This window comes from Zootoca vivipara, chromosome 7 (assembly GCF_965207765.1).
Source record: "Zootoca vivipara chromosome 7, rZooViv2.hap1.1, whole genome shotgun sequence".
Taxonomy (NCBI): Eukaryota; Metazoa; Chordata; class Lepidosauria; order Squamata; family Lacertidae; genus Zootoca; species Zootoca vivipara.
In genome coordinates this window covers 95162410-95230037 of record NC_142590.1, presented here as the reverse complement: position 1 = coordinate 95230037, position 67628 = coordinate 95162410, and the positions used below count along the sequence as shown (strand labels likewise).

General features: G+C 52.5%; 5 protein-coding genes across 10 annotated transcripts; 2 read left to right on the top strand and 3 right to left on the bottom strand.

The window, feature by feature from the left end:
• Positions 1-6885: 6885 nt before the first annotated feature.
• LOC132592496 (lysophosphatidic acid receptor 6-like) lies at positions 6886-10723 on the bottom strand. Its single transcript, XM_060277509.2, has 2 exons — positions 10634-10723; positions 6886-9204 (listed from the first exon to the last, which is right to left on the bottom strand). Exons 1-2 carry the CDS (start codon positions 10637-10639, stop codon positions 8107-8109), a joined length of 1104 nt encoding a protein of 367 aa, XP_060133492.1. The 5' UTR covers positions 10640-10723; the 3' UTR covers positions 6886-8106.
• A 3827-nt stretch (positions 10724-14550) lies between these two features.
• On the top strand, positions 14551-17676 carry COPS6 (COP9 signalosome subunit 6). Its single transcript, XM_035122428.3, has 10 exons — positions 14551-14659; positions 14762-14887; positions 15181-15312; positions 15725-15813; positions 15960-16022; positions 16129-16176; positions 16447-16561; positions 16754-16846; positions 16961-17061; positions 17499-17676. The coding sequence occupies exons 1-10, from the start codon at positions 14581-14583 to the stop codon at positions 17637-17639; spliced, it is 987 nt and encodes a 328-aa protein (XP_034978319.1). The 5' UTR covers positions 14551-14580; the 3' UTR covers positions 17640-17676.
• A 226-nt stretch (positions 17677-17902) lies between these two features.
• MCM7 (minichromosome maintenance complex component 7) lies at positions 17903-25251 on the bottom strand. 2 transcript variants are annotated; one of them, XM_035122426.3, is made up of 15 exons: positions 25029-25251; positions 24653-24729; positions 24378-24542; positions 24158-24285; positions 23649-23829; positions 23403-23540; positions 22200-22349; positions 22001-22115; positions 21113-21244; positions 20858-20941; positions 19983-20376; positions 19805-19888; positions 19539-19707; positions 18349-18458; positions 17903-18255 (listed from the first exon to the last, which is right to left on the bottom strand). In XM_035122426.3, the coding sequence occupies exons 1-15, from the start codon at positions 25069-25071 to the stop codon at positions 18048-18050; spliced, it is 2178 nt and encodes a 725-aa protein (XP_034978317.1). In that variant the 5' UTR covers positions 25072-25251; the 3' UTR covers positions 17903-18047. The 2 variants fall into 2 exon arrangements, with proteins under 2 accessions (XP_034978317.1, XP_034978318.1); XM_035122427.3 differs by having other exon boundaries at positions 24158-24282.
• A 39-nt stretch (positions 25252-25290) lies between these two features.
• AP4M1 (adaptor related protein complex 4 subunit mu 1) lies at positions 25291-32618 on the top strand. Of its 5 annotated transcripts, none has more exons than XM_035122430.3 (15): positions 25291-25531; positions 25663-25748; positions 25842-25951; positions 26043-26139; positions 26713-26823; positions 27711-27791; positions 29598-29660; positions 29764-29830; positions 30430-30483; positions 30557-30663; positions 30747-30838; positions 30949-30993; positions 31074-31124; positions 31233-31350; positions 31459-32618. In XM_035122430.3, the coding sequence occupies exons 1-15, from the start codon at positions 25474-25476 to the stop codon at positions 31657-31659; spliced, it is 1341 nt and encodes a 446-aa protein (XP_034978321.1). In that variant the 5' UTR covers positions 25291-25473; the 3' UTR covers positions 31660-32618. The 5 variants fall into 5 exon arrangements, with proteins under 5 accessions (XP_034978321.1, XP_088530951.1, XP_088530950.1 ...); XM_088674825.1 differs by having other exon boundaries at positions 25306-25531; positions 25845-25951; XM_088674824.1 differs by having other exon boundaries at positions 25306-25531; positions 25845-25951; positions 30536-30663.
• Positions 31975-57677, bottom strand: STAG3 (STAG3 cohesin complex component). Its single transcript, XM_088674585.1, has 28 exons — positions 57537-57677; positions 57225-57429; positions 56978-57129; positions 47388-47461; positions 47173-47296; positions 46625-46723; positions 46404-46483; positions 46040-46147; positions 45712-45808; positions 45530-45641; positions 44673-44776; positions 44487-44579; positions 44182-44271; positions 43850-44050; positions 43473-43546; positions 43207-43294; positions 42857-42955; positions 42689-42781; positions 41569-41731; positions 41332-41465; positions 34345-34446; positions 33882-34027; positions 33435-33563; positions 33154-33335; positions 32905-33061; positions 32730-32822; positions 32297-32372; positions 31975-31983 (listed from the first exon to the last, which is right to left on the bottom strand). Exons 1-28 carry the CDS (start codon positions 57594-57596, stop codon positions 31975-31977), a joined length of 3144 nt encoding a protein of 1047 aa, XP_088530711.1. The 5' UTR covers positions 57597-57677.
• Positions 57678-67628: the final 9951 nt, after the last annotated feature.

Below are 67628 nucleotides of genomic sequence, written 5' to 3'. Positions count from 1 at the left end.
CAGATGAGGTGATCAGGCACTCCCATTTCTTTGAGAACTTGCCATAGTTTGCTGTGGTCGACACAGTCAAAGCTTTTGCATAGTCTCGGAAATGTTATGCGAGCCAATATAGGTCTTTCAGGACCGGTGTTATATGGTTTTGGCGGCCACTCCCAGTCACCAGTCTAGCCACAGCATTCTGAATTAGTTGCAGTTACCAAACCACCTTCAAAGACCACAGACCCTAGGACTTGGGTTAAACCACAGACCCTAGGACTTGCTGATCAGAAGGTCGGCGGTTCGAATCCCTGTGACGGGGTGAGCGCCCGTTGCTTGGTCCCAGCTCCTGCCAACCTAGCAGTTCGAAAGCACGTCAAAATGCAAGTAGATAAATAGGAACCGCTACAGCGGGAAGGTAAACGGCGTTTCCATGTGCTGCTCTGGTTTGCCAGAAGTGGCTTTGTCATGCTGGCCACATGACCTGGAAGCTATACGCCGGCTCCCTCGGCGAATAATGCGAGATGAGCGTGCAACCCCAGAGTCGGTCACGACTGGACCTAATGGTCAGGGGTCCCTTTACCTTTACCTTTAGGGGTGGCCCTATTCAAAAAGTGTGAGGATCCATCAGGATCCGTGCTTTGAAACCACGTTTTTTCACCCTGGTATCACCAGGAAGCCGTGGATCCGTGTTTTTTTGTGGTGCAGGCTGTGCCCCTGGGCATGATATGTGATTTGACAGTGAGTTAGGGGTGGCCCAGTTCAAAAAGCATGAGGATCCATGAAGATCCGTGCTTCAAAACCACGTTTTTGCGCCCTATTGTCGCCAGGAAGTCGTGGATCCGTGATTTTTGTGGTGCAGGCTGTGCCCCTGGGCATGATATGCGATTTGAGGGTGAGTTCAGGGTGGCCCAATGCAAAAAGCGTGAGGATCCGTTGGGATCCGTGCTTCAAAACCACGTTTTTGGGCCACGGTGTCGCCAGGAAGCTGTGGGTCCTTGATTTTTGTGGTGCAGGCTGTGCCCCTGGGCATGATATGTGATTTGACAGTCAGTTAGGGGTGGCCCCATGCAAAAAGCATTAGGATCCGTGATGATCCATGCGTCAAAACCACTTTTTTGGGCCACTGTGTCGCCAGGAAACTGTGGATCCTTGATCTTTTTGGTGCAGGCTGTGCCCCTGGCCATGATATGTGATTTTTGCGCCATTGCGGCCCCAGGAAACAGTGGGTGCATGATTTTTTGTTGTTGGTGCCTATAGACTAAGATGTGGTCTAGAGCATCATGATACTTTTATTTTGTTTCAATATAAAAACCATATGAATTCATGAAGATTCATCCTTTGTAACCACGTTTTTGGACCCTGGTGTCTCCAGGAAGCCGTGGATCCGTGTTTTTTGTGGTCAGGCTGTGCCCCTGGCTATGATGTGTGAGTTGAGGGATCCATGTGGATCCGTGCTTCAAAACCACGTTTTTGGGCCGTGGTGTCGCCAGGAAGTCGTGGATCCGTGGTTTTTGTGGTGCAGTCTGTGCCCCGGTCTATGATGTGTTATTTGATGGTGAGTTAGGGTGGCAAAATGCAATAAACGTGAGGATCCATGTGGATCCGTGCTTTGTAACCACGTTTCTGCGCCATTGCAGCCCCACCAAACAGTGGATGCGTGATTTTTTTGGTGGTGCCTACAGACTAAGATGTGGTCTAGAGTATCATGGTGGTTTTATTTTGTTTCAATATAAAAATCATATGAATTCATGAGGATCCGTGCCTCGGATCCATGTTTTTGTGGTGCTGCAGGGCAGCAAAGTCTTGGATCCACGTTTTTTATAGTCCAGTCTGTAGGCGTGGCTTCCAGATGTGATTTGACACTGGATTTGTTGGAGTTGTTTTCGCATTTTACCTTCTTCCTATTAGCGGTAATAAGAATAAGAATAGAATAGTTACAGGTAAGTAGCCGTGTTGGTATGCCGTAAAGGTAAAGGTAAAGGTAAAGGGGCCCCTGACCATCAGGTCCAGTCATGTCCGACTCTGGGGTTGCGGCGCTCATCTCGCCCTATAGGCCGAGGGTGCCAGCGTTTGTCCGCAGACAGCTTCCGGGTCATGTGGCCAGCATGACAAAGCTGCTTCTGGCGAACCAGAGCAGCACACAGAAACGCCGTTTACCTTCCCGCCGGAGCGGTCCCTATTTATCTACAGTACTTGCAATTTGATGTGCTTTCGAACTGCTAGGTGGGCAAGAGTTTGGTATGCCGTAGTTGAAACAAAATTTTAAAAAAATCCTTCCAGTAACAAACTTAGTTGGTCTCTAAGGTGCTACTGGAAGGAATTTTGAAGAATAAGAATGGTGATGATGAGCAAAGGGTTCAACAACCATTTAATCAAGAAGTCCCTATTAAAAACTTGGGGAAACTACAGACGATTGCTGGAACCAAAAACACCGAAATGGGCATCGCCAATAGAAATAATTACAATAAAAAAAATAAATTCAGAAGGAAAATGGGGAAAGTATATAGATTTATTGGAAGTAAAGGAAGGCAAATTTAAGCTCAAAAAGTATGAAGAAATAAAACAATATTTAACAGGGTGGTTGCAATATCATAAATAGCAGATTCAATTAGGACTATTCTAAAAATGGCTTCCAGACTGAACCCTCTTTATTAGAAATTAATTTGCTGCAAGGTGATCAGAAAATTATAACCAAGATGTACAAGGTGCTATTGGAATGGGAATTAAAGGATGAAACAGTAAAGGAGACAATGACTAAATGGACAATAGATCTGGGAAAGCCCATACCAGGGGTCTGCAACCTTTAAGACAAAAAGAGCCACTTGGACCCGTTTCCGAAGAAAAAAAATAAACTGGGAGCCGCAAAACAGGGACGTAATTAGAAATCAGAGGGCCCCATGGCAAAATTTGCTATGCCCAATAATCAATGCCCCAAAATGCCATAGAAAATTAATCAGGGCCCCAGTGTACCATAAATCATAATCAGTGCCTGATGAAAATAATAATTAATAATGAGGGCCCAATGTCATCCTCGTTATTATAAAAATAACTTTGAGTTTGGGCTGCCTTGATTACTGGGAACATAGCTGCCAAGTTCTCCCTTTTTTTAAGGGAAATTCCCTTATGCTGAATAGGCTTCCTCGTGAGAAAAGGGAAAACTTGGCAGCTATGACTGGGAATGGGCACCAGCAACCACTGCCTTATGAGTTTGGGCTGCCTTGATTACTGGGAATGGGCAAAACTCTGACTCCCTTATTAGGACACCTGTATGGTTTCATGTGTGTTGCTCCCATCAAGTGAATTTATAAAATTTCCTCATATTGAATCAACCCATTGATTAATACATCTACCTCAATCTCCTGACCAGGCCGGCAGGAGGCCACAGGCAGGCTGCAGGCAGCAGCAGCAGCAGCAGCAGCAGCAGCAGCAGCAGCAGCAAACACGCGCTCTGAGCCCGCAAGCCTTTTCTGCTGCTGGGCGGGAAGAAGCGCACCCGTTTAAAAAAATAAATAACTCCGCCCCCGCCCCCCCGTGAGCCTATTGGCTGCAGAAATGCGGCAGGGAGGGGCTGATGCAGGGAGGGGGCCGATCACGCTCCCCGGGCTGCTAACATCACCTTGTGTCCTTTTTGCACAGCGCACGCGCACAGCAGAGTTGTGGACTCCGGCGGGCGCCATGCGGGGCGCACAGCGCGCCGCCGCAGCTGTGTGCTCCGGCAGCGGTGGGCACTGCGTGAGTGTCTGGCGGGCGTGACATGTGCCGCCACATGGCTCAGGCGGCGCATGGCTCGGACGCCTCCTCCCCTCGTATCCGCTCCGGAGCCACAGCAAAGGTGTAAAAGAGCCACATGCGGCTCCGGAGCCGCAGGTTGCAGACCCCTGGCCCATACAAATGGAGAGCTGGGAAAGGTTATGGAAAATCTCATAGAGATTCACGGCGTCAGAGGGGATTAAGGAAAACATGGTTAAAATGTTTTACAAGTGGTACCTCACACTGGTAAAAATAAATAAAATGTACAGAATTAAAGACAACCTCTGTTGGAGGTGCAAGAAAGAAGTGGGGACATTTGTGCATATATGGTGGCACTGCGACAAAGTTAAATTATTTTGGAATGGAATACTGGAGGAATTCAATTGTTGTTGTTTTCTAATATGCTTCTCTCTCATTCACTCTGTATGCACACACTTGTTTTATTTTCATAAAAACCTGAGCCTATGATGGAAGAGTTCAAAGAATTACAGTACAAGAGGTCCCTTACCCTTGTGTGAGTGCCTGGAGGCGGTTGGAAGATGGATGGCGGCTAATGAATGGGGTAACTGTGCCCCTGAATGACCAGATGCGCAGTCTAGGACTCATTTTGGACTCACAGCTGTCCATGGAGGTGCAGGTCAATTCTGTGTCCAGGACGACTGTCTACCAGCTCCATCTGCTACGCAGGCTGGGACCCTAGAATCATAGAATCATAGAGTTGGAAGAGACTACAAGGGCCATCCAGTCCAACCCCCTGCCAAGCAGGAAACACCATCAAAGCATTCTTGACATATGTCTGTCAAGCCTCTGCTTAAAGACCTCCAAAGAAGGAGACCACCACACTTCTTGGCAGCAAATTCCACTGTCAAACAGCTCTTACTGTCAGGAAGTTCTTCCTAATGTTTAGGTGGAATCTTCTTTCTTGTAGTTTGAATCCATTGCTCCGTGTCCGCTTCTCTGGAGCAGCAGAAAACAACCTTTCACCCAGAATTGCATTGGCTTTTTTAGCTGCTGCATCACACTGTTGACTCATGTCAAGTTTGTGGTCTACCAGGACTCCTAGATCCTTTTCACATGTACTGCTCTCAAGCCGGGTGTCTCCCATCCTGTATTTGTGACTTTCATTTTTTTTGCCCAAGTGTAGTACTTTACATTTCTCCTTGTTAAAATTCATCTTCTTTGCTTTGGCCCAGTTGTCTAATCTGTTAAGGTCATTCTGAAGTGTGATTCTGTCCTCCGGGGTATTAGCCACCCCTCCCAATTTGGTGTCGTCTGCAAACTTGCTCAGGATGCCCTCAAGCCCATCATCTGAGTCATTGATAAAGATGTTTAATAAGACTGGGCCGAAGACAGAATCCTGTGGCACCCCACTAGTCACTACTCTCCAGGATGAAGAGGAGCCATTGATGAGCACCCTTTGGGTTCGGTCAGTCAGCCTGTTACAAATCCACTGAATGGTAGCATTGTCTAGCCCGCATTTTACCAGCTTCTTTACAAGAATATCATGGGGCACCTTGTCAAAGGCCTTGCTGAAATCAAGATAGGCTATATCCACAGGATCCCCTTCATCTACTAGGCTTGTAATTCTGTCAAAAAATGTGATCAGATTAGTCTGACATGACTTGTTTTTCAGAAACCCATGCTGACTTTTAGTGATCACAGCGTTCCTTTCTAGGTGCCCACAGACTGTTTGCTTAATGATCTGCTCTAGAATCTTTCCTGGTATTGATGTCAGGCTGACTGGGCGGTAATTGTTTGGGTCCTCTCTTTCCCCCTTTTTGAAAATAGGGACAACATTTTCCCTCCTCCAGTCTGCTGGGACTTCACCTGTTCTCCAGGAATTCTCAAAGATTATTGCCAGTGGTTCTGAAATCACCTCTGCTAGTTCTTTTAATACTCTTGGATGTAGTTCATCTGGCCCTGGAGACTTGAATACATCTAAATTAGCCAAGCATTCTTGTATTACCTCCTTACTTATTCTGGGCTGTGTTTCCCCTGCTGAATCATAGAATCATAGAGTTGGAAGAGACCACAAGGGCCATCTAGTCCAACCCTCTGCCAAGCAGGAAACACCATCAAAGCATTCTTGACATATGCCTGTCAAGCCTCTGCTTAAAGTCCTCCAAAGAAGGAGACTCCACCACACTTATTGGCAGCAAATTCCACTGTTGAACAGCTCTTACTGTCAGGAAGTTCTTCCTAATGTTTAGGTGGAATCTTCTTTCTTGTAGTTTGAATCCATTGCTCTGTGTCCGCATCAGCTCCATATTCTTTAGGCCTAGGGCTTGCCAATCAGAAGGTTGGCGGTTTGAATCCCCGCAATAGGATGAGCTCCCACCAGGGCGATGGGTTTTTCATGGGTGCTGATGGTTTAGTGCAGCAGCACCTGCCCTTACGAACTCCCTGCCTCTTGATGTCAAGCAGACCCTGCCACTGTGCTCTTTTTGGTGACTGCTGAAAACTTCCTTTTTAGACAAGCCTACCCTAGACAACCTAGCAGTTCGAAAGCACTTCAAAGTGCAAGTGGATAAATAGGTACCACTCTGGCAGGAAGGTAAACAGTGTTTCCGTTTGTAGCTCTGGTTTGCCAGAAGTGCCTTAGTCATGCTGGCCAATTTAGACATTTTAGGAGTGTCTTGCCCCCAACCAGCTGCCACCATGAAATTATAATGCTAGCTTGTTATGATTTCTTAGGTTAAAGATCAAACAAGAACAAAAACTGGGGGGGGGGACACGGGTAGTTTCCCCAACTCTTGGGAAGCGTTCCCCAACATTCTTTTGCTGATGGGCAGTCCCACCACATGTGCAGCCCAGTCACCACAGAACTGCAGCCCCTCCAATGCAATGCTGAAACCAATTGATAGGGGTATATTGCCATTTATCCCACACCTGTAGGGTTTAAAGAGAAATGTAAAACATTCTACGGTAGCAAATAAATATTTTATGTACCTTAGACCATCTGTCACATTGTTTGTATTTATCTGGACAATACAATTTTGGAAGGGAGCCAGGGACAGGCCTGCATTCCATTTTCCCCCATACCACCAGAGTGGAGGAAAAGGTGGCTACTTTTCCAAATCAATGACCTTGATGGGCTCAGAAGCAGTAATGCCTTGATGCTGGAGCACAAAGAAGTGAATCAAGCTGAACACAAAGGAAGGTCTTTTGCATCTCTAATTATCTGTATAACATGTCTCAACCAAAATGCCTTGTAATACAGTTTCAGGTTTGGGATTCCCAGACCAACCTGTTCCACTCTGTAGAATGTGTTGCCACTTACTCTGCCCCCCCCCAGGCAAAATAAAGTTATTTAACATCTTTTGCTGTTTAGCTAGTTGTTGTTTTGGTATTGTAATGGAAAGGCTCTAGACTAAAAACAGAGATTTGGGCAGGAGCAAGAGAATCAATGCCTATAGCAACCTATATTGTATGTTGTAACCCTCTCCCCATCTTCTTTGCAATATGTGAATACTGTGTCTTACCTGAACTGCATTACTCTGACACTAACACTGTTTCCTAGAAGCACCCGCCCATTTTGCTGGCTCCCCCCTCCACTTATTACCCCTGCACTCACAGCCAAGTGGCAATGAGGGCTGTTGGGATGTTCCCTGGCAAACTTGGCCATTCAGACATCATATTTGTGTGTGTTTGTGCATGTGCAGAATGGCCGCATCAGATGCTGAGGAGGGTGTGAGGCAAAGGGGTACATAGGCCCATACAGCACTCCTTCTTTTTTCGATCCATTAGCAAGATAGAAGGTTGCCTTATTTTTCGACAGACCATCTAGCTCAATGCTGTCTGCGCTGACTGGCAGCAGCACTCCAGATTTCAGCCTACGGTCTCTCTCAGCCCTTCCTGGAAACGTCAGAAATTGAAGCTGGGCCCCTCTGCGTGCAAAAGATGCTCTCTTCTCCTTCTTCTGCCTGGGTGTGGAAGCCCCTCCCTACCTTTACTCTAATTGGTGTATAGAAAGCAGGGAGTACCTGCACCTTGTTAAAGTCTGCCTGCCACAAAGACTTCGGAAGAGGTCCCAACTGCGAAACCCCAACTCCCGCAGCAGCAGCTCTAGAAACCCCTTCAAGGGAGGGGAACTCTCTCTCCCCCGCCCTCTCCTTCTCCCTCTCTTTGCCTTCCACATTCCCATCTCACACTGTGCTTGCGACGAACGGGCTGTGGGTGTAAATGAGCACTTTAACGTGAAGAGGGCGAAGGGACCTCCTCCAGGGCAGTTTAACTGGTCATCAATATGCTGGACGCTTGTCAGAAATGGGATGCTTGTCGAAGGCTGAGGAACTACTTCGCTCGCACGAACGCGCAGCCAGAATGCCCGAGGAGCACGCGGTCGCACCTCCGACGATCACCGATCTGCTGGAGAGCTCACTGCGCCGTCCCGGGAGCGCTTTCTCCCCCCGAGGATGACCCCTGCTTACTGGCCACAAACCCGCGGAGTCTCAGCAGGGACGGCTGGGCGGTTTCTAGCCGGCAGCAGCAGCAGCAGCAGCATTTCCACCAACCGGGCTTCCAGGCAAAGCGCTCGGCGGCGAAGTAGTAGACGAGCGGGTCGAGGCAGGCGTTGAGGCTGGTGAGGGCCATGGTGAGCCGGCGGGCCACGTAGGTGGCGCGAATGAGCGGGCAGCCTCCCAGCACGCCTGCGCGCCCCAACGTGTGCACCACTTGCACCAGGTGATACGGCGCGAAGCAAACCAGAAAGACGCCCAGCACCACTAGCACCGTGCGCAGCGCCTTGCGCCGCACCGCTCGTGAGCCAGGCTGCATTCCTGGAGTGGCCAACAGCCGCCAGGCAATGAGCGGGTAGCAGACGCCGATGAGGAAGAGCGGCAGCAGGAAGCCCACGGCAGCGGCGAAGAGACTGACGGAGGAGATGCGTCCCCGCCAGGAGCTGGAGGAGAAGTTCTCCAAGCAAGCGGTGCGGCCGTCGGGGAAGCGGCTGGTCAGCGGGCCGCGGAGCGCCAGGTACAGGACGGCGGCGGCTAGCACCGCCCAAACCCCGACGGCGGCCGTCACCCGGTAGCGCAGCTGCCGGAGCCGGAGGTGGCGCAGCGGGTGCACGACGGCCACGTAGCGCTCCAGGCAGATACAGGCCAGGAAGAGGGAGCTGCCGTACAGGTTGGCGAAGAAGAGGCAGCCAGTGATCTTGCACAGCGCCTCGCCGAAGACCCAGTCATTGCGCAGCGCGTGGTAGGCAATGCGGAAGGGCAGCGTTAGCACGAAGAGCAGGTCGATGGCGACCAGGTTCACCAAAAAGACGTTGGCGGGCTCCGCGGCGGACTTGGTGCGGAAGAAGTAGCCTAGAACGAAGAGGTTCCCCGCCAGGCCCAAGGCAAAGACCAGACTGTAAACCACGGGGAAGAGCAGGTACTGGAAGTCGGCGCTCTCCAAGCAGCCGGAGGTGCTGTTGCTGCTGTTCCACGCTGAGCCACCAGAAAGCGGCACTGAGAGGTTCTTCGACGGCCGCTGGGAAAAAATGAAAGGAAACCGCTATTTATTTATTTATTTATTCGCCCTTCATCCGTATTGCTCAGAGCGGTTCACAAAGTTAAAATGCAATTTAAAAACACAAAATACATAATAAAAATTAGAACAAAAACAAACCAAGAATCTCCCACTCCCACAACACATTTAAAAGGCCAAACATGCACTCGGCGTCCTGTTCGCGATGCTTGTTCCTTAGCTACGGCGTGTTTCTCCCTCTCCTAGGCTAACACTTCTCTCACCCACCCTATAGCTGTCTACTGAGTATCTCCGAAGCAAGGAGCCACCCAGAGAGCAACCACCTGTTGTCCCCGTCTGTCTAATGTACCCGTCAATCATTGCGCTGGAAAAACCTTCAGATGCCTCGGGCCTCCTGGGTTTTCCACAGAGATGGACATAAAGGAGAAAAAGAAAGAAAAAGGCGGGGAGCGGGCAGAGAGTGGTCTTTCCTTTTGTTTTTGTAGTGCACTGGGCCCTGAAATTTTGCCTGCTGCAACCTACCTTTTCCTCCTTTAAATGGCTCTTTTTTATTTTATCCTTTTTCGGCCCCTCTTTGCCTGATTCTTAGTTCTCCCTCCCTCCCCCCCCCCAATTTTATATAACTTCCAACCACTTTCGAAATATTTGACAATCTTGACTCTCCCTTTTAACCTGAAACCCTTTCTTAGGATTCTGCGGTGCTTGGAGATGCTTTATCAATGGCTGCTTGGCCATGATGACTATGTCGCTATGCTCTACCTAAATACCGGTAACTTGAGGCAATAATGCCTCCGAATACCAGTTCCCGGAAGGCTCAAGAGAGGAGAATGCTCTTGTGCCTGAATCCGGCTTGCAGGTTTTCCTTGGGGGTATCTGGTTGGCGGCTCTTCTGTCCTAGATTGTCCCTACTTAAAAGAAGTCTCAAATCCTGACATCTCCGCATTTCGTCCAGTTGAGACTGGGCGGGGGGGGGGGAGGCCGTGCTCTTCTTCCTGCAGAGGACTCTCTCTCTCTCTCTCTCTCTCTCTCTCTCTCGCTCTCTCGCTCTCGGGGCTCACAGGCAGTCCCTCCGCGGAGGCTGGTGTAGTATTTCCTCCCTGGAGCTACTGGCTGAGCCCCTTGGAAAGGAACGGGGAGGGGGCGAGAGAAGTAGGTGGGCAGGTGGGAGGGAGCACTGGCCGTCGACGGGGTGGGAGTGCCTTTCTTCCCCACTCCCGGCTGTCCAGGGTGCTGACGACCCTCCCGGAGCTTCTCGCTTCCTACAAAGCGTCTCCGCCGCCCTCCCCCAAGCCCCGGGAGCAGAGTTGACTCCTTCCTCCCCATGGGACCCAAGAGTCCTGCCGTCGGCGCCAAACGAGTCCTGCCGCCGTCTCCCTGCCTCACCTTGGCTCACAGCCAAGCAACCGGCGCCCCCAGTCCCATTCCCTCCTACCTCCATGTGGGTATCTATCCGCCTGCCCGCCCTGCGGCTGCTGCTGCTGCCAATGCCCGGCAACTCTAGGCCCCCTTGCGCAACCTCAACCCCTCCAGGCACATTCCGGGAAGGTTTGCCTCGGACCCACTTCCTCCCCCCGCCCTCCGGCGTCTCCGGCTGGGGAAAACCACAAGCCGCGTCTCTCGCCAGCCCCTTCCCTGTTGACTGCATGGGGGGGGCAAGCCCCACAACTGCCATTGATTCTGCTGTTTATATTGCGTTTGGATGTCTCTAGAAGGTGAAGAACTTAGTGAAAATAAAACTGCTGTTATCATGTTCTTGAACCAATCTATAGTGCCACCGTTTCTGGAATACTGTGTGCAGTACTGGACGGCTTACTTCAGAAAGAATACTGTATTGCATAGTTGGAAAAGGGTCAGAAACGGGACACCAAAATGATAAAGAGGAACGAGAGGCTAAGGCTTCCCTACGAACAGGTTGCAGCGTTTGTGACTTTTTAGTTTTTTGAAGTCAGTTTTTTAAAATTAAACTTTATACAGTACACATATATTCCAGATTACAACTTTGTTTTACATTTCTCTTTAAACTTTGACTTCCCGCCGTTCTCTCCATGCTATTCTTAATCCCATCACATTTACATAACGCATTCAAATAAACATTTCAGCTAAAACATATTCCTTTATTTTATATACAGTATTATCAATCGTCAATGGCTGCTCATATTTCATATCCTGCTCCCGAATTCATCTGCTTATTTTTGAGGTGTTTCCAAAAGGGCTTCCATTCTTCATGACTAGCCCTTCATGTTGGTGCATGCACACTTCTTCCTCATACCAATGACAAACATAGTTGGTCTCTAAGGTGCTACTGGAAGGAATTTTTTAATTTTGTTTCTTATTTTTGCTGTTAGTTTTGCCAGCTCCGCATAGGGATTTTTTAGTTTAAAGAACATTCAAGTAAGAGGCGACAGGATAGAAGTTTATAAAATTATGCATGGCATGGAGACATGGGCGTAGCCAGGCTTTTAATAGGGGGCCCCGGCTTCTGCTGGGGGGGAAATAAAACTTAGGTTAATACTTTTAAATAATATTTGGGGGGGGGGGCCTCCCCTTGGCTACGCCCATGCATGGAGAAAGTGGAAATAGGCAATTTTTTCTCCCTCTCTCGTGACCCTGGAATACAGGGGCATCCGCCCAATGAAGCTGATTGTTGGGAGATGCAGGACAAAAAAAAAATCTAAAGTCCTTCTTCACGCAGCGCAGAGTCAAGCTATGGAACTCGCTCTCCCAAAAGTCAGAAATGGGCACCGATTTGGTTGGCTTTAAAATAATGTTAGAGAAAATCATGGAGACTAAGGCTATTATAGCTGCTAGCAGCCACAATGCCTAAGTTCTGCCTCCACAATTGGAGGCAGCAATGCTTCTGAACCCCAGTTGCTGGGGATCGAGAGTGGGGCGAGTGGCTGGTGCGCCAGGTCTTGCTTGCGGGCTTTCCATGCGGGTCTCTGGCTGGGAGGAAAACCGGATGCTGGGCTAGATGGGCCTTTTGGCCTGATGCAGCCGCCGGCCTCTTCTGATATCCTTATAACTGGTGTGTTTAGATGACCCTCAGGATCCCTTCCAATTCTACAGTTCTATGATTCCTAAAAGAGAGAGGCGCTCCCAGGCACCTCTCCCCCTACACACGTGAGCTCGTCTGCACTTGTGAATGCTGAAGGCGCCTCCCTGCCCGCCACTCTGGGCGCTCAGTGGCAACACACGGCAGAAGCCGCTCCCCACTGCCGCTCTTGAGCCGGGAATGCCCGGGTTGCGCAATGCGCTGATTGCTGAGACCGGCGCGCCCAAAAGGAGCTGCAGATGTCAGAGGAGGCAGCTGAAAGCAGCGCGGGCGCCTCCCTCCAGCCTCGCTCAATTAGCTCCCTCTCTGCCTGCTGGGACGCGGGTGGCGCTGTGGGTTAAACCACTGAGCCTAGGGCTTGCCGATCAGAAGGTCGGCGGTTCAAATCCCCGCGATGGGGTGAGCTCGGTCCCAGCTCCTGCCAACCTAGCAGTTCGAAAGCACGTGGAAGTGCAAGTAGATAAATAGGTGGTACCGCTACAGCGGGAAGGTAAACGGTTTCCGTGCTCTGCTCTGGTTCGCCAGGAGCGGTTTAGTCATGCTGGCCACATGACCTGGAAGCTGTACGCAGGCTCCCTCGGCCAATACCGTGAGATGAGCGCCGCAACCCCAGAGTCAGTCACGACTGGACCTACCCTTTACAGCCTGCTGAGCTGGCCCTGGAGGGCGAATTCCCCTTTCCGTGCGGACAGGAGGAGGAACTGAGATTTCAGTCGGGCTGGGGCAGCCCCTTCTTCCCGCTCGCCAGAGCAGACGCAGCTGTCGAGAAAGAGGGAAATCGGAGAGGCAGAGGTTCCCCATCCTGCCTCACATATAAAGAGAAAGGAGTGGCGACACGATTTGCCACTGTCTTGCGACAGAAACGTTCGTGGATTATATTCCACTTTATCAGGTGCTTGAACGGTGATCCAGTTTGCAGGAATATTTGTTCGCTTTGTGCACATACCTAAGTGCACGAAGAAAAGAAAGCAGCGGAGAGGAAATGAAATCGAAAAGTACAGTACTGTACTGACTAACACTGAAGCTTAAATGCCTGCTTAAAAGGCAAAATTTTGTAGTACTTAGAATGCCGGACTAGGTTTTGCCTGGCACCTACATAACTGCAGCTTGGAACATCCATAGAAACACAGAGCACAAGTTAGACTGATAGAATTGTCGAGTTGGAAGGAACCCCCAAGGGTCATCTAGTCCACCTCCCGAGGGAGACCGTTCCACTGTAGAACAGCTCTTATTGTCAGAAAACTCTTCCTGATGTTGAGTCTGAATCTCTTTCTTATAACTAGAAGGCATGAAGCAAAATAAAAAAAATCCTTCAGTAGCACCTTAAAGACCAACTAAGTTTTTGTTTTGGTATGAGCTTTCGTGTGCATGCACACTTCTTCAGATACACACGAAAGCTCATACCAAAATAAAAACTTAGTTGGTCTTTAACGTGCTACTGAAGGATTTTTTTATTTTGCTTCGACTCAGACCAACACGGCTACCTACCTGTAACTAGGAGGCATGGGTTCGAGTCCTGCCCTCCAGAGCAGCAGAAAATAAGCTTGCTCCCTCTTCCCAGCCCTTGAGGTATTTGAAGAAGAATCTCGTATCTCCTCTCAGTCTCCTCTTTTCCAGGCTAAACATCCCCAGCAACTATCCCTCATAAGGTTTGGTTCCCCAGACCTTTGATCATCTTGCACACCTTCTGGCTTGTCAATATCCTTCTTAAACTGTGGCGTCCAGAGCTGTACACGGTATTTCAGATGTGGAATTATTACTGGGGGGCGGGGGGCGGGGCGGGGGCTGCGTGCAGCTCTAGCTTCAGCCCGGCCGCCCCCACCCCGCTGCCAGTGGGACTCCAGAAAAAGGATGGGGGGGCATAAGGGTATTTCTAGGCCAGGCATTCCCAAACCTCGGCCCTCCAGATGCTTTGGACTACAATTCTCATCATCCCTGACCACTGGTCCTCTTAGCTAGGGTTCATGGGAGTTGTAGGCCAAAACATCTGGAGGGCCGCAGTTTGGGGATGCCTGTTCTAGGCGGACGAGAAATGAAAATCTCAGCGGGTGTTGGGGACGGCAGCTGCTCCGCCTCCGCCACCCGCAGCAAGGGTAGCCAGGACCCGCCCTGCCTCCTCCCCTGTAAGGGCCCTTCCTCCCCTCCCTGCCCCCCCCCCCGCAGCTGGAGGTAAGAAGCCGAGCTGCTTTGAGAAGAACCCGGAAGTTCCATCTCGGGATCCTTCTACATTCTTCATATCTCTTTGGCTTCACTCCCGACGCTCATGCGCCCTTCGTCCGTCGGGGAGATTTCTCTACGGAGAGCGCGACGGGACATACGCGGCCAAGATGGCGGCTGCTCCCAGCGGCGGCGGTTCTTGCCCGGCCGGGAGCAGCAACGGGGCCGGCATGGAGGTGGACGCGGCGGGTAAGCCCGGGAGGCGGCGGGCGGGGGGGGGCTGGCTGGGAAGAGCGGCGGAGCCGCCCTCGGGGCCTCCCTCCGTCCTCACGGCTCCCTCGGTCTCCGCAGCGGCGCCGGCGGTGATGGCGTCGGGCGTGACGGGGAGCGTGTCGGTGGCGCTGCACCCGCTCGTCATTCTCAACATCAGCGACCACTGGATCCGGATGCGCTCGCAGGAGGGGCGCCCCGTCCAAGGTGAGCGGGGGGGGGGGGAGGAGAGCTGCACCTGGTGGGCTTCTGCCTGCGAGCCGGGAAGGGGCGGCCTCCCGCGGGACCCCGGAGTGAAGGGACCTAGCCCGGCGGTCGGGGGGGCGCGCGAATGCATCTTCTGCACCCCCAGGCCGCCCGCCCGGGAAGGGAGGGGAGAGAGGTCCCTCCCCCCCAAAAAATCTCTGGCAAGACTCCAACTCGCGTTGTTCTGGAGCATGAGCCGCCCTTGCTGGGGCTGCTGGGAGGAGGCGTCCTGACTCCCCCCCTCACCCCCGCAGTAATCGGGGCCCTGATCGGCCGCCAGGAGGGGCGCAACATCGAGGTGATGAACTCCTTCGAGCTGCTGTCGCACACGGTGGGAGAGAACGTGGTCATCGACAAGGAGTATTACTATACCAAGGAGGAACAGTGTGAGTCGGCAATTGGGCCTGCCAGGAGGACGAGGGGGGCTGGTGGGGGCAACTCACAGGACAGGCATGAGCCAAAGAGGGCCTCTCAGAGCAGCCTGGCTGGTAGCAGGGGGCTGAGGGGCACAGAGCCCAGCACTCTTTCTCCACAGTGGTAAACCAGAGGCACACTCCCCTGGGAGCTGGCAAGCAGGACCCCGGTGCAGCTGCACCCCTCCCCCTCCCCCCGGGGTGATTCCTGGCAACTGGTACTCAGAATTCTGCCTCCAATAGTAAAGGTAATATAGATCCGTCGTCATATTCACAAGCAATAGTCTTATCCTCCATAACTTAGTTTAATGCCTTATTGCAGCCATCGTAGTTGGCCAGTGTCACTTTATGTTGTGATAGCCGTTTTTCTTCCGATATCCTGCAGTTAAACAAGTCTTCAAAGATTTGGAGTTCCTAGGCTGGTACACAACAGGCGGCCCCCCAGACCAGTCTGACATCCATGTCCACAAGCAGGTGAGCCCGGCCCTCATCCCCTTTGCTGCCTGCTGACTGTGAGATGGGTGTGCAGAGGCCTCTGAGCAGCCCTCTGGTTTCACATTGCCAAGGGACAGAGGCCCAAACTTCTGCCGCTCCTGATAGCACCTTCATTTTTTCCTCAGGTGTGTGAGATCATTGAGAGCCCCCTCTTCCTCAAGCTGAACCCCATGACGAAACACACGGATGTGAGTATCTGCTCTTCTTCCCTTCCATGACTGAAACCTCAAACAGCTGCACCAAGGGACATCTGAGTGAGCTGCTGTGCACTCTCTCTCTCTCTCTCCCCCTCAGCTGCCTGTCAGTGTCTTCGAGTCGGTGATTGACATCATCAATGGAGAGGTAATATCCACCACTCTTGCGCCATCTCACTCTTTTTAGAAAGGCGTGTATTGCAAGGACTTGGGTAGAAGTGGGCAATCTTTCCTGTATGGGAGGAGAGATCCGCAGTGCAGGAGTCACAGCTAAAGGATCCCTCACCGTCCAACCTCTGCTTAAAAATCTCCAAGGAAGGAGAGCCAGCTGCCTTTGGAGGGAGCCCCACTTGCTGCCAGTGCAGGGGGGGGGAGGCTTATCTGTGTGCTTATTGTCTCTTTCCCCCTTTCTATCAAGGCTACAATGCTGTTTGCTGAACTGATGTACACTCTGGCCACAGAGGAGGCCGAGCGCATTGGGGTTGATCATGTGGCACGGATGACAGCGACAGGCAGTGGCGAGAACTCCACAGGCAAGGGAGGGCAACGGGCAGTGAGGCTGTTAGCCAGTTAGTGCTAACTTTGGGCTGGAGCTGCAAGGTCTCCTGTGAGAGGATGGTGGAAGCTGTCCCTGGCCTGCTTCATGCCTCAGGGGAGACAGGTGTTCGGGCACTTTTCAGGCTTCTCCCCCTGACTCTCTCCCCCCCCCCCACTTGTCACTGTAGTGGCCGAGCATCTCATTGCCCAGCACAGTGCCATAAAGATGCTTCACAGCCGTGTCAAGCTCATCTTGGAGTATGTTAAAGCCTCGGAAGCAGGTGAGGGCTGTGGGTGAAGCAGCAGTGTCCACCTTTGTCTGTTCCTCTTTCCTGCAGGTGGGAAGCACCTCAGCCTCCTCTCTAACTTGTTGCTTCTTTTCACACCCTCGTCAGGGGAGGTGCCCTTCAACCATGAGATCTTGCGTGAGGCCTATGCTCTCTGCCACTGCCTGCCTGTGCTGAGCACTGACAAGTTCAAAACAGATTTCTATGATGTGAGTGTCCTGGGCAAGGGAAACTTGTATGGGAAGACATGTCAAACTGGAGCAAGGGAGAGGAATCCCTTGTTAATGGGGAGTAGGGATGGAGCAGGAATGTTGTCATTTGCTTCTACTTCCTCTGGCCTGGGGGGTTCTTGCATCTCACAGAGACCTCCACAAAAGCAAAAGGTTGGAAATGTACCTGCCAACTTGATCTTTTCTGGCATTGCAAGGGGTTGGACTAGATGATCCTCAATGTCTCTTCCAATGCTACGATTATGGCAAAGCTGTTGCAAGAGCCTGATCTGAGGGCAGCTGGAGAAGAGCTCTGGTGCATGGGAAGGTGGGAGGAAGAAGTGCTTCCAAGAGCTGTGCAGGGCACATGCCACAGCAGCTGCCCTTACCTGGGGTGTCCCCTCTGATCAGCCAGCCTCCTTTTGTCTCCCTCTCAGCAATGCAATGACGTGGGCCTCATGACATACCTTGGCACCATCACCAAGACCTGCAACACCATGAACCAGTTTGTGAACAAGTTTAACATTCTATATGACCGCCAGGGCATTGGCCGGCGAATGCGGGGGCTCTTCTTTTGAGATGTTGGCTCTTCCTAATAAAGCAGTTGTGACGGCAGAGACTGTGTGTGGTTCATGTCTTTGGCCTCTTTGGGGTGGTAGTGTGTAGGAGGTCCTACAACACCCCCCTTGCTTCTCTTCCTCAATGGACATTGCAACCTTGAACAGGCTGCCCATCCTGCCCCCCCCCTGCTCCAAGACAGAAAGAGCCCTGGAAGCAGAGGGCTGCTAGGAGATGGAAGGGGTCAACATTCAGCTGTCAGCATTATTTAGATCACAAGATATACAAATTAATTGCTTTATTAGGAAAAAATGCCAGTCTTAAGAGAAGCGATAGCAGGAGACACCCTGCCACTCTGCAAATGGTCCCCCAGCCCAGGTCCAACCCAAGGTGGGAGAGAGCAGACACCAAGACGACACCTGCAGGGTTCAGACGAAAGTGAGGCGGGTCTTTTTCTGGTTCACCTGCCAGACATTGAGCTCCTCATACTCCGAGAGCGCAGCCTGGAACTGGGCGGGAGTGAAGCCCTTCGAGACGCAGCGCTGCTCAGCTGCCGCCAGGTGCACAGAGCGAGGTCCCCCAGCCGGAACCAATTCCCTGATGGCTGCAAAGATCAGTTCAGAGGGGCGCTGTGTCCTGCAGTGGGGAGGGGGGAGGTCAATCCAGTAGCCCAAGAGAAGTCTGGTGCCCCCACTCCACAGCACGAGGGAGGGAGGGAAATAACAATACCTGCTTGGCTGTCCCTTGTCTGCCAGAAGGGAGTCTTTGGACATCTCCATGAGGCGCATGGCTTCATTCACATCCTCCTTTTCCACCAAGTCCACACGCCGCAGACGAGCCTAAAGAGGAGCCCCACAATGTCAGCCGGCTCACCCACCGTCCCTCCACCACCGCAGGGAAGAAATAGTTCCCTTCCTGCTCCAAACCACCAAGCGATGCCCTCCAAGGTCCTGCCGCTGCATTGAAACCCTTTCAGTGCAGGCTCCAGAATTGCAGGAGCCAACCCTAAGCAGGCTTCTTAAGGATTAAAAAAAGAAAAATAGGGAAGCAAAGTACAGTATTCTAAAAAGATGTTTGCCCCACTGCAATTTCTGCTACATCCACACAAATTTCTGGAAGTGAGAAGGTGGAGCAGGTGGCCTGGAATGGATTCACCTGTTTCCCTCTGAAGTATTGGCCAGAGGACAGCATGGAGACTACAAATACAGTTGATGGGAGGAAACTAGATATGACAGAACTACAATTACAGGTGAAACTCGGAAAATTAGAATATCGTCGAAAAGTGCATTTCTTTCAGTAATACAACTTATTATTTTTTATTTTTATTTTTACAAATGCTTTCTTTTGGAAATTCCACAGTAATAAAACAAATAGTTACAATAATACAAAAATAAACATCGCCATTACATTTCATTAATTACATTCCATTTATAATTGACCCGCCTAATGACAAATAATTACAACAAATAAAGGCTTGACATATCTTGCTTTGCATGTCATGCATCTATCTCATATATTGGTTTCACCTTTTAAGTTGCATTACTTGAAAGAAATGCACTTTTTGACAATATTCTAATTTTCCGAGTTTCACCTGTAATAATTATATTTTGGGGTGGGGGAGGGGAGAGCTGAACCCTGGAAGAATTAGAGCAGACAAATGCAGCGCTCGTGGCCTCTGACTCAGATGGTTTTAAAAGGATGAGACAACCCCGGGGGGCGGGGGGGCAAAAGGCTACTGGCAGCCACTAGCTGCAACGTCTATGTTCCACCTCCATCATCAGAGCTGGGTAGCAGCTGTTGGCAACTGTAAGTGGGAAGAACTGCTGCCCTGTGGGTCTGCTGGTGGGCTCCCAGACATGGGGCTATGGTGGCTCCTGGCCTGGTCAGCTGCTGCAGGACTCTCGTTGCTCTCTACTCACCAGGGCGGTGGCCAGACGCAGGATCCCCAGCAAGGTGCGGGCCGAGGTGTAGGTGGTGTCCTTGTTGGACAAGGCCTCCTTCCGCATCTCCACGTAAGCGGCTGTGATGTAGTCTGCCAGAGCCTCAGGCACCGCTGGCTGCTTCTGCTTGCACATGGCAATGTACCGCCTGGCAGGAAACACAAGGAGATGAGCCCTGAGCCAAGGCCTCCGCTGCATGGGAGCCACCCTCCCTGCAGCTTGCGCCAATGCCCAGTCCCCCTCACCTCATGAGGCCCATGTCGAGCTCCTGGAACTGGCAGGGGGGCTGGTGGTTGTGCTGGTGCACGTAGGTGATGTGCTGGGCAAGACTGTGGGAAACAGACAACCATTCAGAAAAAGCAGCAAAACCCGGGGGGGGGGGCGGAGGGGCCTCATCTGCAGCGCCTGGTGGCCCTTGCTCACCGGAGGTCGTTGTCACGGTCTGGCCGGTCCTGGATGAGCCACAGCAAGTCGAAGCGGGAGAGGAGGGCAGCTGGGAGCTGGATGTTCTGCTCCAGGCTGCGTTTGGGATTGTAGCGGCCATAGGTGGGGTTGGCGGCCGCCAGGATGGCACAGCGGGCGTTCAGCGTGGTCAGGATGCCAGCCTTGGCAATGGAGAGGGTCTGCTGCTCCATCACTTCATGGATGGCCGTCCGGTCTGCTTCCAGCATCTTGTCAAACTCGTCGATGCAGCAGACGCCTTGGTCAGCCAGCACCAGCGCCCCCCCCTCTAGGGTCAGCTCCCCTGTCAGCGGGTCACGCAGCACAGCAGCTGTCAGCCCCACACCAGAGGAGCCGCGGCCCGTGGTGTACTGGCCTGGAGAACGGGACGGAAGTTGGGCCTGTCACTAAAGCAGCTCTCCTCCGCCCTCACCCAATGCTCCTGGGCTCAAGGCAGGAAACATCCACCCCCAGAGCTAAGTTTCAGGCACTGGGTGACAGGCCCCCGGCTGCACAAAAAATCCATGGGCTGAGGCAAAAGGGGTGTCTTGTCCAACTGACAAAACGACATCAGGCGAGATGCACCTCAGAGGCAAGGCTTTTCTAGAGGCAAGGGGACCCCTCTGCCCCCCCCCCGGTAGCTTCTTCTGAAGCGGAGAGCTCAGGTGGTCTTCCCCCTCCATGGCAGCTTGTAGGTCTCCTTAGCGGGAGCTGGGTAACTCTTGGACCCTCTCCAGCAGCTGCAACATCAGCCAGACAGGCGCTGGTCAGGGACAGAGCACCTGCCTTGCAGGCAGAAGGTCCCAGGCTCAGTCCCATGCAGCATCCCTTTCAGTGAACTCTGAAGTGGTACTCACTGCGTGGCGCCAGGCGCGTGATGTATGACAGCAGCTGGGACTTGGCCACACCAGGGTCCCCCATGAGGCAGATGTTGATGTTCCCTACAAGGTCCAGGAGTAGGAAGAAGACGGCACATTATCCAGGGGTGTCTCTGGCCTCTGGAGAAAATGTTGCCCCACCCTTGGGAGCAAAGGCAGCACTTTGCAGAGATGGCAGCAGAGGGAGGAAGGTGGCGCAGGAGAGCAGCTGCTTGCAGCCCCGGGGGGTCTTACCCCGAATCTTCATGCCCCGGGGGTTCTGGTCCACGCCCCCCACCAGCAGGAGGAGGAGGGCCTTTTTGACATCCTCATGGCCATAGATCTCAGGGGCGATGGAGGCCGCCAGCTTGTCGTAGAAGTCCTCCTCTGCAAGAGTAAGCAGGAGGGAGATGTGAGTGCAGGCCAGGGGCCCCTCCTAGAGCGACCGAAGGAGGGGCCCCTGCACTGCACCTTCCAGGCACTCAACTAGACCATGCCAGCCCCTTGGGCAATTCAGGATCCTGGGGGCAGGAAGGGGCTGGGAGGCACTGTGTGGGATGGTGCTGGACAGACGCCCCACCCCCTGCACAAGCAGGTTTGCCAGTAATCTTGCTTGAGGGACGGAAGCACCCAAACTATGGCCAGCCAACCTCCAGAGAAACTCTCCAAATCAGGGTGTGAAAGAGGCAGTTACAATCCAGATTACAGCTGAGGCAGCTGAGAGATGCCCACAGGAGGGGCCAGACAGGCAAGACTCTGGCTTCACTTCGGCCAGGAACAAGGAGGCAGCGCTTTGGGCGAGATTTCTGCCATGACCCCAAGGTTGTCTTCCTGGACAGTCATTGCCCAAGGGCCCTACAGAAGCTTCCCAGTTAAATCCCTGCCAACAGCATCGCCAGGTAGGGCTGGGAAAGACTCTCTGCCTTATACCTTGGGCCTAACTCAGTATAAGGCAGCTGCTTCCTCTGTTTCGCTGCAGCTCTGAGGCACCTCTTCTGAGAAGGAATTTTGCCCAAAGCATCTTGGAACCAGAGTACACAAGGCAGGCCGGAGCACCACTTCCCCACCACAACCAGCTTCCTGGAAGCTCCTTTCCAAGCCCCACGGAGCCAGAGGTGCAGGGAGGATGAAGCCACCCCTCACCTGTGATCTGGCGCAGCTCCTCCTCCGTGAGCCCCTCTCCACCCAGCTCCTCCTGCTCACTCTTGCTCACACAGACGATGTGGTGGGCCTCCAGGTATGTGTCGGACAGAAGGCCCTACAATGCAGCAAGAGATGTGCTCAGTCCAGAGCCCCAGCACCACCCCCAGACGCCTCCCAGCTTCACCTACTGCTCTCCCACCTGCAGGATCTGCCGGAATCCTGTCTGCCGCAAAGGGAGGAAGATGCCAGTAATGCTGACGTGGTCCCCTGGCTGCACAAGGCGCGTATTCTCCCCTTGCACGCTGACGCTGATGGAGCGTGGCAAGTTCCCCACCGGCACCTGGTCGCTCTATGAGGGAGGGAGGGAGGGAGGGAAGGAGGGAGGGAGGGGGAGGTGAGAGCAGGGCTCCCTCCTTGCCCTTCCAGTGCACCCAGACCCTCTGCCCATGCACCAGGCAGTCCATCTACTCCAATCCCCTGCATTGCAGGCATCATACATAAAGAATCCCTGGCCACCCAGGGATGAAAGAGAGCCCATCACCTTCATTGGAGGTTTCTGAATATCCAGTCACCCACCCACCTGCCCTAGCCCAGAACAGCACTGCCTACTCTGACCGCAGCACCTGCCCAAGAGCTCCCCCCCACACACCCAGAGACTGTGAAGAGTCCCTGCCCCCCACCTGGAGGTGCTTGTGGAGGCAGCAGCTGCACAGCCCCCACACTGGCCCCTGCAGGATTTAGTCCATTGTCAAGCATGCTCCTCCCTTGCTTGTGTCTTGTTAAGCGAATCACTTTGGGGTGCCTGATGTTTCCAGTGTAGCATCCAGTCTTGGGTTATGTCTGAATGTCACTTGCTGTGCCCCAAGGATGTGGGCATGGAGTGGCTCAGTCTCCACAAGCGGTAAGTGCCTCCTTGAGGGAAGGGATAGGCACACCTGCTGTGAAGGAGGCAGCCAATCATAGGGCTGCTCCAAAAGAAGCACTTCCTTGGGGCCCAAGGACCAGAACCACTTTGGGCCAGCTGACAGGTGCACATCGACTGGGAAACGTGCAGAATGACCAATTCTGCATGTTAATCACCCAACTAACATTACTTTTTACTCTTTTATTGTAAGCCACTCTAAAAGACTTTGGGAATTGATGAGCAAGACAGAAACACTTAAAGTAAAATTGTGCCTTTCCCCGTCAAACCAACCCAACAACCTTTCCTTTGAGATGCTGGGGACCTTTTGCCTGTGAAACATGCTCTCTGCAACCACTGGCCCACGCTGCTTCCATTGGTGGCTGAGCAGCTAGATATTGGCTCTCCACACCACCCCTGGAACACTGTGGGTGGGAAGGGGGAAAATGGCTACAGCAGCAGAAGGGCCCATTGTTTTGACAGAAACACACAGAGGCTCACATGCTCCTGGATCTTCAGCTCCTGATACTTGATGAACTTGGAGCCACGGCTCTGCAGGTAAAGTCGGCCACCAGCTTGGTTGGTCTGGCACTCCCGGCTGGGGCACATCAGCAGAGGGGTGAAGTTGGGGGCCTGTATCTGGGAGGAGGCAAGAGCAGGAAGAAGGGGGGTCAGGTGCAAGGAGCCTCGGCTGGGGTATCACCCCCTTGTGCATTTCCCTTTCCCACTGAAAGGCTGTCTCCTCACCGGCTGATAGGTCTCAGCACCACACTGGTCACAGCTGTAGGTAGCTACCACCATGCGAGGCTTCACTTCAGAGACGCGGGTGACAATGCCCCGGATGGCCACAAGCTTCCCAATGGCATCAGCCTTCACCTCCCGGATCACCTGGGCCTTGGTGCTCGATGGCGCCTTGAAGTACAGCTCACTATGAATCGGGGTGGGGGGAGACAGAGTGAGACCACGGTGGGCCATGAGGCGCCCTGGGAGAGAGCTGCCTCTGCCCGAAAAGCCAGAAGGGGGCTCACGTGTATAAGGTGTCTCCTCTGCAGCTTTGCAGCAATATCTGGAGATGGGGGAAAGGACACCCCCATCCCCTGCCCTCCTCAGCTCACAGAGCCACACTCCCCCCCCCCCCCCCGCTTCCATTTCTACCAGAAGGAGAGGAACTCAGCAAATGCTCCCTCTGCTTGCAGGGGCGGCCACAGAGGCAGCAGGATTCCCGGCCAGGCTGGCAAAGGGGGGGCGGCACTCACAAGCGGCGCATGAGCTCTGGCGGGAACTGGTTCTGGGGGTCGTGGGGTTGGCCGGGCTCCCGCCCGCGCCCCTCCAGCAGCAACCGGTGCTCGATGTAGACATCCAGCGCATCCTTGTGGGCGACCTGCTGGGCGAGAGGAGAGGGGCAAGGCAGCGGTCACCCCGCGGCAGGAAGGCCGCAGCCTGGGAAAAGGAGTGGGGCGCGGGCCCGAGGCTCACCTCCCGCTGCCGGTACCGGGGCAGCAGCTCCGCGACGGCGTCGGCGAAGACCTTCTCATAGCGCTTCGCGTTCTCGCACACCGAGTCCACCAGCGCCGGGTCCTCCTCGGCCACGTCGTCCAGATCCACGCGCAGCGCCACCTGTTCCCGCTGCGCCACCCGCCGCTGCCGGGAAGGAGCCAGGGAGGGAAGGGCGTCAGCGGCGGAGGGCCGAGGAAGGGCCCCTGTCCCCCGCCCCGCACACGCTCCGGCGCCCGCCCCGCGCCCCGCCTCACCAGCTGCTCCACGTAAGGAAACTCCTTCCCCGCCTCGCTCTGCCGGTAGAAGCCCTCCAGGAACGCCGAAGCCCTCGCTGTGGGGAGAGAGTTAGTTACAGGTGTTGGTCTGACGTAGTCGAAACAAAATAAAAAAATTCCTTCAGTAGCACCTTAAAGACCAACTCAGTTTTTATTTTGGTATGAGCTTTCGTGTGCATGCATCTGAAGAAGTATCTGAAGAAGTGTGCATGCACACGAAAGCTCATACCAAAATAAAAACTGAGTTGGTCTTTAAGGTGCTACTGAAGGAATTTTTGTGAGGAGAGAGAGAGAGACAGAGACGGTCGGCTCGGCTCCGCTCGCCCTCGCCCGCCTCCGCCGCCCCTCCGCTCACCGGCCTCCTCCGCGTAGTCGCGGCCTCCGGCTTTTCCCGCCATCTTGGTCGCTTCGCCTCCTTCTCCTTTTTCCCGCCACGGAACTGAGTGACGCGGGAAGTGGCGCCAATTCCGCCTATGGCCGCTCTCGTCACCTCCTGCCGGTCAGGAAGGCCAATCCCCACACGGGAAGGAACGCCCGTCTCCCCCCTCCATATCACCCAATCAGTCCCCATCGTCAGCAGAAGTCCCGCCCACCGACTTTCCCCCTCCTCTCCCTCTGTACGGCAAGCTGTCACTTGACGGCGGCCAGCTTCCGAAAAGAGCGGAGGTCCCGGATGTAGGGGGCGGGCGTAAAAGGGATCTGTATACCCAGCCCCGGACCCGGAATCTCCTTCCGCCGGGCTCTCCGGGTCATGTGCAGAGTGTCCGGCTCGCCCTCCTCCTCCTCCTCCCTCCGCGACGATGCTGCCTCAGGTCTTCGTGCTCTCCGCCAAGGGCGACCGCCTCCTCTATAAGGACTGTATCCTCCACGCGCTCCTTGGCCCGCACAACAGCCCGGCAGCTGGGGAAGGGGAGGGCAGAGGGGCCCCGGGCGCAGGGGGACCGAGCGGGCTCTGACTCCCCCCCTTTTTCCTTGATCCCCCCCCTCAGTCCGCGGCGACGGCGACTCCGAGCTGGTCGATACCTTTTGCCAGAAGATTGCTGCGCTGCCGGGGGACCAGGCGCCCGTTTTCATGGTAGAGAAGCGGGCAGGGTGGGGGGCTCTGTGTCTTGCAAGGAGAAGCGGGGCGACGCTGACTGACACCCCTCTCCTCCTTCCTTTCCTCCAGCAGGCGCGCCAGGGACTCCACTTCGCGCACGTGCGCCACGCCGGGCTGTACTTCGTGGCGACATTGCTTCCCAGCACCTCTCCCTTCACAGCTGTCGAGTTCCTCAACCGGTGAGACTGCTGCCTGGGGGGCACAGGCGGGGCACAGGCGGGGCGCTGAGGGGACCCCACTGTTGACACCAGTACTCCCTCCTGCCTCCAGGCTGGTGACTCTCCTCCGGGACTACTGTGGCTCTCTGAGTGAGAAGACTGTCAGCCTGAACTTTGCACTCATCTACGAACTCCTGGATGAGCTCTTGGTAGGTGGGGTGTGGGGTGCACCAGGCCCCCTTTTGACAGCAAGCCAGCTGCCCCATGCAAATAAATGGCACCTGCCAGGATGGCCAGCCAGTGCAAAAAGCTCCAATATCAAACAAGGCCATGACAAATTCGTAGCAGTTTCCGCAGAACGCAGGGTAAGGACATCCACCGTGTAAGAGGAAGAAGATACCAGAGGTGCCAACAGGCTCACATCCAGCTTCAAGGATCAAAATGTGTGACACCTCATCAGGAAAGTTGGGTAGGGGGGCACCATGGTCCCAAGCCAGAATAGGGCCATTGCGGAGGAAGGGTCCATTCATGCAAACCATTTTAAAAGGGCAGCGCCTGGCATTAGATCCGCTTCTATCTGAAGTTGGGATGAGGAGGCTACCACTTGACCCCCCCCCCCATAGCCATTATTGGCTTTCTATCTTAAGTGATTTCCTTTGATCAAATCTGTGCATGGCTAGTAATCCTGCTGCATAGATGCTTCCAGGTGTTTTCTCTCTTGGGGCACAAAGGGGAAGGGAAGGAGGGAACTGGTTGCACCCACAACTCTCCCCTCCCCTCAGGATTATGGCTACATCCAGACAACAGCGCCTGACGTGCTGAAGAACTTCATCCAGATGGAGCCTGTGCTCAGCCAGCCCTTCAGCCTTCTCGACCTCAGTACGGTGGGCCTGGTGAGTGGGGCTGGTAGTGCAAGACCCAGAAATGGGCTCCATGGGAGTGAATGGCAACCTGGCATTGAGGTCACCTAAAGCCTTTTAGCTTCTAAAGATCAGCTCTTCCCGAGAAGCCCCAGCTGCTAGATGAGGGAGACTTGCTTGCACAGCACAAGACTGTGCATGTGGCCATGCGCTTCTGTCCAGTTGTCAAGATCCCTTGGGCTGGATTTGTCATGCTTAGCCTGAAAATGCTAAGAAATGGCTCTGCTCTGGGTGCCTCTCCGACACTGCAGCCAAAGCCGCCTCCTGCTAGATGGGCAAAGTGAGGCTGCAAGGAAAGAAAGCAGGAAAGAGAGGGTGGTGGGTTCAGTGTTGAAACAAAGCCTATGTATAACACCTCTTCGAACACGTTGGGTATGCCAGTCCCACTGCTGGTTCCTCAAGCTGTGTTTTCTACACTGACTGCCAGTGATAATCCAAGATTTTGCACAGGGGCTTCTCCCAGCCATACTGCCAAAATGGCTGACAGTGGTTGAAGGAGCTAAGGATCCAGCCCACTGGCTGGAAAATGGTCCCCACCCCAATAAACAACGGGCATTGCATAAGTGCTCTGGGTAAAGTATATTGGTGACCTCTGCTTTTCAAGCATTTATTATGATGGTACAGCCTCTGCTGCATTCCAGCCTCACTCCCAGTAATGTTGGGGTGCCATTGCTCTTTTCCTCTTTGTGTTCTGTAGCATCTTATTATGTGGATGTTGTGGCATTCTCCAAGATCTCACACACTGTCACTGAGAGTCTGCAATAAGCTGCTCTGCTGTTCACAGAGCTGAGGACTCTTTCAGCTTCACAGGACTCAGATTAACATCCGTTTTCAATAATAATTATTTCTTGTGGATCCAGTTTGGAGCAGATACACAGCAAAGCAAAGTGGCTCCCAGTTGCGCAGCTGCCCGTCCTGTCCTGTCCCTGCGGGGGGAACAGGTAAGATGCCCCGTATCTTGAGTCACTCAGCAAAACCTCCCCAAAGGTGCTTGCAGGGCTGGAGTTGTGCCGACTGCCAACAAGCATTTATTTATTTTAGTAATCAGATCCCATATAAAAAGTTACAATAACTTTAAAATAAACAACTTATACCAAATAAAGCAATGATGCAACAAATGCCTCAGTCTCCCACCCATAATCTGAAACCACCACTATCGTAATGCCATGGTATCAGCCTACAATTCTATGGCATTAACACATTGGCTCCCATTACGTTTCCGAGCACAATTCAAAGTGTTGGTGCTGACCTTTAAAGCCCTAAATGGCCTCGGTCCTGTATATCTGGAGGAGCGATTCCACCCCCATCGTTCAGCCCAGACACTTGAGATCCAGCGCCAAGGGCCTCCTGGCGGTTCCCTCACTGCGAGAAGCAAAGCTACAGGGAACCAGGCAGAGGGCCTTCTTGGTAGTGGCACCCTGTGGAACAGCCTCCCATCGGAGGTCAGAGAGATAAACAACTTAGAAAATACCTAAAGGCAGCCCTGTTTAGAGAAGTTTTTAATCTGTGATATTTTAATGTACAGTGATACCTCGCAATATGAATGCCTCGCAAAACGAAAAACTTGCAAGACGAATGAGTTTTGCCTTGCGCGAGGGACTCGCAAGACGATGAGGTTTTCTATGGCCACCGCTTTATCTTGCGAAGCACGGCCATAGAATGTAGCACGAGAAGGCGTCAAAGGAAAATCAGCTGTCAGTGCAGGAAGCTGACAGCCGACATTAGACGGGGCTTCGGGGAAGGCGTAGCGCTTCTCCGAAGCCCCATCCGATGCTCCCAGGTGTCTGCGGCGTGGTGGCGGGGGAGAAGCGGATCCTTATTCTCCGCTTCTCCCCCCGCCGCCTCGCACACAGCCGACATCGGACGGAGCTTCGGAGAAGGCGCATGCTCCTGGGTGTCCGCGGCGTGGCTGCAGGGGGAGAAGCGGCCAAGAGAGCAAGCGCCGCCGCCGCCAGTCCCCTGGAGCCCATAGGAACGCATGAAGTTTCAATGCATTTCTATGGGAAACCGTGACTCGCAAGACAAATTTTTCGTAGGACGAATTGAGTCCTGGAACGAATTAAATTGGTCTTGCGAGGCACCAATGTATTTTAATGTGTGTTGGAAGCTGCCCAGAGTGGCGGGGGGGGGGGCCCGGCCAGATGGGCGGGGTATAAATAATAAATTATTATTATTATTATCATCATCATCATCATCATCAACACACCAAGTTCAGTTCTGGTTGTTGCACCTAGAATCCTAGAACTGCAGTTTGAATGTACCCCAAAATCATCTAGGTCAACCCCCTGCAAGATAAATATTGCAGAGCTGGGAAACGTTTGGAAAAGGTCAACCAAAATTATCAAGCAGGTGGAGCGACTCCCCCATGAGGAAAGTTGTGTTTGGGGCTTGGTAGTTCAGAAAAAAAAGGCAGAAGTGCAGAGAAAGGGGCTAGGAGAGGGTTTTCTTTCTCTTCTGGTATCAGAACCCAAATGGGGCTTAGAAACTGGTGGAAGATTCATTCAGGCAAGCAGGAAGAAGGGCACCTTCACCCAGCCAGAATCCTCCCCGGCCCCCAACACAGAGAGCATGAGAGGGGGACTTGCTGCCATCCTTTGCCTGCCGGTGGGCTTCGGAGAAGCATTTGCCTGGCCACTGTGAGAACAGAATTGCAGAACTGTAGGGTTGGAAGGGACCCCCAAGGGCCATCTAGTTGAGTCCCCTGCAATGCAAGAGCCCCAGCAGAGCTGTCCTGTCTCTTCCTCCAGAGTTCGCGGCCAGAGGTCTTCCTGGACGTAGTGGAGCGTCTCACGGTCATCATTGCAGCGAACGTAAGTCGAAAGCAGCGCCAGAGATTCCCTCTTGCACAGCTCTTCCCTGACCCCATAGCACTGCCCAGGTGGAGACCCTGAGCCCTGTGCCTCTTCCCTCCAGGGAACCCCCATGAAGACTGACATACAAGGGGAAATCCGCCTCAAGAGTTTCTTTCCTGGCTGCTCCGGTGAGTAAATTCCCTCAGACATGTCCTGACCAGGGAGGGCAGCCGCTGAGTCGGATAGCTTCTGCTTGCGCCTCCCTTTATCTGCCCATCAGAAAGTAAAGCGCCTGGCGGGTTTTCAGAGGACAAGCCAGGACCGGGGGGGGGGGCAGATTTGTCCTAGGGGCTGCTCCTTTAGAGGCTGCCAGTCTGGGGCAGGATATTTCTCTGGAGGCTCCTGGAAAGGATGGTGCAAAGTGACCAAGGAATCCATGCCATGTTGGGTGTGTGTGTGTGCCTAGAAATAGGGATTTCTGCTGCAGGGAGATGTGACACTGGCCCTACTGTGAAGGTTCATTTCTTGCAGGGAATGGGGGTTCCTCCCTCCCACTTTCCCGCTAGGCAGGCCTTGTGCAAGTTAAGTGTACCCACTGCCCCATCACCATGGGGCAGGGCGACCTCAGTTGCAAATAAGCTGAAGGATAAAAACTGAGCAGCCATGAGGGAGAGAAGCAGCTCCTGCTTGGAGCCACGAGGCAGCGAGGGCTCTCCTCCTCCCTGGGGGGGAAATGCCCCTTGAGGAACTAGAACTCATGGAGGCTGTGCCCTTTTCTCCCCTGCAGAGATGCGGGTTGGCCTCACTGAAGAGTTCTGTGTGGGCAAGACTGAGCTGCGAGGTGAGTGTGCCCCCTGCGCCCCACAGAACCTCAGGAGCTGCCCCCCCTAAAGCCTCTCTTGCTTTGCACCCAGGCTATGGCACAGCAGTGCGGGTGGACGAGTGCTCCTTCCACAGCTCCGTCAAGCTGGACGAATTTGAGCGCAGCCGCATCCTCCGCGTAAACCCCAGCCAAGGGGAGGTAAAGGCAAGCCGGGGGGGGGGGGCTGGGCCCATGGGGATTGGGAGAAGCCCACCAGCTGAGCCCTGTCCTTCTTTGAGCAGCTGACTCTGATGCAGTACCAGCTGGCGGATGACACCCCTGCGGCCTTGCCCTTCCATCTTTTCCCCACCATCAACCACGACCCCAATGGCCGGTGAGTGGGGCCTGGCTGCCACCTCAAGCAGCCCTCAAAGTGCTTTTGAGGAGGACAATGGGGCGCCCCCCCCAGCCCTGCCTCACCATGCACCTTTTCCGCCCCTGCAGAGTGCAGATCTACCTCAAGCTTCGCTGTGACTTGTCACCAAAAAGGTAGAGTCCTTCCCTGTAGTTTGGGGGGGGGGGCTAGCTTCACCCTGCTCTGCCCCACTTACGGGTCCCATCTCTTTCAGCCATGCAGTGAACATCCACCTCCACTTGCCTGTGCCTAAGGCCACTCTAAGGTAAGGTGAGGGGGGCGGCTGCTGCAAGGCCCCTTCCAACATGGCAGGTGTCCTTGTGCCCCTGCTTGGTGCTCTCTCCCTCTCTCACGGCTGTTCCCCCACCCCCAGCCTCTCCCAGGAGCTGAGCAGTCCTGAGCAGTCCGCCACCTTTCAGCCCTCCACAAAGTCCATCAAGTGGGTCATTCCCAGAGTCCAAGGTGGCTCCCAGCTCTCAGCTCTTTTCAAGGTAAGGGGTTAACCGGGGCCCCCGGCAGTTGGTGCAGCAATGGAGGGAAGCCCCACAATGGTGACCCTCCAGCTGCTGCTGCCCCAATCATGTGCGTCTGTTTTGCAGCTAGAGGTGCCAGGGCTGAGCCGGGCGCGGCTGCTGGAGTTGGGCCCTGCCAACCTCTCCTTTGAGGTGCCAGCACACACATCGTCTGGTCTGCAGATCCGCTTCCTGCGCTTTGTGGGGCCGCAGCCGAGCCTCCCTCACCGCTGGGTGCGCTACATGACCCACAGCGATTCCTACGTCATCCGCCTCAGCGCAGGGTAGATGCATTAGGGCCCAACTGTGCAACATCCCTCGCCAGCCCCCGTCAAAGCAGCCTCATTGCAGGCACCAAAAGTTTTCCATAAACAGTTTTATTTCTCAGCCAACAGCAGAACAGAAATAGTCTCACAAGTGAGAGCAGCTGAGGCAAAACCTCAAGTGCAAAACAACAAATGGGGGCAAGGAGAGCCCCTAAGGCACCAAAAACAGATCGTCAATTAGACAAACAGCACTGGCAACAAGCAACTGAAGCTTCCAACCCCAGGAGGGGCAGCGCAGCATAGAGCCCCCTGAGAAACTGTGAGGGGGGAGCCTACCTCAGGAATCCTGCAGGAAAAGGGAAAGCAGGTGTTAAGGGGAGCCATATTGCTCTGCCCCGCTCATTTATCCTTTAAGAAGCCATTAGGTAAGATCCTGCAAGCAAGGAGAGGCCTCAGCTCTGACTCCTGCGGACAGAAGCCAGGCGGGCCAAAGTGGAGTCACTCCAGCAAAGCCAAAAGCAGCCCTTCCTCCCGCCCCCAAGAGGGAAACCAGGGCGCAAGGAGGACCAGGTGCTGCAGGTCAGGCTGGCTGGGGCTCTCAGGGGACCTGGGGGCAGGCATCATTCTCCCCCCCCCCATTGCCAGGGGCTTCTTTTCACCTTGCCAAAGGCGACCTCCTCCTCGCTGGTCTCAGACTCTTCCACCACCGCCTCTCCCACTTCCATCAGGGTCAGCCTGTGAGGCAGAAACAGAGGCATGTCTTGGCCCAGCAAAGCGACATTTGCTGCCTGGCCATGTTGGGGAGGCAGTCTGGATGGCTCCAAGCTGGTGCCTGTCCCGCCTCTGCCTTTCCACAGCTGCCCTGCAAAGACCATCTGGTCACAGGAATCTCTCTCTGGATGCACAGATGCCAAGCAGCTTAGCTTTATTGTAATAATGACTATTCATATTAATGAATAAAACCACAAACCCATAAAATAATGTATACAGAATCTTGTATCACTTGTTCTTCTCTCATGGAAAACATTACATTACCAGAGGCCTCGTGGCGAAACCCTATTGCCCGCTCTCCAGCTTCCCAGACAAACTTACCACCCCAGCTGCGGGCCTAGGCTGCCACGATTCTTGGGCTGCAGCTGGCGGCGAGGAGCTTTGTGGCGCTGCTGCGGCCCCAGCGGTGGTTGGCTGAAAAGGCAGAAGAGAAGCAAGTCAAGCCACCTGCAGGGAGGGTGCTAGCAAGTCCCAGCCCACCCCCAGCCCAGCTCACCTTTGCACAAACTCCGACTCGGAGCCCGAGTCCTCCTGGCCCAGCAGCTGGGCAGCTGAGTGGCCTTTTCTCCGCAGGGTGGTGGATGTCAGCAAGGGGCTCTGTAAGCGGCTGCCGGAAGTGGAGGAGAAACTGGTATCGCTATGCCCAAGGGACTCTGCCAAGGCAGGAGAAACATGGCCGTTTCCACTTCCAACTCTGCAGCCGTACAAGCACCACCCCCCTGCCCCCCTCCATTCCGCCTCCCACCATTCAGGTGCCGCCTCTTGGCAGGTGGTCCAGGCTTCTGCTGGGCAGGTGCATCTGGTGAGGGGGCTGTCTCCTCCTGGGGGCTCAAGGAGCGCTGATAGATCAGGAGCGAGCCCCAGAGGTGCTCTTCTCCATGTCGGGAGGACAGATGTGCCTGGCTGATCTTCTTGAGGTAGGACAGGCTGCCAGAGGGAGGAGGTGCGTTAGGCTTAACAGCAGAGAAAGGAGCCGAAGGGCACAGGGACCTTCCAGCCTCCCCTCTTCCCTCGCAAGTCACTCACAGTAAGGCTTTGTCGGGAGACAACAGCCGTGGAGAAAACTCGCTCAGCAGCTCCAAGAAGGGCAAGTGGACAAGGTCCAGCCTTGAGTCGGAGGCCACCTGTTCTTGGAAGGCAAACTTTATCCCATCCCTATGGCAAATGAAAGTGCAGTCGGGATGCCTCCTGGGCCTGGGGAGCCACCCTCTTGGCTTGCCCTTCCCACACCTGGGAACTGGGCAAGGCTGTGCTTCAGGGCAGAAGCAGCTACTTTGCGCCCAGGTCCATTGCAGGCAGAACCCTGCAAGGCCACTGCCAGTTGATGTAGAGAGCACTGAGCCAGTGGACCAGCCATCTCTGGCTTCCCAAGTCCCACCCTTCCACCTGCTCAACTGGCTTCGTGTCACCTGCCCCCCCACTACTTCCCACACCCTGCAAGACAGGAGAAGCCTCTGGCAGCAGCATCCTCACTTATGCAGTGTGACAAGGGCGGAGCGGTTCTGCAGCTGGTGCAGCCCAAAGAGCAGAGAGAAGCGCCGTGCCAAATCCCGGATCTCCAGGAAGGTGGCCGAGTTGATGCCTGCAGGTCCCTGCTCCAGAAGCAGCTGAGTCAGCAACTAGGAGGAAGAAGAAGAAGAAGAGTTTGGATTTGATATCCCGCTTTATCACTACCCGAAGGAGTCTCAAAGCAGCTAACAATCTATTTTCCCCTCCTCCCCCACAACAGACACTCTGTGAGGTGAGTGGGGCTGAGAGACTTCAGAGAAGTGTGACTAGCCCAAGGTCACCCAGCAGCTGCATGGGGAGGAGCGGAGACACGAACCCGGTTCCCCAGATTAGGAGTCTACCGCTCTTAACCCCTACACCACACTGGAAGGGCAAGGGAGTGTCACCCAAGGCCTCTCCCCAACCTCTTGGCTCCTTTCCCCATTACCTGCTGCAGAGTAAGTAGCAGCGTGTGAGCCCATTCGGTCCGGTCAATCTGGCGGGTCTCATTCAGTGTCGCCTTGATGATGTCCCCGTAGTTGTCGTAGGACTGGTGGGGGCAAAGAGTGATTCAGAGAAAGAAGCAACAGTGGGAAGAACACTAACGTCACTCCAGTCCCAGGGCAGAGGCTTAAGCCATAGAGAAACACACAGAAAGGTCTATTCCCTATGATGGGATGGGTAAGGATGGGCAATAGTCCTAGCAGGCAGCACTCCTTGGCTAGAGTCCAACTGGAAATGGGCTTCCAAACATCCACTTATGCCCAAGAGCCATGACTTATGCATTTCAAGTTTTGCTTCTGTGAACAATACACTGGCTGGCTATTTTGGTTAACTGGAAAATCAGGCAGCTGGACAGCAGCTGGCAACCTGCGTGAGACACCTCAGGCCCCCAAAGCACAGCACTCAGGGGCCATTGAGATGCCTTTGACTGGGCTCTGAAGGCTGCCAAGGGGCTGGGCTGGAGCACAGGCAGAGGGAACTGTGAGGGACAGGGGATATCGCGAAGTCCCTCCCCTCCTGAGTTCAAGCCCATCCCCGAGCACAGGGGAAAGCAGAGAGAGTTCCGATTCCAGTGGGGAAGCAGGAAGTCGTGTCCGAGGCTCAGGCAAGGTAGCGGAGCCAGGGTCTCAGGTGGAACAGGAAGGGGCAAATAAGGGGGGGAGACCCATCCCCCCAACTCCGGAATTGCGCAGAAAGAGGAGAGGAAAGAGGATGGGTCTACCGAGGCTTTTGTGTTGGAGAAAGACGCGCCAAAAGCCATTCGGAGGTTCTGAACCCGACTGAACACATAGCTCCGTGTATATAGCAATGACTTCAGCACTGTAAATACGCAGCACCAATAAAAGAATAAAATGCAGAGCTGTGTAGAATCGTTACTCTGAAGTAGCCCGCTCCGGCCACTGTGACAGCAACCTCCGAATCTTTTTTTGGGCTACTTTGGAGTTGCCGGGATGAGTGCGTCAGAGGTGGAGAAATGGCGGCAGATCGCGGAGAAAGCCCAACAGGACCTGCAGCAACAGGCGCTGCAGGCACAGGGGGAATTAAAGGCAGCTAAAGAAGAAACCAAGAAGGTCCAGGAGGACCGGCTACAACTTGCGGAACAGGTGAGAGCGCTTCAGGAAAAAGAGCAGCAATTAAGGGCGGTGGCGGTAGAGCTCCAAAACAAGCTGGATGCCGAGAAAAACAAGGCGGGAGGGGCCCCCCAACTCCAAGTGCTGCCAGGAAGGAGAGCGGGAACCCTAGTAAGCAAGTTCAATGGAGACCCGAGGGAATATCATGGCTTTGAGACTGAGATCGTGTATGCTCTTGAGCTGCACCATGATGAGTTCCCTGATGATGAGCACAGGGTAGCGTTTATTGTGGAACACCTTACAGGGGCAGCCAGGGAGTGGCTAAGACCGTTAATTGCGACAAAAAATCCTTGCATGAAGAATGTCAAACTATTTCTAGAGGCTTTAAAAACTATGTATGCGTCCGATAGTCATATGGACCAGACCAAGGAGGAACTGCATAATTTAAGGCAAAGAACAATGACAGTTCGCGAATATTGGGCGAGATTCACCATGCTAGTGCACCGACTGGGGTGGGAACTGCACTCGCCTCCGATGGAAGCGGCGTTCTACCTGGGGTTGAATGAGGATGTGAAAGATGAGCTCTCGAGAGGTCCAAAGCCCAGTAATATGGATCAGCTGAGCAAAGCGGCTCTGGCGGTGGGGGTGAGACAGGAATCCCGGTGGAACGACAAGCAAGCAACGCGCGCAAAGCGGGCTTGGTTCCCACGGTCGCAGGAGAAGCCACTCCCCCAACAACCCTTCCAAGCCACGCCTGGGACCAGCCAGGACCAGGAACCCATGCAAATTGATAGCGCGCGCGGGCTTTTCAAACCCCAGCGGCGACAAGACGCAAGGAGGGAAGGGGCGGGAATTGCTTTCTCTGCAACTCCCCCCAGCATCTCGTCAGAGACTGCCCACATCGCAGAGAGTGGCAAGGAAAGGCGGGAACGGTGGTGCCCTCCCCCACTGACGCAGCACCACAGCAGGGAAACGGGAAAGCCTGGTTGCAGGAGACAAGGGGCAGCAGCCAGGCGCAGTCAGCAGACAACAGCCCCAGCCCACCCACCCGCACAGCGCGGAGCAGAGCCAGCCCACCCCTCCCAGAGCAGGAGTGGTTCTAGAAGTGACGTTAACGCTCCCAAATGGCTATCCCCTGACAGTCCTCGCCTTAATTGACAGTGGTGCATCTGCCAACTTCTTCTCGAGAAACTTTGCAGAAGAGCACCAAATACAGCTTCTGCAGCTGGACTTTCCCTTGCACGTAGCCACCATTGACGGCAGGGAGCTGCTGGGAGGGGCCATCACTCATCAAACCCCCCCCCATGAGAATGACGGTGGGAAGGCACTCTGAGACACTGGCATTCAACGTCACCACCATCTCAGACCCCCCCATCGTCTTGGGCATGAGCTAGCTGGCGCGCCACGACCCCTCCATCAGTTGGCACCAGAGATGCATCACGTTTGGGTCGGACTTTTGTCTGGAACATTGCATGCAGCACCAACCAGGGGAGGGGCCTCCAATAGCCACGGTGGCCACCATGCACGTCAAAGGGGGTGAGGCGATACCCAAACCATACTGGGACCTGCAGGAGGTCTTCAGCGAAGCGGAGTCCGACCACCTGCCCCCACACAGGTCTTTTGACTGCCAGATCAACCTGGTGCCAGGGGCAACGATACCCCCAGCCAAGCTGTACGCCATGTCAGATCAGGAGCTGGAGGATCTGCGTGCGTTTATAGACAAGAACCTCAAACGGGGGTTCATCAGAGAAAGCAAGGCAGCAGGGGGCAGCCCGGTCTTCTGGGTGGACAAGAAAGACACGCAACAGCGCCGCCTTGTGGTGGATTTTAGACGACTGAATTCAGTGACAGAGCCAGTGGCTTTCCCCATGCCCAGAGTGGACGATCTCCTGACAGCGGCACGCAGGGGCAAGATTTTCACCAAGCTAGACCTGAGGGGGGCGTACAACTTAATCAGGATCCGGGAAGGCGATGAGTGGAAAACCACGATGTTCACGCCCCTGGGCTCTTTTGAATATCTGGTGATGCCCTTCGGGTTGCAAGGGGGCTCAGCATGCTTCCAGGCCTTCATGCACCACGTCCTGGGGTCCCTCCTCTTCAAGAACTGCTTGGTCTTCCTGGATGACATCCTTATCTATTCCAACGACCCAGTGCAACATGTGAAGGATGTCAGGGAGGTGTTGCAGCGCCTGAAGGAGAACCACCTGTATGTGAAGCTGGAGAAGTGCAAGTTTCACACCAGGGAAGTAGACTTCCTGGGCTACAAACTGTCAGACAAGGGGCTGGCGATGGACAAGGACAAGGTACAAGCCATCCTGGACTGGCACAGCCCCAGGACGCGCAAAGATGCCCAACGCCTCCTAGGCTTCGCCAACTTCTACAGGAAATTCATCAAGAACTTCTCACGGGTTACGGCTCCCATCACGGACTGCCTGAGAGGCAAGCAGAAGTTCAGGTGGACACAGGAGGCGCAAGCAGCGTTCGAAAGCCTCAAGAGGGTGTTCGCTTCGGACCAAAACCTGTTCCACGTGGTGCAGGATGCGCCCCTACGCGTTGAGACCGATGCTTCAGACAGGGCTTTGGGAGCGATCCTGTTGCAACTGGACGCCAACAGAGAGTGGAGACCTTGTGCCTTCTTCTCCAGGAAGCTGACCCAGCCAGAACGCAACTACACGGTGTTTGATAGGGAACTTCTTGCGATCCACGCTGCTTTCCAGCACTGGCGACACTTCCTGGTGGGCGCCAAGCACCCCATCCAGGTGTGCACAGACCACAAGAACCTGGAGTTCTGGAGAACAGCCAGGGTGCTCAACCAGCGGCAGATACGGTGGGCAGAGTTCTTCTCGAACTTCAACTTCTCCATCCACTACATACCGGGGGAGCAGAACGTCAGGGCAGATGCCCTCTCCCGCAAACCAGAGTACATGGAGCAGGAGTTGCCACCAGCACCCAGGCACATTTCCCCCCCATCAGCATGGTCCTGCGGAGCAGCAGTGGTGAGCGAGGCAGAACTCACAGCACTGACGGCAGCAGATGAGTTTGCCTCCCGCATCTTCAGAGAACTGAGAGGGGGGGGGGTGCAGGCAAAAGACTTTGCAGAACGCAGGGGGCTGCTTTTCCACAAGGGGGCACTATACCTGCCCACGACCCAGCTTAGACGTAAGATCCTCAAGCAGATGCACGACAACCCGACGGCGGGTCATTTTGGAAGGGACAAAACCGCTCACCTAGTCATGAGACACTTCTGGTGGCCAGGGGTGCGGGAAGATGTTAGAGACTATGTACGGGGCTGTGACACCTGCCAGCGGGCAAAGGTAGTCAGAGCAGCGCCAGCAGGATTGCTGGAGCCCTTAGCCACACCTCACAGGCCGTGGGAAGTGGTGTCCATGGACTTCATCACGGACCTGCCTGCATCCAGGGGCAAGACCGCAGTGTTGGTGGTGGTGGACCTTATGTCCAAAATGTGCCACTTTATACCGTGTGCCAGGGCGGTCTCTGCAGAAGAGACAGCCAAACTGTTTGTTGACCACGTCTTCAGACTGCATGGATTACCTTTAAGGGTTATTTCGGATCGTGGCCGCCAATTTGTTTCCAGGTTCTGGAGGCGGCTCATGAAACTCCTGCAGGTGGAGGTCAGCTTATCGACGGCTAGACACCCGCAGACTAACGGACAGGCGGAGAGGGTCAACGCCATTCTGCAGCAGTACCTGAGATGCTACGTCAGCCAGAGGCAAACGGACTGGGTGGATCGCCTGCCACTGGCGGAATTTGCCTACAATAATGCAGTGCACGTCTCCACAGGGGTGTCGCCCTTTAAGGCCAATTATGGGCGCGACCTCAGATCTTTCCCGGAGAGGGAGGGGGAGGAGGAGGAGGAGGGCCCACGGGCAGAGGATTGGGCAGAGGAACTAGAGACGGTGCACCAACAGCTCAGAGAGCACTTGGAGAGGGCCAAGGAAGCGTACAAGAAGGGGGCAGATCGCCACAGGCGACAAGGGGAGGTCATCAGGGTGGGGGACAAGGTTTGGTTGTCCTCGGAGGGCCTTCCCATTAGAGGGAGGTGCAAAAAGCTGGCGCCCAGACGGCTGGGCCCCTTCACGGTCACGCAACAGGTCAATCCGGTGGCCTTCAGATTGGCACTACCAGAGGACATGAGGGTGCATCCAGTGTTTCATAGATCGCTGCTGACAGCGACCAAACCCCCGAGGGAGGGGGGGAGAGGGAAGGCAGGGAGCAACTCAATGAGGCCACGGCCATCCTGGATTCACGGAGAGGGGTGGGGGGCCTGGAGTACCTCATGGCATGGGAGGACGCCCCGCCATCCCAAAATGAGTGGGTCCCAGCCTCTCAAATACAGGAGGAATTCTTGGTGGAAGAATTTCACGCCCTCTTTCCCCACAGACCCAAGCCCTGGCACATGGAAAGGGAGGGGGAGGGGGAGAGGGAGGAAGTACTGGAGAGCAGTTCACCATGGGGATGGGAAGCGGAGTTTGAGGAACCAGAGGAAGAAGTATGGGCGTCGCCGAGATCCACTCAGTCAGAGGAAGAAGCAGACTGGCAGCACATTTTTACCCCCACCAGCTCTGACGCCACGGACTTTTTGGGATTCCAGTCCTCCCAGGCGGAAGGGGGGGCTCGCAAGACTGGGGGGAGGTGTTCACACCAACGGGCTCGGAAAGTACTGAGTTCTTAGGCTTCCAGTCGTCACCGACACCCGGGGGGGACCTGGGGAGGGGAGAAGGGGAGCTTGGAAGGGGGGTGGATGTGAGGGACAGGGGATATCGCGAAGTCCCTCCCCTCCTGAGTTCAAGCCCATCCCCGAGCACAGGGGAAAGCAGAGAGAGTTCCGATTCCAGTGGGGAAGCAGGAAGTCGTGTCCGAGGCTCAGGCAAGGTAGCGGAGCCAGGGTCTCAGGTGGAACAGGAAGGGGCAAATAAGGGGGGGAGACCCATCCCCCCAACTCCGGAATTGCGCAGAAAGAGGAGAGGAAAGAGGATGGGTCTACCGAGGCTTTTGTGTTGGAGAAAGACGCGCCAAAAGCCATTCGGAGGTTCTGAACCCGACTGAACACATAGCTCCGTGTATATAGCAATGACTTCAGCACTGTAAATACGCAGCACCAATAAAAGAATAAAATGCAGAGCTGTGTAGAATCGTTACTCTGAAGTAGCCCGCTCCGGCCACTGTGACAGGAACCTTTCCCAGCCATCTGCCCAGGAGGAAGGAGTGGAACCACTGTATAACCAACAGTGCCATCTGCTAGGATGCCAGAAAGACTGGGTCAAAGACAGCTATTATGACAGTCCTCTGCTGACCATCATGTAGAACAGAGAACCTCAGGGTTTGTCCCCAGGTGGATGCTGCACAAAGCTAGCCAGAATTGAACCCCTGCCCACAGAACGCCCCCAGCCAGGCCCGACCAGCCTCCTGAGTAGTGGTGAGACTTTGGGTGAGGAAATAGGGTCTTTAAAATCTGCTGCTGCCTGATCATCCGAGTTCAGTGTGCTTCTGGCTATGTGCCTAATGCTTTGCACTTGTACCCTGAGCCTGCGATCTTTTGAACTGTAACACATATTCCCCATCCTCAGGGTGGGAAAAGAATCCCTTGGGAGCCTGGGAGAAGGTCCCCATCCTCTACCACCAGGCAGCTGCTGTGCATTACAGCCCCAGGTAATGCCGAAAGCACATCCCCCCCAAACCGCAGCCCACCAGAGCTGCACATGGAGGACCAGCTGTCGTGCATCTCTTGGGGCCTTGCTGGCTAATCTGGCACCCAACCAGCTGTCCAGCAACATCGCTGAGCAAGAGGAAGGGGACCCATGTCAGAGCCAAGAGCCTGGGCACATCCGCCCCCCCCCCACCTTGGAGTAATGCTTGAAGATGTCTGAGGCAGCACTCAGCTCCAGGACTCCGTAGATAATGAGCTTGCAGAATCCGGCCAGCAGCTTGCGGCGCTGGTGCAGTTGCTCGATCTGGAGCATCTCATCCTGGCTGCCTGCGACCAACAAGGGGAAGGGTGGGTGAGGGTGGGTGAGGGTGCTCTGCACAGGGACCCCTGCCCTCCTGCAGCCAGTGGCTTCATGGGCCCGGCCCAGTACCTTCAACCTGGTCATGGTTGAAGACGTGGTCCACAAGGAAGCCAGCCAGCTGCGACTGCAAAGCAACATCCGGCTCGTACACCAGCTCCCGGAGAAGGCGGTGGCCCCCATACGGCAGTTGAGGGCCGAAAATAATGAGCAGGTCAGTCAGCACCACAAAGGCCTGGCAGGGAAACCAGAGACAGAAAGTGAGGGGGCAGGAAGGGACATCACACAATTCACGAGCAAGTCCTAGAAAATGGGGGAGGGGGAAGGAAAATGGCAGCAAGCAGGGACACACTGCCTTGTTTCTGTACGCCCCTCCTCTGGGCACGCAAAGGGGAGAAGTAGCCTCTTCCTTGTCCACTGCATTACAGTTGTGGCTGGGGCAAGAAATCAATGCCTCTCCTCCTCCATGACTCCTGCCTGGGGCTGCTGCCTCCCAACCCCCCAAACCCCAACCCCAAATCAGCTGCACAAGGCCAAGCCATGCAACAAATGAAACCATGCGTCGTTCCTTCTTGTAGTTTCTTGCCCTTTAGCAGGTTTCTGGAGCACCGCTCAGTCTCCTACCCATCAATGAAGTTATTGTCCCCAGTAACTGGTGTTCTGACTGTAATGTTGTCTCCCTCTCAGGATCTAGTTTAAAGATCTCCTGATCAGGTTTGTGAGACTCTTAGCAAACACATTCTGTGAGGTGCAGCCCATCTCTTGCCAGAAGTCTTTCCTCAAGAAGTGGAGACCATGATCCAAGATGCCAAACCCTTCCTGACATTACCCGCACGGCCAGTGGTTGGCCTCCAGTATTTCCCTTTGGGGGGGCCACAGCCTTCAACAGGAAGGAATGATGAAAAGACCACCTGCACCCCAAGGTTTCCTGCCCAGAGTATCAAGAGTCCTTTGCTATATGCTGTAGTTGTGTGGCAGTGGTGCTTGTACCCATATGAATAAGAAGGAAGGGGTTGTAAGATTTGGCAACTTATCTCTCTCATGTTGTGAAGGGAGAATGTGAACAAGAGATGAGCAAGCATCCTTGTGGCCAACAGAAGAAGCCCGGCTCTTTTGAGTGTTTCACGAAGTTGGCAAGAGCCAGAATCCCAACTCCCATAGGGAACACAGGAACCCTGTCTGCTGCTCTCACCTGCTGCTGAACACCGGGGTCCATGTCCACAAGGTAGTTCTGACAGAGGGAGCAGAAGGAAGCCACTTTTCCCTTCAGGCTGAGCAGTTGCTCCTGGAAGGAGGAGTGGTCTCATGAGTGTGTGGTGGTGCAAAGGGAGACCCACCCGCTCTTAAAAGCCCTGCTCACCTGTCTGGGAAGAGGGTCAGAGGCTGTGGCGGCGGCACAGAGGTGGTACAGCTCCCAATAGAGTGAGAAGTATGAACAGGATATGGCAGAGATGACCACCTGCAACGAAGGAAGTCAGGCAGATATGGAAGCAGCCAAAGCAAGATCAAGAATATTTGGGGTGGTGAGGAACCTTCCACTCTGCAGCTGCAAGGCTGTACCCACCCCCAAAAATGGGGGAAGGGAGTAGGATGTGGTAGCAACAGTGAGACGACACAGGCATGCAACTGTGGGCACATGTGCCTATGTTCATCTCCACTTTTCCAGGGCACTCGTCAGTTCAAGCCACTCTCCCTGCAACCCTGCAGTACCTGCTTGGGGATCTCCTCTGTGTCCACCGTGTGGTGCAGGAATCGGATGCAGGGGTCAAAGAAATTCCACGGGGTCAGGTCATGAGCACTGCAGACAAAAAAGCAAAAGACAGTCCTTGCCTCTTCCTTCCATGCAACAGAAGCAGCATGGGGCTGCTCCAGAGCAGCAGAGGGAGGGTCTAAAAGCCTTGGGCTGGGATGCTAGCTAGGATGGGGCCTGCAGAACAACAGAACTGCCTGGTTCTCTCCCTCCTCCCTGTGCTCACCTGTGCAGGATGGCAATGCGTTTGAGAGTGGCAGCCACACGGTATACATCTTCATTCTCCAGACAGCAGGGGGACTGAACAGGAACCAAGAGAAAGAAAACCTCATTGACCATGGCCGTTTCTCCTCCTCCTTGATCATTGCAGTCTTTTGGCCTTCCATGGACTGCAATGACAGTGAAGCAGGAAAGCAACCCAGCACCTCAACCCTCTTACAGTCTCCTATGTGGAGGAGGGAGAAATGAAGGAAAAGCATTGCTCCATACATGCACTGCCTAGCCCAGCCACCAGCCCCACATTCCCAGGCACCTCCACCTGTGGCCTGGCCACTGCCTTCCCACTGACCATTCCAAGCTGCCATGGCCACCAGCGCTCTGTACCTGGAACAGTTCAGTCGCCTCATGTTGGAATTTATCCGCCAGATGGTCCACCAGACGACTGCGGGCAAAATCTGCACGGCTGTAGAAAGCCAGTTCTGGAGAGCAGAGCATGTGCAGAGTCCTGGAAGTAGCCTCCAGCACTTCACAGTCTGTGTGCTTTTCCATCACCTCCCACAGCTGGGCCAGCAGCAGCTCTAAATGCTTGGCAGAAGGGCAGCAGCCTGGTTGGTTGGCAGCTCGGGACAGGCTTCTCTAGGGGGAGAGGGCAGGCCCAGCCCCACACCCAAGCCCTGGTCTGGCGAAGGGAGGGGGCAGGCGCAGGGCTCCCTCACCTTTTCCAGACGGCCACTGCTGTAAAGAGTCAGGTCAAAGTAGCACGGGACCTCCAACAGATAAACCACTTTTTCGGCATCAGCTGAGAACTGGCCAAAGGGAGCAGAGAGAAGGAACATTCAGGCTCCCACATAGCCAAGAGGGGACATGAACAGGAAGGCACTGCCCAGGGCAAGGGAAACCATCTAGTCTGCATTTGCAGAAGCCAAGAATGTCAAGTCCCATGAACCCAGACCCCAAGGGGGAGGGACATGTCAGTCACCCCAGAATGCTTCCATGCCCCCCCACCCCTCACAGGGCTCACCTTAGCCAGCAGCAGGGGCAGCAGGGGGATGAGGTGCTGGGTGAGTCTGAGGCGATCCTCCACTTGCACCTTCCGCTCCCGAGCAGAAAGCACCTTGCAGAGCAGAAAGAATGGGAAGCATAGCCCAGTGGAGGGTAGAAGCGGAGCTGAGAACACCTCAGGCGGCCACCCCGACCCTTCCTTTACCTTCTTCCCAGAGATCCGACCGACAGGTGGCTGCCCCTCTGTGGCCTGCCGCACACTGGCTGCCAAGAACATGATGAGGCTGTTCTCCTCTCGGTCTCCGAGGCCTGTGGAACAAGGCAGCAGCTGAGCCAGGGAGCGAGTTCTGCAGGCCCTTTGCTGGCCTGTGCAATGTAGTTGTTCCACACTGTGCACCTCATACACGGTCCGTGTCTGGGCTGCCCTTTAAACCCACCTCAACATTGGTGAACTGCAGCTTCCATCATCCCTGGTCATCTGCCACGCCTGCTAGGGCTGATGGGAGTTGTAGTTCACCACCTTGTATGTTCCCCACTCCAACTTTAGCCTACCCTGTGAGAAGTCTCGAAGGAGAGGTTTCATTTCACCAGCAGCCATTATTTCTCCATCTCGACTTGTGTGAAGGTAAAAAATAGGCAACTAGACTGAAAGCTGCTCCTGAATCTCTTCACAGCCAGAGAAACTGCTTAAAACTGCCAACATGCAAATGACTCCGCCTCCTCCCCTGGTGCCTTTGGAAGCAGCCAAAGGAGGGCTGGATATGTACCTGCTAGGAATGTGTCCAGGCGATACTAAAAATGACAAGCAGGCGCCCAATCTGAGGTAACCCCTCCCCTTCCATTATTCTACTCAGACCTTGCAATTGTGAGCTGATCACTGAAGAGCTGGGTGGATCCTGGACCACACCAGATTGAAAGCTTTCACCTTAGACACTTCACTTGCAGACGTGCCCAGCAAGAGCCAACCTTCCCCCCCCCCCATCACTTGTGCAAGCTGGGCAGAGATGTCAATGCTCATCACTGCTTCCAGGTGTCCCTTCAGCCCCCCCCCCTGTTCCTCACCTTCCGCAGGGGGTTCCTCCAGCAGCAGCCCAGTCAGCAGCTGCCAGTCCTTCAGCAAGGCAGCCGCACAGTCCCACAGGCTGTCCACCAGGTAGCTGGCATGGTCGTGGAACTGTGTGGGGAGAGCAATGTCATGCCCCTGCCTGGGAAGGTCTCTCCCCCTGCCCCCCCGGCTGCCTCACCTCACTCTCAATGGAAAAGGCCAGCAGCAGCTGGAAGGCGGCTCGGGTGCGCTGCTTCCCTGCCATCCCCCTGGCACACAAGGTGGGAGCCAACAACCTAGGGGCCAAACCGCTATTGTTAAGAAAGGGGAGATGGAATCAAGGATTCTGCAGGAAGGCTTGTAAGAGGCAGCAGAGCAGGAGCAAGTCTCGTTTATTTAATAAAATTTATAGACCGCTTGATTGCAGCAAAACACATGATTTACAAGATAGATGAAAAAACAAGCTGGTCTTCTGCTTGAGATGCTGCAGTTCTGGGGAGGGGGGGTAGAGGGGGGGACACACTCACTTGTTATATAAGAATTCACCAGCGGCTGCTGCAAGAGGATGGCTAGAAGCATACACAAGTGGAAAGACGCTTGCACAATCCAAGTCTGTAAGCACGTCATCCATATTCCTGAACGGAGATCAAGCATCCACTAATCAGTGGGCCGTGGCTGGAGCTCAGTGGCAGAGCACATGCCCTGCATGCAAAGGTCCCAGGCAGGGCTGAGAAAGACCTTGACCCAACCCTGGAGGCGGCTTGCTTGTCAGCGCAGCCAACACTGCATTGACTGGACCAAGGAAGTTTCCTGTGTGCACACTATGGACTTGGGGGGAGGGGATCCAAGGGGCTCAGGCCCTAGCATCCCCCCCACCCTGACAACACTTACTGAAAGATGAGGGTGAGCAGCCTGACAGCTTCCACTGCCACCTGGGGCTCCTTGTCCAGGACCATGGACACCATTCGCTCCTGCAGGGAAGAGCGCAGGCATTGGGCAGGGGAGCAACGCACAGATACAAGGACCCCACAGCAGAAGGTCCAGGAACAGAGGAAGGCCAAGAAGGTGTGGAAGACATCCAGCTGACAGCATTCTTAGGTCAAGACCCTTACCTTGAAACGGCTGGTGAAGAGCTCCATGCGAGCAGCCCTCTCCTGGCTGCGATACAGTCCTTGCAGAGCAAGCAGGCACTTGAGCCGGACCTCCCCCTGCTGCAAGACAAACAGGAGGAGATTAGAAGCAAGAGACTAGCAGCTGCCAGGCCAGCTCCTTGGGCTTCTTCAAGAGAGATCAGCAAGGCCAGACCCTAAGGTGGACATTCTCCCAGGAGAACCTCAACTTTCACAGACATGTTTCTACTTTCACAGAACCAACTAAGAATATTACCTGCACTATCTACACTGATGAACAAGTAACTAGTATAACCACAGATTCTTATAGTCACCTAAACAAGCCTGCAATCTTAGTTAAATTTTGTTTCAATGGGTTTTAAGGAGCCTTGACTTCAAAGGACTCCAAGACAGCTGTCCTAAGTCAAGTAACTTCTACCTGAAAGCTTCATATGGCAAAACAGCAAGTTGTTAAGTTTTTCCTCTGAACTATTGTACGCCCCGCTGGATGCAACACCCACCTTCTTCCATCTACCTACCTACCTACCTACCTTGTCATGTAGCGTCCAGCCAATGTACTTGAGATAGCTGTCAGTCAGGAAGGAGTTGCTGTAATGCTCTATCCACTGGCCCATCTCTTCAATGCAAATGGCACGGATTTCAGGCATAAGGTCCCTTGACAAGCAAATAACGAAGAAAGTGTTAAGACGGACAGCATAGTTCACTGGTCCCTGCTCTAGCTGAACTTGCCCTCACCCCAACTCACCGATAGCGGTGAATGAAGACCCCCTTGAAGATAGCGTTCATCAAATTCTCAAGCTCTTCCTGTTTCTCCTGGAGCTGGCAACACACAAAGCAGGACACAAGTGGTTTAAGCCTCCAGCCAGGCACTTGTGTGCGCTGCCACCGGCATCTGACATGTCAAAGGGACTCTCACAAGGAGCAGGCTATCTGCCCTGCTTGAAGCAGTCACATCTTCCGTCTCTGGCATGTAAAAATGACACTGAGTCAAAATTGCCTCCTAATGAGTTAGAATGAATCTCTACAGAGGTTGCAGCCCACAGAAGATCAATTCAGTAGCTGTAGTGCTATAACATTTAATCTAGGGGTTCCGTGACAGGAAGATTGAACCCTTCCCCTCCTGTCTATGAGAAATGAACCCAGCCAATGCTTTTATTGATACATTAGAGCCCCAGAGTTCCATGATCCCAAGCACAGCCACCTGGATGCTCTGAAGCCTTTATCAAGAGAGCACAAGGAAAAGTTGGGACAGGGGAAGGGATCCAGCAGATACCCATAAGAAATGTTAACTCCCACAAGAGTCTAGGGAAGTCACAGTGGAGAGCCTTTGTGTAACAGCAGATGCTCCCTTTAAGTCCACAGAGGGCTTTGCGGAGCTCTGGTGTGTGAGCACAGGGATATGTTCCCAAAAGACGTGTTGTGAAGGGTCTGCTTGGGTCCTGGTGGTTTCTGTGCCGAATCTGCATGTTTCTGTTCCAAAATTTCACCTGAAGAAATACTAGATCAACATTGTTGTTGTTTAGTCGTATAGTCGTGTCCGACTCTTCGTGACCCCATGGACCAGAGCACACCAAGCACTCGTCTTCCACTGCCTCCCGCAGTTTGGTCAAACTCATGTTTGTAGCTTCAAGAACACTGTCCAGCCATCTCGTCCTCTGTCGTCCCCTTCTCCCTGCGCCCTCCATCTTTCCCAACATCAGGGTCTTTTCCAGGAAGTCTTCTCTTCTCATGAGGTGGCCAAAGTATTGGAGCCTCAGCTTCACGATCTGTCCTTCCAGTGAGCACTCGGGGCTGATTTCCTTCAGAATGGATAGGTTTGATCTTCTTGCAGTCCATGGGACTCTCAAGAGTCTCCTCCAGCACCATAGTGAGCCCCAAAATGCTGTCAAGAAACTCAAAATCCAAAGATGTATTTTGCACTTTAGACCTGTGGCATGCCAGACATTCATGAATGACAACTCCAAAGAATTCTCAAAGATTATCGAGGCTCCGAGATTAAATCTGCAAGCTCCATTAGTACCCTTGGGTGCTGCTCATCAGTCCCTGGAGATCTGAAGGCATTTAACGTTGCTATGATGCTCTTACCATCTCTTTTCCTATCTTGGGCTGCAACTCCTCCCTCCCTCCCTTCACTTATCATGCTATCACTAGGTTGGGCATTGATTTTCTTTTGGGTGAAGAAAGAAGTAAAGGAAGCGTTGAGCAGTTCTGCTGTCAGTGAAGGAACTTCTCTGACATTTGCCTTCTCTCTCATCCAACAGCACTTCTCCAACTTCTCCACACAGAGGACCTGCCACTTGATTGTTCCTCTTGCTTCGAACACAGCCAAAAAAAACCCAAACACCTTTTTAAATCTCTCTTGCAAACTTGAGTTCATTCTGAGCTTTAGCCCATCTGACATTCACCCTGCAACTGTTGGCTACTTGTATATACTCCTCCTCCATTCTTTCCTTTCTTCCCTTCTCAAATTTCAACTCATCTGTGAGCTCATTCTGCATCCATAGAATCATAGAATCATAGAGTTGGAAGAGACCACAAGGGCCATCCAGTCCAACCCCCTGCCAAGCAGGAAACACCATCAAAGCATTCCTGACAGATGGCTGTCAAGCCTCTGCTTAAAGACCTCCAAAGAAGGAGACTCCACCACACTCCTTGGCAGCAAATTCCACTGCCGAACAGCTCTTACTGTCAGGAAGTTCTTCCTAATGTTTAGGTGGAATTTTCTTTCTTGTAGTTTGAATCCGTTGCTCCGTGTCCGCTTCTCTGGAGCAGCAGAAAACAACCTTTCTCCCTCCTCTATATGACATCCTTTTATATATTTGAACATGGTTATCATATCACCCCTTAACCTTCTCTTCTCCAGGCTAAACATACCCAGCTCCCTAAGCCGTTCCTCATAAGGCATCGTTTCCAGGCCTTTGACCATTTTGGTTGCCCTCTTCTGGACACGTTCCAGCTTATCAGTATCCTTCTTGAACTGTGGTGCCCAGAACTGGACACAGTACTCCAGGTGAGGTCTGACCAGAGCAGAATACAGTGGTACTATTACTTCCCTTGATCTAGATGCTATACTCCTATTGATGCAGCCCAGAATTGCATTGGCTTTTTTAGCTGCTGCATCACACTGCTGACTCATGTCAAGTTTGTGGTCTACCAAGACTCCTAGATCCTTTTCACATGTACTGCTCTCAAGCCAGGTGTCTCCCATCCTGTATTTGTGCCTTTCATTTTTTTTTGCCCAAGTGTAGTACTTTACATTTCTCCTTGTTAAAATTCATCTTGTTTGCTTTGGCCCAGTTGTCTAATCTATTAAGGTCATTTTGAAGTGTGATCCTGTCCTCTGGGGTGTTAGCCACCCCTCCCAATTTGGTGTCATCTGCAAACTTGCTCAGGATGCCCTCAAGCCCATCATCCAAGTCATTGATAAAGATGTTGAACAAGACTGGGCACCAAGACAGAACCCTGTGGCACCCCACTAGTCACTACTCTCCAGGATGAGGAGGAGCCATTGATGAGCACCCTTTGGGTTCGGTCAGTAAGCCAGTTACAAATCCACTGAATGGTAGCATTGTCTAGTCCACATTTTACCAGCTTCTTTACAAGAATATCATGGGGCACCATGTCAAAGGCCTTGCTGAAATCAAGATAGGCTACATCCACAGCGTTCCCTTCATCTACCAGGCTTGTAATTCTGTCAAAAAATGAGATCAGATTAGTCTGACATGACTTATTTTTCAGGAACCCATGCTGACTTTTAGTGATCACAGAGTTTCTTTCTAGGTGCTCACAGACTGTTTGCTTAATGATCTGCTCTAGAATCGTTCCTGGTATTGATGTCAGGCTGACTGGGCGGTAATTGTTTGGGTCCTCTCTTTTCCCCTTTTTGAAAATAGGGACAACATTTGCCCTCCTCCAGTCTGCTGGAACTTCGCCTGTTCTCCAGGAATTTTCAAAGATTATTGCCAGTGGTTCTGAAATCACCTCTGCCAGTTCTTTTAATACTCTTGGATATAGTTCATCTGGCCCTGGAGACTTGAATACATCTAAACTAGCCAAGTATTCTTGTACTACCTCCTTACTTATTCTGGGCTGTGTTTCCCCTGCTGAATCATCTGCTCCATATTCTTCAGGTCGGGCGTTGTTTTCTTTCTTGGAGAAGACTGAGGCAAAGAAGGCATTGAGGAGTTCTGCCCTTTCTCTGTCCCCTGTTTGCATTTCACCATCTTCTCCTCTGAGTGACCCCACTGTTTCCTTGTTTTTCCTTTTGCTACGGACATACCCATAAAAGCCCTTTTTGTTGCTTTTAACCTCTCTAGCGAGCCTGAGTTCATTCTGTGCTTTAGCTTTTCTGACTTTGTCTCTACACGTGCTGGCTATATGTTTGAATTCCTCTCTGGTGGTTTTCCCCTTTTTGCATTTTTGTACATATCCCTTTTAAATCTTAACTCAGTCAAAAGTTCTTTAGATAGCCAGCCTGGCTTCTTTAGGCACCTTCCATGTTTCCGTCTCATTGGTATTGCCTGAAGTTGTGCTTTTAATATCTCCCTTTTAACAAACTCCCAACCATCATAAACTCCCTTCCCTTTTAGTATTACTGTCCATGGGATTTCACCCAGCGTTTCCCTAAGTTTTCTGAAGTTGGCTTTCTTAAAGTCTAGAATTTGGACCTTAGTATGCTTGGTTGCTCCTTTCCGCTGGATAATAAACTCCAGAAGAGCATGGTCACTCCCACCTAATGATCCTGCCACTTCTACCCCACTAACCAAGTCATCACTATTGGTTAGGACCAGATCTAAAATGGCTGATCCTCTTGTTGCTTCTCCCACTTTCTGGACAATGAAGTTGTCTGCAAGGCCAGTGAGGAATCTGTTCGACCTTATGCTCTTGGCTGAGTTTGACATCCAACAAATATCAGGATAGTTGAAATCCCCCATTACTACTATCTCACTTCCTTTGGAATGCTTGGCCATCTGTTCCAGGAAGGCATCATCTGTGTCCTCAGTTTGGCTTGGGGATCTATAGTAAACTCCCACAATGAGATCACTGTTGTTTTTCTCTCCCTTAAATTCTTGTTCCTGAGAATCCAATTCTTGTTAGAATTGTCTGCATTTAAGCTTTTAATATTTCACCTTTAAGAAACTCCCATCCATCCTGGGCTCCAATCTCTGAGTATTTCCAACCATGGCATGTCACAGTAGTTCCTTCAACTTTTTGAAATCGGCCTTTTTAAAGTCCAGAGTGCATGTCTGAGCAAACTTTCCCTTGCCTCTACATTTTGAAACCCAAGAGGACATGATCACTTCCTCCCAAGGTTTCAAAGACTTCTACTTTGTTGATCAGTTCATCCCTGTTGGCAAGGACCAAGTGAGGAATTTGTTGGACACATTGTTTGCTTTGGCCCAGTTGTCTAATCTGTTAAGGAAGGTCATTTTGAAGTGTTATCGTGTCCTCTGGGGTATTAAATTGCATTGTTTCCTGTTGGGGGGGGGGCCCTCTCCAGAACGGAAGGAGAAGGGAGTGACTTGTGAAGTCATCCCAATCATCACTCCAACCAGCAGGTGGCACTGCTGAGGTCAGAGCAGTGGAAAGTTTGCCCTTTGAGAAGTTTGGACTTCTCAGGAACATTTGTTGCATTTCTGACAGGCGACATGAAGCAAGGCCAGGGATGCAGAGCTTCAGCAGATTTGGTGACAGTCTGATCCAGTGCTGAGGTTCAAGAATCTTTTGTGCTAGATTCTGAGGTGAAGGCACACCTTTGTGCAAGATGGAACTGTGTACGCCACAGAAGGAACTGATCCAACAGTTGGTTGGAGACTCCTTGGGGGTGCATAACACAGGGATCATGGAACTAAAAAGCTGAAACGTTGTGATGTTTAATGTGTTTAAACACTAGGAATGGCTGGTTCTTACCATGTTGTGATTTAAACATGGGGGATGCTTTGATGGTGTTTCCTGCTTGGCAGGGGGTTGGACTGGATGGCCCTTGTGGTCTCTTCCAACTCTAAGATTCTATGGATGGTGGGAAGGTTGGAGAGACATGTGCTATTACATCTGATAACAATTTTTTTCATTCAGGATGTGTGCATGCGTCTTCCAGCTTGCTGATGTCTGACACAAGGATGGTCAGGTGTACCAGTGCTCAGGACAAAGCAAAAGGGGGAGGCAATATGGGTATCTCACAGAGGCACCCAATTGGTAATGGAGATGGTGACAGTGACAAGGCAAACCCGGAAAAAGCCAAGATGCCAATGATTGGGTCTGACATGTGGGTTGAGATGTCACAAGGCAGGGAGCATAGATTCTTCCTGTGGTATGGAGGCATGAACAGGTAAGGCCTCATACCGAGCTGATTTTACTCACTAGGGTTGTTGAGTGCAGTGCAGTATGGGAGGAAAATAAGGGTATTTTCCAAGGCTACCCCACTGTGGAAGGTTCTGATACAGAGTCTGCTGCTGATGCTAACACGGAGGTGAGTTCCACTAATACAGTGGAGATGTGCCAGGTGCGCAGATCAGGAGGAGCTACAAGGGATGAAATGCCCACCAGGTATGCTCAGGAGTTTGCTAACACAGCCGTTGCAGATTTAGCTGTGGTTAGTGGCTCGACACAGGTCTTGAAACCCGGAGTCTTAAAAGGGGTAGAGGGTTTGTCCTCAAGGGATGGGAAACCACACCCAAAGGCTGTAAGGGTAGACACTGTTTCCTTGGAGAAGGAAGCAGAATCACATCCAGAGGCCATGTGTGAAAACATTGATTCCTCAGAGAGGAACAAGGCTAGGGTTCAAGTCCCAACAAAGCCAAGTGTGAGACTTCCTCATAGTCAGAAAGGCTATGTTGCCAAGAAGTGCAAGATGGTAAGGCCCAAGGCCAATCCAGTTGCAGGTAGTTCCAAGGGTTAATACAGGGATATACTGTGGGTATGGCATCTGTATGTTTGTTGCAGTTACACTGATGACTGCAACATGGTTCATGAATCGGGGGAGGTTATTGGAGATTCATTCCCTGTGTTTGCATTCATGGGATTGTTGTCTATCACATGATGGTGTACGTTTTCATTCCAGAGTCGGACGTGACGGAAACAGGATGTTTGTGTTACTGTGTGCTGTGAAGTGGGACAATTGTTCTTTCTCTTTGCTGCCTGATGCTAGAGAGAGAGGGAGCCATGTTGCAGTGCTCCATGTGTGTTTATATGTAAATAAACATAATTAGCCAAATGCTGTGTTGCTGAGGCCTGTTATGCAATTGCGCAAACTCTGAAGATCCATAAGTGTGTTGATGTCAGTTGGCATCAGTCGCTGTGATGTTCAGGCTGGAGAAAGCTTTTGAGGCTCCCGAACAATCGACCAGGAGGGAGAGAACGTGCCAGTCGGGTCCTACTTGTGAGTAAGAGATCATAACACTCTCATCATCCCCGTTTCTACTCTGATCCATGCGTTTGATAAGCATCTGGGAACTTGTAGGAGGGCTCTAAGGAGTTTGGGTTGCACTCCAATCCAAGGGGGAGGAGGGGGGAGAAAGCAGAGGATGGCAGGCCCAGAAAGAATCCATATAGGAGCTGTGCCAACGTTTTGGCCTTGTATAATTTTAGGGCCGTGGGGATGAAAAAGCCCCCTTGGGTTCTAAAAAATTTGAGGCTGCAATTTGCTGTTTTTTCCTCAGAGCTCCCGATGGAATTTATGTGTAGTTTATTGGATCCTGAAGCCTGGACCACCATTCCTAAATACTTATACAGTAGTTTGAGACTTGTTCTAGTTTATGGCCTCAGAAGTTCCCAGCTTCTAAACTTAGGTTCCCCCCCCCCCCCGAAAACAAGAATCTTGGCCTTTTGGTAAGCTTATATTAAGACATTCCGTTTCACAGTAGGCTGCAAGCTTTCTTAATGCTTTTTTGAGCCCAATGGGGGTTCTGGATAGAATTACCGCATCATCAGCGTAAAGCAAAACCGAAATATGCTGATTTGCTAGCTCGGGGGGGTGGGGTGGAATTCTGGGTTACTGAGAGCGGTTACTAAGTTATTGAAATAAAAATAGTAGGGGGGCCAAAAGGCACCCTTGCCTGGCTCCCTTAAAGGTTTTAATGGGGTCTGTTAGGTGTCCAAGGGGCTACACCTAACTCTAAGAGCCGTATTTGAGTGAAGTGCCTGGATCTATGATGGTACCCTGAAGTCTCTCCCAAAGTCTAGGGACTTTCCCAGAGGAATTGAAGGAAGCAGTGGTGCGTCTGCTCTTAAAGAAAACATCTCTAGATCCTTTAGATCTATCCAATTATTGCCCGGTTTTGAATCTTCCGTACCTGGGTAAGATAATTGAGAGAGCGGTTGCCGAATAGCTTGGTAGGTTTCTGGATGAAACATCGGCTCTAGATCCATTTCAGTCTGGCTTTCGCCCTGGTCATGGGACCGAGACAGCTCTGGTCGCCTTAACAGATGATCTCCGTAGACAGCTGGATCGAGGTGGGTCGGGACTGATTCTTTTAGATTTGTCACCAGCCTTCGATATGGTCAATCACGAACTTTTAGACCGCCTTGCCGACGTGGGGATTCAGGGCAGTCCAACAATGGCTGCGCTCCTTTATCTCAGGTTGGGGACAGAGGGTGGCGCTAGGGAGGGAGTTGTCGCTGCGGCACTCCTTGGTGTGTGGAGTCCCGCAAGGTGCAATCCTTTCCCCAATGCTTTTTAATATCTTTATGCGCCCCCTTGCCCAGATTGTCCGGAGTTTTGGGCTGGGTTGTCATCAATATGCTGATGACACCCAGATCTATCTGTTGATGGATGGCTGTCCTGCCTCGGCCCCGGACACACTGACCAAGTGCTTGGAAGCTGTGGCTGGATGGCTACGTGGGAGCCGGTTGAAGCTAAATCCTTCGAAGACAGAGGTTCTCTGGCTGGGTCGGGACGACATGGGGTTGGGAGGCCAACTCCCATCTCTTGCAGGGGCTCAATTAGTGCCAGCGCCTTCTGTCAAGAGTCTAGGTGTAACCTTCAATGCCTCTCTTTCCATGGAGGCGTAGGCTGCAGCCACAACTAAGGTGGCATTTTTCCATCTCCGCCGTATCAAGCAGTTGGTCCCTTACCTCTCTCGCCCTGATCTGGCCACAGTGGTCCATGCGACGGTCACCTCCAGGCTTGATTATTGTAACTCGCTCTACGCGGGGCTGCCCTTGAAAATGACCCAGAAACTCCAGCGGGTGCAGAATGCCGCGGTGAGGCTCCTTACGGGGTCCCGGCCACAGGATCACATTCATCCAGTGCTTTACCAGCTGCAATGGCTCCAGGTGGAGTACAAGATCGGGTTTAAGGTGCTGGTTTTGACCTTTAAAGCCCTATGCAGCTTGGGACCCTCGTACCTACAGGACTGCTTCTCCTAGTATGCCCCGCGGAGGACCTTAAGGTCCACAAACAATATTCTGGAGATCCCGAGCCATAAGGTGGCTAGATTGGCCTCAACTAGGGCCAGGGCCTTTTCAGTATTGGCTCCAACTTGGTGGAACACTCTTTCACAGGAGACCAGGGCCCTGCAGGATTTCTCATCTTTCCGCAGGGCCTGCAAGACAGAGCTGTTCTGCCTGGCCTTAGGGTTGGATTCAGTCTGACCCCTGTGTTTTCCTCCCTTATGGTTTGGATTTATGGACTACTTAAAATGAGGCTGCATTTTAAATTTTAATATTGTATTTTAATCTGTATTTTAATTGTTTTTTTAATGTCTTATTGTAATTTTATTGGTGTTAGCCGCCCTGAGCCCGGTTTTAACTGGGGAGGGCGGGGTATAAATAATAATTTAACATTATTATTAGTTCTAGGGACTGTGTCGAAGGCTGCTTTTAGATCTACGAAGGTGGCGTATAGTGAGGCCCACCAGACCCACTGGCAGACCAATTCTGTGCTACAAAAATGTCTGCAAACATGACATAAAGTCTGGAAACATCAACATCAACACCACCCTGTGGGAATCCTTTGCAGATGACCACAATGCCTGGAGACAGACAGGTCCTGCATCCATAGCAGTGACCAGAAGAGGGATGACCGCTGAAAGGAGCAGAGAGAGAAGAAACACCATAGTGCATCCGCAGCAGCACAACCAGATGCCTTCATCTGCCCCGGCTGCAACAAAACACATCTCTTTTGTATTGGACTCTACAGCCAGAACTGGTGCTGTAACCTTCCAACAGTTTACCCCACCTCCAAAGATGCCCTTCTCCACTGTCTCCCGAGACAGGTGGATGACGTTAAGTTATGAGTCTCATTCTACAAGATTTCAATAATTTCCATGAGGTCATATTTGCCTGCTCTCCCACCCCACCCCATGCCACCTTGTGCTGCAACCCTGCCACCTTCACCTCTCTGTGTTGTTCCAGCAGCCCTTCCAGCTTCTCCAGAGCCCGGCAGCTTGATCCCTTGGCCTGCTCAGCCTCATACTGGCGCTGACTGTTGTCCTTCTGCAGGCTGACACTCAGAGCTACACGCACCAAACCTGTCATTAGTTTCATGGCTACAGAAAAAGACGAAGCATAGCATGGCATTTCTCAGCTCCTCTCAGAAAGGGATGCATCCATCTGCTCACCCAAACCCAGACTACTCTCCTACCTGCCAAGGTGCTCGTGTGGCGGAAAGCACGAACCTGGGAGTCAGACATGCCAGTAAGCAGGGCGATGAGGCTACCCATCAAATACTCATCATAGAGAACAGCATGTTGTGTACGGTGCACAAGAACCGCCAACAGCTCACAGAACCCCTGCCGAAACCGCCGCCAGACTGGGGTGTTCAACAACAGCGGGTACTCTGCTGAGCCCTGGGAAAAGATTTGTCTGAGTCCACCATTTGTCTCTGCTACCCTCCTTCCAAGGTGACTTTTTAGATTTAAACTCCCCAGAAACACCCCCTTCCTTTAGTTCTCACCTCATCAAATGATTCTGTCAGTTGCTGGATGATCTCCGAGTTCTGAAGGCCTCTCAGCATCTCCAGGGTCACTACACCTGCAGGGCCGCGGAGGGAAGAGAAAGGGGAGAGAGAGGGAGGAGAGCGCCAGTCCAGCCTCACATCACTGCAGGGCAAGCATGCAACTGGAAGAAGGGTGGCTTTTGCAAGAGTACGCAGAAGCACAACACTCCACTCTAAACTCACCTTTACAACCACAGGAGTGGACAATGAAGTTGAAGAGCTCCAGGAACCCAGATTCCCTGTCTTTCTTGTAACTCTCAAGCCAATCATCAACTACAGACTGTGACAGTTGACAGAGGATGGCAATAGGCAAAAGGAGCAGGGCAAGGACACACACACAGAAACAAGAGATTGAAGTGAGACCCACAACAGCACAAGCATACTAGAGGATTTGAGTTTCCCCTAAGCCACATTCCTCTGTCCTTTCCCTCCAGCATATCCCTGCTCCTTATCTTTCTCCAGCCAACCCTGCCACTCTCATCTGCCCCAAGTCTCCTTTCAAAAACCCAACCCTTGCTCCATTGCAGCCCACCATGCCAGCTATCCCATTCCAGCACACAGGACAGAGGTGGAGGCACATCTTTTCCTCTCCTTCAAAAGCCCCCCTTTCCGTGCTAATCTTCCAGTTTGCTCCTCAACTAATTTTTTACTGTAGGCCAGGTGGCCAGAAACTTTTCACTGGCTCCTTTGTAAAATCCCACATGTGTGGAAGACACCCCACCCCCACCCTGCTTCTCCACTGGAACCCCAAGACCTGCAAGGAGGATGAGCCACCCCCACATTTCACTGCTTCTGGGAAAGTGAGCTTGGTCTTCCTGGGACTCCCCTTCTGCTCCCCTGGGGACGGCTCCTCCTGCTGGCACTCCCAGGCTGCTCCCAACCTGCATCCCATGGAATCAAGCAGCTCCTTGGGGTCCAGAAGGGGTGGTGCCTTCTCCGCGCTGGGCCCTCCCCGCTCTCTGCCCAGACTGGAGCCCAGAGCAGGGCCTTCTCCGAGCGGCTCCTGCGCTCAGAGGCAGCCCCGCCCCCCGCCCCCAATCCCCGCCCCTTCACCTGCGCGGCGCTCCTGCCCGCCTTCACCGCCTGGAAGAGGCCGCTTTGCTCCGCGCGGGCCGGCAGAGGGTCCTTCGGGGCCGCCCTTCGCCTCGTCGCCTGAGGGGGACGGAGAGAGAGGGGGAGGAAGCCAGGGAGCCCCAGCCGCCCCACGAAGCAACAACCCCGGCCAGCGCCCTCCCTCCGGCCCTCCCTCGGGGCGGGCGGCGCCTACCTGCCGCTTGCCGGCCTTGCCGCGAAGGGTTTCCTCGAAGGCGCTGCCGCCGGAATCGGAGGCCACCGAGTCGTCGCTGCCGGTCGCCCTGCGGACCAAGAGGGAGCTCAGCCCAGCGCGGTCCAGACGCCGCCCTCGCCCGGCCCAGGAAAGCCCGCCCGGCCGGCCCTCCAGGACTCACTGCGCGGGGGCCGAGCGGCGGGGCCGGAGAGCCCTGGCCGACGAAGCCATGGCGGGACCCGAGCGGAGGCGAGGCTGGCGAGGCTTCCTCCTCCTCCTCCGAGGCTGCCGATGCTGCTTCGCGTCCGCTCCCTCAGCGCAACTGCGCGGGAAACGCGGCGGCTCGGCTCCGGCCCCGCCCAGCTCGCCTGCCCGGCACGCGGCTCCCAGCGGCACTGCGCAGGCGCCACACGTGCCCAGCGCCTGAGCTCGCTCTCCCGGCGCTGCTCTCCCCGCGACCACAAGGCGGCGGCGGCCTGGAGGCGAGGGGAAAGGGGAAGGGCGCCCGCGCTCTCCTTCGCCGCTGGGGGGCGCCCCTCGCTCGCCGGCTCGCGGCGCCTCCGGGGCGGGGCGGGGACCGGAGTCTGGGCTCCGTTGCAGCGGAGGGGAGGGAGGCGCCTTCGCCTGGGGAAAGTTGAAGCGGAAGAGGGGGCCGGTCTGGTTCTGCACCTTGGGGCCCGACGAGGGCCGGATTGAGGTTGAATGCGGCCCTCAGCTCCTGAAGGGAATGGGGCCCTTTCTGTGTCCTGCTGTCCTTTGTCAGTAACAGATTGTCGCTGTTTTTTGTGTTGAACATATGCTAGAGGAAGACCTTTTATTGCCTACAGCCACCCAATCTTAACTCCTCACCCACAATAATACCACCACCAGACTGGTACCAGAGACTACAATAAACCCAGATGCCAACTTTGCTCCCACATACACCCAGATACCATTACTGGCCCCAACAACATCCAACATACCATCTCAGGGCTGTTTACAGTGGAACCTCTTCTTATGAATTCAATCCGTTCCAAATGCACATTCGTAAGTAGAAAGATTCGTAAGTCGAAACGATGTTTCCCATAGGAATGCATTGGGAATGGATTAATTCGTTCCAGAGCCTAGGAAAAAGACCCTTTAAAAGAGACTTTAAAGGCATGCAAACTGCGCAGGTGGGTGGCGGCAAGGCGGCAGGTTAGTGGTGGCGGTGGGGGCCTGATCCGGCCGTAGGCCGAGTGGGGGAGGCGGCGATCTGGCGGGAGGCCGGCTAGTGGCAGCGGCGGGACCCGATCCAGCCGTAGGCCAAGCGCCAGGAGACCGCTAGTGGTGGCGGCAGGGCCCGATCCAGCCATGGGCCGAGCGCCGGAGGCCGCTAGTGGCGGCAGCAGGGCCCGATCCGGCCATGGGCCGAGCGCCGGAGGCCGCTAGCAGCAGCGGTGGGGCCCGATCAGGTTGTGAGCCGAGCGCCCAAGGCGGCGGGAGGCTGCTAGTGGAGGCGGCGGGGCCCGATCCGGCCTTCGGATGTTGAAAAAAATTGTAGGCGGGCCCCAATTTGTATCGTTCGTAAGTAGAATTTTTCGTAAGTAGGGTTATTCGTTAGTCGAGGTACCACTGTAATTGCTCATCTTCTAACATTGTGTATGCCATCAAATGCCATCAGTGCCCTTCAGCTCTCTATATTGGACAAACAGGCCAAACCCTACGCCAAAGGATAAATGGACATAAATCTGACATCAGGAACCATAAGACTGAAAAACCAGTAGGAGAACACTTCAATCTCCCAGGACATTCTATACAAGATCTCAAAGTAGCTGTCTTATTACAGAAAAAATTCAGAAACAGACTGGAAAGAGAAGTTGCTGAATTGCAACTCATTACCAAGCTTAAGAATACTTTTCTCTTGGTCGCAGGAATGTCATTTGTTATTATTCCCAAGAGGAACACTTCAGGTTTTTTATTGCACGGCATTTTAAGCATTTTTAAAAGATCCTCTTGCATAGTGGTCCAAATTTTTAAAATATGTACACATTCCCACCACATATGATACATTGTTCCGATGTCTTTTTCGCATCTCCAACACACATTGGTTTTTGATTTATATATTCCAACCCAGGGGTCCCCAAACTAAGGCCCAGGGGCTGGATGCGGCCCAATCGCCTTCTAAATCCGGCCTGTGGACGGTCCGGGAATCAGCATGTTTCTACATGAGTAGAATGTATCCTTTTATTTAAAATGCATCTCTGGGTTATTTGTGGGGCATAGGAATTCGTTCATATTTGTTTTCAAAATATAGTCCGGCCCCCCATAAGGTCTGAGGGACAGTGGACCGGCCCCCTGCTGAAAAAGTTTGCTGACCCCTGTTTTAGCCAGTTTAATCAGGGTTAAATACCATTGGTTTATCATTTTCATTAAGTTTTCTCTAATTATGGAGCATGCTGTAAATTTAAAGTTGTGTCTCCATAAATTCTCCCATTGTTCCAACTGGATTGTATGGCCTATATCTCTGGCCCATCTGATCATAACCTATAATAATATTTGCTGGGTTCCCCCAGCCTCTCCCCTCGCAAGGATATTGTTGGGCTGGAAAAGGTTCAGAAAGGGCAACCCAAATGATTAAGTGGGGGGATAGAGTGGCACCCCATGAACAAAGGCTGCAGCATTTGGGACTTATCGGTTTAGAAAAAAGGCAAGTGAGAAGCAACATGAAATCATAAGAGTTGGAAGGGACCCCAAGGGTCATCTAGTCCAGCCCCATGCAATGCAGGAAACGCAACTAAAGTTCCCATGACATGACCATCCAACCTCTGCTTAAAAACCTCCAAGGAAGGAGAGTCCTCCACTTTCTGAAGGAATCCATTTCACTGTCAAACAGCTCTTACTGTCAGAAAGTTCTTCCTGGTGTTGAGTTGCAGTCTCCTTTCTTGTAACTTGAAGCCATGGGTTCAAGTCCTACCCTGCAGAGCAGGAGAAAACAAGCTTGCTCCCTCTTCCACGTGACAGTCCTTGAGATATTTGAAGATGGCTATCGTATCTCGTCTCATTCTCCTCTTTTCCAGGCTAAGCATAAGCAACTCCTTCAACTCTTCCTCATAATGCTTGGTTTCCAGACCCTTGATAATCTTGATTGCCCTCCTTTGCACACATTCTAGCTTGTCAACATCTCATATATACCCGTATATACTTGAGTATAACCCGACCCGAATATAAGCTGAGGCACCTAATTTTACCTCAAAAAAACCTGGGAAAACTTATTGACTCAAGTATAAGCCCTGGGTGGGAAATGCAGCAGCTACTGGTAAATTTCAAAAATAAAAATAAATACCATCCTATGCCTTTCCCAGCTGTCGGCAGCAGGGTGGGGGGGAGAAGCGGCGAGGAAGGATCCCTTCCTCGCTGCTTCTCCCTCCCCGCTGCCTCGCACAGAGCAGGCATAGGACAGGGGTTCGGAGAGTTGCAGCGCAGCGCTTCTCTGAACCCCCAGTCCTATGCCTTTCTCCGCCTCACTCGAATACAAGCCGAGGGCGGCTTTTTCAGCACATTTTTGGTGCTGAAAAAGTAGACTTATACTCGAGTATATATGGTATATTTGTTGGGCTGCTTCCAACAAAATATTAAAAACACGATAAAACATTAAAAACTTCCCTAAATAGGGCTGCCTTCAGATGTCTTCTAAAAAGTCACATAGTTCTTTATCTCCTTGACTCTGATGGGAGGGCATTCCACAGGGAGGGCACCACTACCGTGAAGACCTTTTGCCTGATTCCCTGTCATCTCATTTCACGCAGTGAGGGAACCGCCAGAAGACCCTCGGAGCTGGACCTCAGTGTCTGGGCTGAATGATGGGAGCATGCCTGGAGTTGCTCAGCAGCCAGCCACCCACTCAATCACCCTGCCCAAGAATGGAAGATTTTAGACTGGGTGATAGTTGGCCATATTAGCCGGGTCAAAATATGGTTTTTTAAGAAGCGGTTTAGTAACCGCCTCTTTCAGTGGGTCTGGGAAGGCTCACTCACAGGGGGATGCATTCACCACCCCACAGAGCCCGCCGCCCAGCCCTTCCCAAATGGGCAAGGATCAAGGAGACAGGTGGTCGATTTCACTCATTCAAACAGCCTGTCCACATCCTCAGAGGTAACAGATTGGATTTTATCCCATGCAACTGGACTAGACGGGATATTGGGTCCTTCCCAGGCCCCAATGGCGAAGGTGGTTTTTAGATTGCGAACCTCCTGAAAGAGTCCCCTGCTACTGTTTTCTGCAATAGAGGCAGTGAAGAAGGTCCTCTTCGCCATCACTATCGCCACTTGGTAGGCTTGACATCGAGCTCTAACCCATGTCCTGTCCAATTCAGAATGAGTTTTCTGCCACTGGTGCTCTAGCCGTCTCAGCAACTTGTTTCATCGACTCAGCTTTGGGGGAAACCATGGAGCTGTCCAGCTTTTATTCAATCAGAGGGGGCACTTCAGAGCCAAACAGTCAATAGCCCTTGTTAACTCCACATTCCAGCGGGCCACCAGGAAATCAGCTGAAAGGCCATCAACATGGGTTAAAACATCCCCTACCTCTGGAAAGATGGAGAAGCTCTATACAGTCAGCAAGAACAAGACCTGGAACTGACTGTGGCTTAGATCATCAGCTTCTTATAGCAAAATTCCAGCTTATTTCTACTTCCAACGGCGTTACATTGTAAATCCTCTGTAGTAATTTCTAAATCTTAATCTTATACCTTATACCTTATATCTTATATCATAAAAAATCTCACACATACTGCTTATTTATAACTACACCTCAATATCAATATTTATCTAAACATTTTTTATTTCTACAACCTCCCTGTACCTCCTAAACTTCTATTAATTCTTTCCAATAACATGTTTATTCCTTAAATACACTTTGAATTTTTTCCAATCTTCTTCCACCGCTTTCCCCTCTGGTCTCGGAGTCTCCCGGTTAGCTCTGCCAGTTCCATAAATTCTATCATCTTCTTCTGCCATTCAGAGTTCTGCCCTTTCTCTTTCCCCTGTTCGCATTTCACCATCTTCTCCTCTAAGTGACGCCACTGTTTCCTTGTTCTTCCTTTTGCTATGGACATACCCATAAAAGCCCTTTTTGTTGCTTTTAACCTCTCTGGCAAGCCTGAGTTCATTCTGTGCTTTAGCTTTTCTGACTCTGTCTCTACACGTGCTGGCTATTTGTTTGAATTCCTCTCTGGTGGTTTCCCCCTTTTTCCATTTTTGGTACATATCCCTTTAAAATCTTAACTCAGTTAAAAGTTCTTTAGATAGCCACCCTGGCTTCTTTAGGCACCTGCCATGTTTCTGTCTCATTGGTATTGCCTGAAGTTGTCCTTTTAATATCTCCCTTTTAACAAACTCCCAACCATCATGAACTCCCTTCCCTTTTAATAATAATAATAATAATAATAATAATAATAATAATAATAATAATTTATTTATCCCCCGCCCATCTGTCTGGGTTTCCCCAGCCACTCTGGGCGGCTTCCAACTGAATATTAAAAACAGTACAGCATCAAACATTAAAAACTTCCCTAAACAGGGCCACCTTCAGTTGTCTTCTAAACGTAAAATAGTTGCTTATTGCCTTGACATCTGCTGGGAGGGCGTTCCACAGGGCGGGTGCCACTACCGAGAAGGCCCTCTGTCTGGTTCCCTGTAACCTCACTGGGAGCCAGTGTATATCTCTCAGGACCGGTGTTATGTGGTCCTGGCAGCCACTCCCAGTCACCAGTCTAGCTGCTGCATTCTGGATTAATTGCAGTTTCCGGGTCACCTTCAAAGGAAGCCCCACGTAGAGCGCATTGCAGTAGTCCAAGCGGGAGATAACCCGAGCATGCACCACTCTGGCGAGAGAGTCCGCGGGCAGGTAGGGTCTCAGCCTGCATACCAGATGGAGCTGATAGACAGCTGCCCTGGACACAGAATTGACCTGTGCCTCCATGGACAGCTGTGAGTCCAAAATGACTCCCAGGCTGCACACCTGGTCCTTCAGGGGCACAGTTACCCCATTTAGGACCAGGGAGTCCTCCACACCTGCCAGCCTCCTGTCCCCCGAAAACAGTACTTCTGTCTTGTCAGGATTCAACCTCATCCTCCAACCGCCTCCAGGCACTCACACAGGACTTTCACTGCCTTCACTGGTTCTGATTTAAAAGAGAGGTAGAGCTGGGTGTCATCTGCATACTGATAAACACCCAGCCCAAACCCCCTGATGATCTCTCCCAGCAACTTCATATAGATATTAAAAAACATGGGGGAGAGAACGGAACCATGAGGCACCCCACAAGTGAGTGCCCAGGGGTCTGAACACTCATCCCCCAACACCACTTTCTGAACATGGCCCAGGAGGAAGGAGCAGAACCACTGTATGACAGTGCCCCCAGCTCCCAACCCCTCTAGATGGTCCAGAAGGATATTGGTCGATGGTGTCAAAAGCTGCTGGGAGATCAGCAGAACTAGGAAACAGCTCTCACCTTTGTCCCTAGCTCACCGGAGATCACCGACCAGCGCGACCAAGGCAGTTTCAGTCCCATGGTGAGGCCTGAATCCCGATTGGAAGGCATCCAAATGGTCCGCTTCTTTCAGGCGTGCTTGGAGTATTTCTGTCCATGGGATTTCACCCAGCGTTTCCCTAAGTTTTCTGAAGTCGGCTTTCTTAAAGTCTAGAATTTGAGTCTTAGTATCCTTGGTTGCTCCTTTCTGCTGTATAATAAACTCAAGAAGAGCATGGTCACTCTCACCTCATGATCCTGCCACTTCTACCCCACTAACCAGGTCATCACTATTGGTTAGGATCAGGTCTATTTTTGTTTTAATGATATTTATTCATTTTTTCCCATCACCAAACCTGAACATTGTTCTTCATGCTTGTATACATATACATATACATTTACATACATATACATACATATACATATACATATACATATACATTTATGTTTGTTTGTTACAATTTTTCGTATCGTATTTCTAATCCTCCTTTCCCAGAGAAAAAAAGGGAAAGGAGAAAAGAAAAGAAAAAAAGAAAAGAAAAGAAAGTAAATTTTATCTTTGGACTTCCTGTTATCTCCATCAGCATGTTGTTTGTTGTTTAGTCATTTAGTCGTGTCCGACTCTTCGTGACCCGATGGACCAGAGCACGCCAAGCACTCCTGTCTTCCACTGCTTCTCGCAGTTTGGTCAAACTCATGTTTGTAGCTTCGAGAACACTGTCCAACCATCTTGTCCTCTGTCGTCCCCTTCTCCTTGTGCCCTCAATCTTTCCCAACATCAGGGTCTTTTCCAGGGAGTCTTCTCTTCTCATGAAGTGGCCAAAGTATTGGAGCCTCAGCTTCACAATCTGCCCTTCCAGTGAGCACTCAGGGCTGATTTCCTTCAGAATGGATAGGTTTGATCTTCTTGCAGTCCATGGGACTCTCAAGAGTCTCCTCCAGCACCATAATTCAAAAGCATCAATTCTTCGGCGATCAGCCTTCTTGATGGTCCAGCTCTCACTTCCATACATCACTACTGGGAAAACCATAGCTTTAACTATACGGACCTTTGTCGGCAAGGTGATGTCTCTGCTTTTTAAGATGCTGTCTAGGTTTGTCATTGCTTTTCTCCCAAGAAGCAGGCGTCTTTTAATTTCGTGACTGCTGTCACCATCAGCATACTCTCCTCTTTTTGTCGCAGAGTGTATATTCAATCCATGCTATCTCTGTTTTTACATATCGTTTGACACTCCTATTTCTTAAGGAAACTGATTTCTGCAAATCCAAACAGATTTTTCCCTTTTTTACTCAAACGCTATCATAGAAATTTTGTTCTCAGTATATTTTCTAACATATTTCTTGTACCTGTCCCATTTTTAAAGAAATTCTTCTTTAACCTTTCCTCTCAAACTGTTTGTTAACTGTGCCATTTCGGCAAACTCTTGAAGTTTATTTTGCCAATCTATAATTCTTGGAGCTTCTTTTTCTTTCCATCCTTTGGCAATAACAATACGAGCCGCTGCTAATGAATATAGAAGGAGTTCTTTTGCCTGTATGGGAATATCTTTTTGAAAGGTGATACTTAGTAGAAAGATCTCTGGTCTTTTGGGGATATTCCTACCTATAATTTTTTGGGTCTCATCATGAATTTTATCCCAAAATTTCCTGATATTCTCACAGGTCCACCACATATGAAACAGGTTCCCATCGTTTCCCCCACACCTCCAGCAGACATTTGCGATGTTCTTATACATTTTAGAAAGTCTGGAAGGTGTGAGGTACCACCTGTGGTTCATCTTTAGCATGTTTTCTCTTATATTATAGCTCGAGGTAAATTTCATATTTATTTTCCACAAATTTTCCCACTCCGAGCATGTAATCGGATAACCACAGTCCTGTGCCCATTTGGTCATAGAAGCGGTGACCGTTTCATCCATTACTTCATAATCCAATAACAACTTATACATTTTGGAAATAAGTTTTGTTTTGCCGTTCAACAGTTCTTTTTCAAATCTTGACCTCTCCTTTTGGAACCCTACTTGATTGTCCTTTTTGAATAATTCGTTCAACTGATAATAATCCAAACACGTGTTAAGTTGTTCCCTTATGTTTTCATATTTTTTTATCTTTGTTTGTCCTTCCTCTTCTAATATCATCTTATCGTATGTTATCCAAGTAGCTCCCATGTTAACTCTTTTTGGTGTTGGTTAGGATCAGATCTAAAATGGCTGATCCTCTTGTTGCTTCTCCCACTTTCTGAACAATGAAGTTGTCTGCAAAGCCAGTGAGGAATCTGTTCGACCTTATGCTC

Excerpts from the sequence above, each read along its gene's own strand:
- COPS6 (XM_035122428.3), top strand. The coding sequence starts at position 14,581 with ATGGCGGCTGCTCCCAGCGGCGGCGGTTCTTGCCCGGCCGGGAGCAGC. Across the intron at positions 15,313-15,724 it reads CTATACCAAGGAGGAACAGT|TTAAACAAGTCTTCAAAGAT; the intron begins GTGAGTCGGCAA and ends GATATCCTGCAG. Across the intron at positions 16,847-16,960 it reads TGTTAAAGCCTCGGAAGCAG|GGGAGGTGCCCTTCAACCAT; the intron begins GTGAGGGCTGTG and ends CACCCTCGTCAG.
- MCM7 (XM_035122426.3), bottom strand. The coding sequence starts at position 25,071 with ATGGCGGGAAAAGCCGGAGGCCGCGACTACGCGGAGGAGGCCG. Across the intron at positions 24,730-25,028 it reads CGACTACGCGGAGGAGGCCG|CGAGGGCTTCGGCGTTCCTG; the intron begins GTGAGCGGAGGG and ends CTCTCCCCACAG. Across the intron at positions 18,459-19,538 it reads TGCGTCTGGCCACCGCCCTG|GCTCGTCTGCGGCGTGTGGA; the intron begins GTGAGTAGAGAG and ends GCTCCTCTTTAG.
- AP4M1 (XM_088674822.1), top strand. The coding sequence starts at position 25,474 with ATGCTGCCTCAGGTCTTCGTGCTCTCCGCCAAGGGCGACCGCCTCCTC. Across the intron at positions 30,839-30,948 it reads AACCACGACCCCAATGGCCG|AGTGCAGATCTACCTCAAGC; the intron begins GTGAGTGGGGCC and ends CCGCCCCTGCAG. Across the intron at positions 30,994-31,073 it reads TGTGACTTGTCACCAAAAAG|CCATGCAGTGAACATCCACC; the intron begins GTAGAGTCCTTC and ends CATCTCTTTCAG.
- STAG3 (XM_088674585.1), bottom strand. The coding sequence starts at position 57,596 with ATGCTGAGAGGCCTTCAGAACTCGGAGATCATCCAGCAACTGACAGAA. Across the intron at positions 45,642-45,711 it reads CCTTTTCCATTGAGAGTGAG|TTCCACGACCATGCCAGCTA; the intron begins GTGAGGCAGCCG and ends CTCCCCACACAG. Across the intron at positions 44,580-44,672 it reads GTCGGATCTCTGGGAAGAAG|GTGCTTTCTGCTCGGGAGCG; the intron begins GTAAAGGAAGGG and ends CTGCTCTGCAAG.